The sequence below is a fragment of the Pteropus medius genome, unplaced genomic scaffold (genome assembly GCF_902729225.1).
Source record: "Pteropus medius unplaced genomic scaffold, Ma_sr-lr_union100, whole genome shotgun sequence".
In the NCBI taxonomy this organism is placed as follows: Eukaryota; Metazoa; Chordata; class Mammalia; order Chiroptera; family Pteropodidae; genus Pteropus; species Pteropus medius.
The window spans coordinates 21,522,555-21,594,643 of NW_024344240.1; positions in this window are offsets into that span (position 1 = coordinate 21,522,555).

Sequence of the window (72,089 nt, forward strand, 5' to 3'; positions counted from 1 at the left end):
GCCTAGTTCCATCACACAACTCGTAAATAGAAGAGTTTTGAACCCAAATCTCCTGACTTCTGGCTGAGTGCTTTGTCCACTATTAACATCTCTTCATTCTAGAAGGGACCCTGGAACCCATCTTGCCCAGCTTTGGCCAAGTAAGTCTTGCAGATTATTAACCTCACAAGATGCCTCCTGAAAGAGGGTTCTGTACAAGCCATCCCCCTAGTGGAGATTCATGATTCATGTTAAAGGCTCTGAGAAGATGTCAAGCAGTAGAGACCCACTTAACCTAGTATTTCTGAAACATGTTTAACCACAGAGTGCCTTTGTTCTTATAATAATCATTAACCTCCTGAGGAACTGTCCTTCAGAACATGCTTTGGGAATATATTAATCTAGTCTGATGCATTCACTTATTGATGGGGAAATTGAAGCACAAAGTGAGGAAGTGACTTGTCTGAGGACAGCCAGCAAGTTAGTGGCAGAGCTAGGATTAGAACCCAGTATTCCTGACTCAGCCAGAGCTTTATCTTCTATAGCTGACAGATAACGTTCATTAACTAGGTATAGAACAAATGGAGACCCTAATTGAAAAAAAGACACAGATTTTACCTGTGAAGAGGCCATGAAACAGTCTTAAGAACATTTACGACCAACATTATCAGCAAAAGCACATCTTCAAGGGCAACAGGATATAAAGCCGCTGAAGAGGGATAAGATCAAAGGAAGGGTTACAAGTATGGTTGGATCTCTAGGAAGGATTTCTGAAAAAGGTAAGTGTGTAGAAAGATTTTGAGAGGTCCAGTCATTTTTAAAGAAAAATAATTAAATGTCGAATATGAAAATCTTACTTCATTCATTTAGGAAAATGGTTTTGATCCACCCTCTGAATTGTCATAAGGATTATTGGAAGGATATGGCTTCTATTCCCTTGGTAAAGATTAGCTGACCCTCCAAAATGCCTTTATCTCTTACCTTCAGATCTACTCTGAATAACTTATATGGATCTCCATGAACCACAATGACCCACCATGATGTCCTCTGCTCCAATGTGAGGCACAGGGAGTCAGAAATAGCAATACACTTGGAATGAGAAAAATTCATATTTGAGACCTGACTCTGTGGTTTGGGGTCCTTCAATTTATCTTTCCAGGTCTTAGTTTTTTTCAGTTGAAAATAGAGGATTAGATACAAACGTGGGACCGCAGATAATCAGCATCAGAATCACCTGTGTTAATTAAAAGGACAGATTCCTGGCTCTGCCCAAGAACAGCTAAAGCAGAATTTCCGGGGATATGTGATTTTATCAAGGGCACTAAGAATTTCTGATGTGGAATCAAGCTTAGAAATCACTGGACTAGATTATTTTTGAGTCCCTTCCAGTTCTCAAAGGAGTTATTAAACTTAATGTATGTCAGTATTCTTATCATAATACTGGAGATATTAATATTCACCTCCAACCAGTATATTATAGCAACATATTGAGGACTTCATAAACTCTAAAACTGCCTACAAATGCATAATATTAATATTCTGATTAAGAAACAATTTTGATGTGTAAAAACTCACTTTATAGGGAAAATATAGGAAGCTTGCACCCAAGTCTGGAGCTTTTCTAAGTAGCATTACTTAAAACTTAAATTGAGCTGGTCCCAAGCACAATTATGAAATAGATAAAGCTTTTACTTGGCGATATTTTTTAACCTTTTGGAACTTTTTCAGCTCTATGAATCTTCCCTTACTTTTCCAGATTACCCAAAGGAAATCCTGCTAAAAATGGTTTATAGAAAGTCAGCATTTTCCAAAATCTGTTCTGTGGAAGACTAACAGGTGTTAGAGGAAAAAAATGGGGAGTTAACCAGGTTTCATAAGGAATTCCGAGAGCTTTTACTATGCTAATATGAACTGTGTATCAGCGAGCAGGTAAAAAATGTGATTAGCATTGCTAAGTGCATATGATCAGGGAACCCTTTTACTGAGGGCCATCTCTCAGTAATTTTGCCTTAATGTTCCAGCCATTCTGTGGCTTCTTCCTCCTAGGTGTCCCTCCTTTTCAAATTAGAACAGCTGGGATGGCAAGGCTCAGTTTAAAGCAGTGGTTCTAACATCTGGCTGTACATTACCTAGGGAGCTTTTCACAACTGAGTCCCTGGGTCCCACCCAGGCATACTGACTCGGAATACAACCAGCCCAAGATCATCTTTGGGCCTGTGATTGGGAATCCTCCAAGGAATGAATCACTGCAAGCATCGAAGTGGGAGGAATTCTTTTGGCTGAAGGGGATAGAGAGGGAGGAAGGGTGGTCCTCCAGCATTCCTTAAATTGCATCATGCTGTCATGGCAGAAGCTATCTATCTCTTGTGTGACTGGACCCTCTTCAAAGGATGAGAGGAGGCTGAAATGACCTCAAACATACCTGAGATCTAGAGACTTGAATTGTGGTTCAGATTTGACCATAGCCTCTCTGTGTGACTATGGGTCAGTGAGCTTTGCTCTTCTTCGTGCAAATTGGTAATACTCATGTATGACTTGTGCTCTTATGGAGTTCTGAGGCAAATAAGGCAATGCAGGAGGCAACAGATGGGGCGATGTTTCTGGCTTTTCCAAGACGACTGCTAGTGAGGCTATCATGAATATTTTTCCAGTTTTACTTCTATTAAAACCTATCATTTGAGGTGATAACTAAGGGACAACTATTCCTTCAAAGAATCTTTGTGCTACCTTTACACAGTCTGAAATATATAGTGAATCGACCCTTCATTTAAAAAAAAAATATTAACCAAAGAATCTGTGAAGCAACTAGGTCTGTAGTGGGCAAGATGAGGCAGAGACCTGAGACAACTGTCCCGATCAATCAGAGCAGGCATTACCCGATTTGGGGTGGGGATTATCTGGAAAATTGCCTCAGCTGTCCATTTCATTTTCAGTGCTTGCTCAATGAACCATTGTTATAAACATTTTTTAAAAACCTTCCAGCTTGCCACTAAGATTGGGGGTTGTGACGGTCCACAGACTTGGAAGTGTGAAAAGAATTCCATTTTTAAAAAATGTATGAGGTCTTCTGGATTAATCAATTGGGGTAAGACAATGCCTCCCTCAAAGAAAGGGAAACAGGTTATGAAACCACCATTTACCAAATATGCATCATGTGCCAGATATCAAACTAGCTCCTTTTGTAAGTGTTATCTCTTTTAATCCTCAGACCCACTTTGTAAGCTTAATTTAATTATTTTAAAGTTGAAAGGTAAGGAATTGACATCTGCAGATGCTAAAAAATCCTGCCCAGGGACCACAGTTAGTAACTAAAAGAGCCAGGGTTTGAAGACCATGCTCTTTCCATTGCATGTTACTACTTTAATTCCTAGCCCTTTCCTTCCAAAATTAAATCTTTTAAACTTAGAAATCTCAAGAAGGAATAAAATATATTGCCCATTCATCTTTCATTTGGAGACAACACAAGATGTGAAAAGTTCTTTTTTTATTGAAGTATAATTGACGTACAATATTTTATTAGTTTCAGATGTACAACATAGTGTTTCAACATTTGTGTACATTGAGAAATAATCACCACAATAAATCTAATTACTATCTATCACCATACAAAGTTGATACACTATTATTGGCTATATTCCCCATGACGTACACTACATCCCCACGACTTATTTATTTTCTACCTGGAAGTTTGTACCTCTTGATCTTGTATACCTCTTTCGCCACCACCACAACCCTCCTTCCCTCTGGCAACCACCACTCTTCTCTGCATCTATGAGTCTGGTTTTGTTTTATTTTGTTTCGTTTCTATTTTTTGTTTTTAAAATTCCACATACAAGTGAAATCATATGGTATTTGTCTTCCTCTGTCTGACTTATTTCACTGAGCATTGTACCCTCAAGATTCATCCATGTTGTCTCAAATGACAAGATTTCACTCTTTTTTTATGGCTGAGTAATATTCCATTAAATATATATACCACATCTTCTTTATCCATTCATCACTGATGGATGATTAGGTTATTTTCATATATTGGCTATTGTAAATAATGCTGCCATCAACACAGGGATGCATATATCTTTATGAATCAGTGTTCTGGTTTTCTTCAGATAGATACCCAGAAGTGGAACTGCCGGATCATATGGTAGTTCTATCTTAGTTGTTTGAGGAATCTCCATACTGTGGTTCCTCAGTCCGTAGTGACTGCACCAATTTACATTCCCACCAATAGTGCATAAGGGTTGCCTTTTCTCCACATCCTCGCCATTTCTTGTCTTTTTGATAACAGCCATTCTGACAGGTGGGAGGTGATATTTCATTGGGGTTTTGATTTGCATTTCCTTGATGATTAATAATGTTGAGCATCTTTTCACATGCCTATTGGCTATCTGTGTGTCTTATTTGGAAAAATGTCTAGTTAGATCCTCTGCCCATTTTTAAATGGGATTACTTATTTTTTTTGTTGTTTAGTTGCATGAGTTCTTTATATTTTGGATATTAACTCCTTATTAGATATATAATTTGCACATATCTTCTCCCATTCAGTAGACTCCTTTTCATTTGGTTGATGATTTCCTCTGCTGTGCAGAAACTTTTTATTGCGATGAAGTCTCATTTGCTTATCTTTGCTTTTGTTGCCTGGAAAGTTCTTAATTGTGGTCTACCTGTGCAAGAAGAGCAAACGCAAGGCCCCTAATAGCAACCATTAATGGTGTTTTTATTGTGCTTTGTCTTCCTAAAATCAAAAGAGAGGCTCAGTCATACGATCGTCTTTAGAAGGCCATTTCTCTGTGGAGCCCTGGCAAGGTCCTGATCGGTACAGGAGTCAGGATGTTGTTGGACAGATCTACTTCTCTATGTCTGACTTTGCCTGTCTGAAAAGAAGGATCCTACAGCCATATTCCGGCCGAGGATATTGTCTCCAAAGCAGGCTGGGAATATTCCTGTGCTGCCTACTCCCCGGATATTATTTTGCAGGAGCTCAGGCCTCTGTGGTCCTTGACTACATGCTGGCAAAGGCCTCCTCCTCAGCCACTTACTCTCCCCAGTGGGGCAGCCTCTCCCTGGCCCCCTTGGTTTGGGGTATGAAGAAGATCATGTAGAGAACTCAGTTAAAGCACAGTGGGTAAGAGTTGCTGGGAACCTATTCTTGGAGGATTCTTTAAGGAGAAAAAGGAGGAGGAAAAAAACTATCTGGTGCAAACAGGGTGCCCTCCAACCTGTCTCTTTCTCCAGGCCTGTCATGCTCTAGGAAAATGAGGATGCTATGTGTGCACTGTGAGCTAAGAGGGCACACCTCAGGCTGGCAGTGGTGTTTCCTTTGGGGAGAAGAGTGAGGAGCAGGACTCAGGCAGGGGATTAGAGGGGACTTCAGGCTTAATGGTAAAGAATGAATCTTTTTAAAGAAGGACATTTTTATGAAGAGGATGAAAGAGGAGGAGGAGGGAGAAGAAGAGAATGAGGAGGAGGAGGAAAAGGAGGAGGAGAAGGAGAATGAGAAGGAAGAGAAGGAGGAGGAAGAGGAGAGGAAGAAGAGAACCCTGTTTAATAATAGAGAAGCTTAGCTTAACTGTCCTTAAGGGTTAATCCTCAAACCATGGGTTTTCCAAAAAAAGAAGGAGAATCTAATATTGTAGATCCAGCACTAGGACTGGACTGCACAGTGGCCCCAGCCAGCACTTTAGAGAGGTTATATGACCTATGCAAGAATATATAGATTAAATGGCAAATTATACCCCATTCTAATGGTTAGGCCTAAATGATCTCACCTGTGAAAGGGAAATAAGAATAACTTACTATCTAAAGACAGGAGGTAGTCATCCCACCCATTAAAGGGAAAATACATTTCTGAAGGATGGATACCTGAAGAGCTTTCATTTGTCCCATTTGAACAGGTACCACCCTGTTTCTCCAGAAAGGTACCTCAGGCAGGACAGTTTCTTCCCTTGTAGGTCCACTTAACTCTGAATAGAATCTGGGATCCCTGCCTTCCAGTCCAAGATAGTCCCTTTCCTGTCACATTCCAGCCTCCCCAGGATGCTACGACTCTGTATGTGCAAGATGTTTCATAGCCAGAACCATCACTCCCATAGTCTGTGGGATGTTCAGAGGACCCGGCACCCAGGGAGAGGAGTCAGGCAAACTGCCAGCCCAAATACCTTTCCTGAGGCCCTGTGGAGGAGACGGCATCAGTGGGAGGGCAGGTCCCACTCAGGTAGGCAGCATCAGAGATGGAGGGCCTGGGCCAGATTCAGGATGATAACAAGAAAGTCTGCATGTAGCCACCAGTCCAGGCAGGGATTCATCTGCCTGGAAACTCAGGCCCCCCAAGAATGGGTGCAGCCATGTGGTTTGCCTCTCGTGGTCCTAAGCTACCTGCCAAGTGGTAGGAGACTGCCTCCTGGTGGGGTGGGGGTGGGGTGGCTGTTCCCGGTGCTGCAGTTCTTACCCTGAAAGGAGGGTGGTGCACTCAGGGGCAAGATGGCACCAGGGAGTCCTGCTGCAGTCCATGTGACGTGCCTGGAATGAGCACACTGGAACCCAGTGCCACCGGGCACAGATTTCTTATCTACAGCCTCTCAATGTTTCTCTTGGCAAGGGCTCCCACACCTCTCCCAATCCTGGCATTCATTAGCACTGAATGCTTTGTGCAAGGATAGACTCTGCTCCTGACTCAGACCTAGCTAAGCCTCCTAAAGTGATTATTCTTGTGGGACGGGCGGGTCAGGACCACTGTGTGTCCCCATTGCCTTGGCTTTAATTAGCCATGTTTTGAGAAAGTCACCTGAATCACCTTGAATTACCCTAGTCCCATTTAAACTCCTGGTTTCTGAAGAACAAAGGTGGACCTAGATATTTTGCCAATCCTGACCGTTGAGGGATGAGAAGATGGGAAATTCATTTTTTAGGACAGAAAATAAACTGAGTCCACTAGTTATCCCCAGTAGCTATTATCCCTTTTCTTTAGAAACAGAATCCTAAATTTTAGGATTTATAACTTAAGCAAAAGAAAGATGACATTTATTAACCTCCTTTGTGGCCAATGGGATTGAAGGTAAGAGTCCTGGAGTAAGTTCCATGGAGTATCTTTAAAAGGAAGAAGTATATTCTTTCTTACTACTTTGTTTCTGCTGATGGATTGCTGGCATAGTCATCTTGGACTATGAGGTAGGAGCTAGGTTCTGAGACTGGAAGACAAGATGGAAGGCTCCTGGGTACTTAATGACTATAAGAAGCTCCTCTCGCTCCCTTGCATTAGCTCTTCTGGATTTCTTCTATGAGCTGAAGAAATAAATTTCCATATTTTTTAAGCCAATAATATTTTGGGTTTCTGTCACTTGCAGCCAAAGCTAAAATTAATTGTTATAAGAAGACATTATATGATGCATTTAGAAGGATAAACCAGTTCTTAAGATATGCTAGATTTGGATAGACTTTAATTTATAGAGACGAAAAGATCAAATAATCTTGGGAGAAGAGGTCTCTTGCTTGAAGTTCAAGGATAGAGCCTAGAGCCCTAAGCAGAGATCTCAAAAAGAGATCTCTGATTTTATCAATTGACAAAATAAAAGAAATACCTTTTGGGGAAAGTTACTATCCCAAGGAGCTGCTTGGTTAGCATTAACCTTCATGTCCCACTTAGAAGGCAGCAGGAAAAGAATAAGACCAAATATAGATAGATTAACTCCATAAAAGAAGTTATAGGAATGAGTCTCCAGGAGCTGAGCAAGGCTGTTGAAGATAGAACATTGTGGATATCACTCATTCATTCATAGAGTCACCAAGAATCAGAGTCGACTCGACTGCACATAACAGACACACGTACTTATGATGGGGAAGGTGGGGAAGGAAGCCTTATAGCTCATCAAACAGTAGTTGGTGTGAAATAGCACCTTTCTATGGCAGGCAGGGATAAGATCCTTTTAAGAAGTGGAAGGAGAAAGCGGATGGAAATAGTCCAAATAATGAAGTCGCATACAGCTCATTACATTATAGTCATTTATTCATTTACTCTAGTTTATTAAGCAGCTATTATATTCAAGGCAAAAGTGGATACAATGATCAGACATAGACTCCGTCCTCATGTAGCTTATAAAGTCTAGTAGGGAGGGTAAGCCATAGCTTACCTGTGAACATGATATAAGTGATACATATCTGGAGAGAGGTTCAGATCAGCTGTTGTGAGTCTAAAAGGGAGAAGATGTCCTTGTCAGGTGTGTTTCATGAAAGTTTTGTGGAAGAGGTCTTGTAAGTGGTCTTGCAGGATGAGTAAGATTTAGACATGTAAGACTGTGGGGACAGAGAATGCCTTTTACAGGGTCCCTCCTTCTCCAAACCACTGTTAAGGTGTCCACTTCCATGCCGTGTGATGACTAACCACCCCGTCCCTAGAATATGGATGCCATGGTTGTTTGCTGTAGGCAAGAATGTATTCTGTATGAAATGCAGGAGTTTGGGGAAATATTGTTATGGTTCAAAACTGAATGACAATGTAAGCCCTTGGTTTCTGAGTTAGACACACTAAGTTTTGCATCTTAGCTCAATTCCTTGAGCTAAGGAATCCTGACTTCCTCAGGATTGACAGCTTAGAAGGCAGCCAGCTGTGGCCATGCCCTAGAAGCAGGACTAAGAAGTCACAGCCAGGTGGTTGCAAGGGGGATTAGGAGAGGGCTTGGACTGGCACATACCTCCTGGTTACCTCTACTTCCTCTGAGCTCCATTATTCCATTTCCAGTGTTCTAGAACAAAGTCATGGTATAAGGAGGTGACTCTAAGCTTAGTGATATGATAAACACCAAAAGCAGATAAAAATGCCTGGAGGACAGGTTGTTAAGAAACCCTGGTCAACTGGCAGCCTGGTGGTTGTAGGAAACTAATGGAGTCACCGTGAGAGGGCCCCTGGCACGCTGGGTTCTTGGTAAACAAACATATTGACTGATGGAGGAATGACTTTCCACAGTTTTGGTTTTTCTCCTTTTCTTTTCCTTTGAGGATGATTCAGTGTAGATCTGCTATAGACCCATGATGGTTCATCACCACCATGACCAAAATGTGCATTTAAATACCTAGGATTCACGCTGTCATGACCATGCCAAGGAGAGCTGGAGTTCCTTCTTTGTCTAAGTTTACAAGTAAGTTAGAGGCAGAAAGATGGGTGTGTGTGCAGTGATTAGTAAGGAAAGCAGAAATACTTTTGCCTCTCTTTGCAAGAACACCGAAAGAAGAAAAACTAGATCTCAATTTATAAGATATTTGTTGATCCAGAGAAGAGCATGTTGGGGGGCAGGGGGAGGGCAGCACAGGGGACTGAGGGAACATTTTACTGTTCTTCTTTTAGACCTTTGCCTGGAAACAGGAAGTTTGTTTGGCCCACTTTACCTGCTGGGGCCACTTGCTATCTACCTCGAGGCACAATCTGCTGTTTGTAATATCACAGTCAGTTGCCGTGGAGACTGTGACGTGAACACATCAGCCTTCTGGCTGTAGGAAGGGAACAGTATGCTGAGATGGGCCCCATGCACAAATAAATACATTCCAAAGCAACAGGTGAGCCTCAGAGAAGCCAGGTCTCTGGTTTCTACTGAAATGTTTCTACCATTAAACAAACATTGGAGAAAACACAAACATCTGTCCAGAAGCAAAGCCTGGAGCTAATGAATTCCAGGGCTGCGCCAGGGTCCCTGCATCTGATTTCCTGTGTGGGCTGAGACAATTGGCTTAACCTCTCCATGTCTTAAGTGAACTGGCTTTCTCTCCTCCTTGGCTTCCACCCTCACCCCCATCTCATGGTGGGTTTAGGAGGGCAGACGCAATTGGAAAGTAGAAGGAATTGTCTCACTCCTTAGTGACACTTCACAGAAGTGAGCAGGAGAGATGCTTACCCTGCCAAGGCTTATAAAACCATCTCTACCAGCAAACTACCACCATTTATTAACCTCTTCTCATCTCTAATCATTTTGCTACACTAGGGAGGAGAAAGTTCAGATGACATGGTATCTTTTAGTATGATCTGTGTCTTAAGGGCAAATTCAACTCTTGTTGGAGAATTTGGCATGTGAGATAGTTCCTTGAGCCTATGCATTTGGTTTCACTGTTTTATGTGCCTCTAGGTCTATGGTTTAGCTATTGTACAAGATTGTTGGCTTACTAATAGCAATTTCCTACAAGTCCAAATCACTGATAACCTATCCTAAATTTCCAACCCTCTTCTTGGTGCACACAGATTGATATAGGAACATACATGGTTTGGTTTACATTGAAAGTCAAATATGCTTCTGGCTTATCTTCACCTTTAAACCATTATTGAGCACTACCATTGTTTTGCATACAATAGGCTTTCCATAACTACTTAACGATTTAATTAGCGTTAATATTCGTAATCTGGATGCAGTCTGTTTGTGTGTGCATGAATGTGAATATAGATAAATATTTAATCCTAACATTTTAGAGCTAGAAGGGACCTAAGAATCATCTGCTCTAATACCATATTCTACACAGGGTGAAACTGAGACTAAGAGAGATGAAATGACTTGCCCCAAGTGGCCTCAGTTTCCTCATCTGTAAAAGAACATCAAAGAGAGGAGAAGCATTCTTCATTATTGGGGCAGGGGGTGGGGTGGAGTAGGAGAGCAGGGTAGATGGTACTACCCTGTCCACTTTTATGTAGTGTCTTTCAGGATCAGTACAGAAGGTTGTAGTTATTTGCAATATTTGACTAAAATGAACCCTAATACCAAATGAATTTTAGTCCGTACCCCTGAAAAGCAAGACTGATGGCTTCTTCCTCTTCTGCTCTCCCTTTAAGCTCTCTGTAGCAGCACAGCCTCATAGCTAGTGAGTACCCTGCCACCTACAGTGTTTGAGAGTGGTAGGGTGCCTCTAGGGACCTCGCATCCCTGAAGACCTTGCCCAAAACCTCCAAACTGAGCTTTCTGTCATCTCTTGTGAAACATGGGAACCTTGTTTGTTTCCACAAGTGCCTTCTACTCATTCATTACAGAAGAACTGGCTCTGACATAAGCAAACCGTATAACCATGGGGAGGTCACTTACTCTGTGTTAGCATCAATTTCATCTTTAAAATGGGACTGTCCCATCTCTAGTCTACGCCACAATCCAGTCTGAGCTTATACTGAGATGCTGGACATGGAAGTGCTTTTTAAGTAATTACACAAATGTGAAGGATGATTATTATCTAGATATTGCAATAATTTTCCCTTTCCTTTCTGACACCTCTCTCAAGCTCTCGCTATATTTCATACTACACTCAGCCCATTGAACCTAACCTGACTTACACATACCTGACTTTGCAATTAGTTGTCTTAGTGGGTCATCATTTGAGTTCTGCTAAGTACCACATGACACAGCAGGTTTTTGATCTGTGCCCTTCAGGCACATGGAGGCACTCCATATGGGCACTCTTGTGTGCCCATGGGGACTTGTACACATATTTTCAGGTTTGGAAGTGGCAAACTGGTGAATCCAAGTTTCTCATTCATCAGATAAAATAACTGAAGTACAGAAAAGCTCGAGGTCGAAGGACTTTCCCAAGGTCTGTGGAGCATGCGTTTATTACGCTAGAGCAGAAAGTCTCATTTCCCAGAGGTTTGAGGAAAGGAATGCAGGGGAAACAACCTTATCTAGTGCTGATTTGAATGCAGTAGTTTGGGAATGAGAGGCCCCATGGGGATGAGAAGTCCTCATGGCAAGAACCGTGCAGGCTAATTATCAGTCTGACTTGCTTCTCTCTCCCCGAGTGCACAAGTGCTCGACAGCTGCTTCTTTGTACCCTGAAATATTTGAGCAGCCTACAATCATGGCCCAGTGCTTGTCGCTGCCTGCTCCCTCCACCCAGAAAGAGCCCAGGTCTTGCTGAGGCTACCCCTCATTCCATGATTAGATATGGTGCCTGTCAGGAGATAAAGAGGGGTCAGAGGCCCTGAGGGGAAGAGGGAAGGAGGCGGTGTCTTCTTTTCCCAGAAAACAACCCCCACAGTTTCTGAATGTTATTAAGAAGGTATTAATGTAGAATTCAAGTTCATTCCAGCACACAGTGGGTTTGCCGAGTCAAGCCAAGGGGGCTTTGGGGGTCAAGGACTATGACCTCAACTGTCCATCACTGAAGTATATGTATTGACCGAAGGCAGGTCGTTCTGTCTGGACAGAAACAGCAGGAAGAAGCTCTGTGGAGAGGACTACAGAAGTATGTATGCTCCAGCGCATGCACGTGCACACACACTTACTAATTGACAGAGGCACCACTGCCCTCTACTGGCAACTGCATCCTCTTTCTCTAGTGTTAGAAACTGCCTGGAGCCTTTGTTGCTTCAGAAAATAATTTGAGTACTTAGTGCAAATAATTTTTCAGACAACTTTCAAATAAAATCTATTTCATAGGTTTAAAATAATTCATTTGTTCATGCAACAAGTAATAACTGAAACGGGTAGGATGTGTATGTCTCTGCTCTCAAGGAAGGTATATCATATTCATGAAAGGTAGAAAGAAATGCTGATTAAATGAACACAATTTATTTCATCTTGTCCAGGTTTAGCACCCAAGTTACAAACCCCTGAACCACAGAGCACCGTTGCGGACCTACCACTTTGTACCCTCGATTAGGACACTCAGAAACCCAGAGAAAGGCACTCTTTCTCACTGTCGAGGAACATCTGGACTGCAATAATTATCATGGAATTATGAGTCTGAAAGGCCACTCAAAATTCACATAAATTGGGGTGAGATTCCCAAGTCCATATGGAAACTCATCTAACCATTCTTACAGTCTAACATCCTGCAGGTTATGGAAGCCTGTTTCCTCCACCTCTCACCTCAGGCACCATCCTGGCTTCTTTGGATCCTTGGAAACCATGATAAAGCATCCCCTTTGCCTAGCCTCCTTCCCATGATTTTCAAGCTCTTTGCTTATACTGGGGTTCTTCCAGCCAACTTAAATAGGCATGGTTCCATCTAAAACCTTTGATCCTGGTTTTTCTTCTTGACTTATTCTTTAATCAATTGATGCAAACTATGTATCCTTCCCCCCCACCACAACTTTTTTTTTTTGTACTAGGTAATATAATTCACATGGTTCAAAAATCAAAATAAAAAAGCTTATGGTAAATTTCAACTCACCATGTCACCAATTTACCCTCCTGCCCCTCTTTCTTCTCTCCTCCGCCCTGGGGTAACCGTTGTTATTCATTTCATGTGTATTCTCGGTAATTCTTTATGCAAATGCAAATACATGTAAATATACATTACTGTGGTCCTTGCCTTTTAGACAAAAAGGAAGCACACATTGTACACATTTTTAATCTGTTTTTTCACATAAGAGCATACATTGGATAACTTCCCATATCAGCATATATTTAAAATGTCTTCATTTTTTGTTATAGCTGTTATGATTCCATTGTATGATAATATTGTGGTATATATAACCAGTATCCTATGGAAGAAAAAGAGGTTTGTTTAGAATAGGTACTCTTGAACTCTACTAGTAAAATATTTTTGCTTCCATCTTTTTCCAAGCCTTAGTCACTATTGAATATTGTTTGAACAGTGTTACTAAGATAATGTTAAAGGTCAATTATACTTCAATTTTTAAAAAAAGAAAGAAAATGGTGTTACTGAACCATTGGAGGTTTACCTGCCTGATACAAACCCCAGTTGTTCCTGGGGACGCCCTCCTGAGAGGCAAGTACATACCAAATGTTCAATGAATGTCACCGGGATTGCAGAATGCAGGACCGAGCTCTCTGGGCCATGGGCAAAACACTGTGTCTTAGGATGAGATCTTCTCAGACTCTGGAAGATGGCATTCTTCAGAACTCCTCTGAGAAGAATGATGGGACTTTCTGGGAGGATGGATGAAGACGATGACTCTGGGATGAGCTAGAAATCATCTGCAGGTAATTGAAACTGTATGGTGCTTGGGTAGGTACACAAGCCCAACCAGTAAAGGAACAAAAGAAATGGAAACTGAATGAAGCATCAGGCAGTGGGCTTACAAGAAATGTGATAGACCCACTTATCCTTTCCACCAAAGCTGTGCCATAGCATCCCAACACTATCCTGATCCTCTTGATATCATGTCAAGACAGCTGGATGATTCCCTCAGCACCAAGGATAGGAGCTGTTATATTGGTTTGTAGCTTATGCAGCAGTCAGGTGACAGACTGACTTTTTAAACAAGTTGAGATATCTCATAGACTCAGCTTACACCTGTGAGGTTTTTTTTTTTCTTTGTAAGTAATCCCCTGCTTGTCACCCAGACGAGAGCTAAACAAGGTAACAAAAGTGATGGCTTCCACTGGTATTGGGCCATGTCCATGATCACAAAAGGCAACGTTTTAATCTATCTATTGTTGTGTAACAAACCATCCTAAAACTTTCTGGCTTAAAACAGCAATAACTTATTATTTTTCATGATCTTGTTGGTCAGAAATGGGTGGGACTCAGCCAGACAGTTCTATTGACTAAGAGGTGTCTTTTGGGGTCATTCACTTGGTTGCATTTTGCTGACAAGTGAGCTGTGCTGAAAAGTCCAAGAAGATCTGAGTTATGTGCCTGGTGCCTTGGTGCCCCTCCATGTGGCCTCTCCATGTGGCTACCTTGGGCTTTCTCATAGCATGTGAGCTTAGGTTAGCTGCAGTTCTTACACCCCTTGCTGGTTTCTAAAGAGAGAGAAAGCAGCTATCAGCTACTCTGAAGACCTGGGCCTGAAACACCCAGAAGACTTCTTCTGCCAAATTCTATGAGTCGAGGCAAGTTAAAGGACAGTCGAAATCAAGGAGAAAGAAGAGACTCTTCCCACCTTGATGTGAGAAACATATGCAAGTACAAAGAGGAGAAGAATTGTTGGGGGCCAACTTTGGAGACTCACTACCATAAACAGTGGACTGAGAACTGTGGGTAGAAAATGCCCACAGAATTTGGGGACATTTTGAATAAGACCCATGTGCTGTCAGTGTCTCTATAATTGCTTTGTTATTTATTTATTTATTTATTTATTTATTTATTTATTTATTTATTTATCTATCTATCTATCTATCTATTTATCTATTTATTTATTTATTTTTATTTTTGTAGATTGGAGATTGAAAGGTTCAAAAAACTTTTTCTCTCCACTAGAAATACAGTGATCTCAGTGACCATGCAAAGGATGAGGAAGCCCTGAGTATACTTGCTGCAGCTATAATAAGAGAGAGAGGAAGGCTTCTCATAAAGAGGAGGGACTGGCTTGGGAAATACGGGTGGAGCTCAAGCAGGTTTAGGAAATATATTCTCCAGGAGCGCACCAGTTTGCCTCTTTCTCTGTCAAGTTTAGTAGTTGCAGTTTGAATGTGACCATTCTCCCTCATCCACAGAAGATATTTTACCCAGTGCCAACACTCTTCCCTTGTAAAACCCAGATGTGAACTTGGAATTCTCGTTAACACAAAACCTGGGTAGACAACGCAGATAGATACAAACTGGCACACACAATGAAATCTCTTGACAAGTACAGGCTATCCATTTTAGAAGGCATCAGGGAGGCCTCATGGTCCACTACTAAGAGCTAAAGTCCAGTTTCACTTAGGACTGGGAAAAGTCAGGCCGTGAGCATGCCCTTAGGGCAATAGAGGATAGAGGAAAGGGTGCTTTCCTGGGTGTCAATGGGAGAACACACCTTTTACGGTTTGTTGGGAACTGTACTTTCCTGGGTGTCAAAGGGAGAACACACCTTTTATGGTTTGTTGGGAACTGTGCTCAGATGTACTTGGAGACCGAGTCCTGGATGCAGCGGGCAGAAGAAGAAGGAACATTGAACAGGGAGCATGGAACCTGGTTCTATTTCCAGCTTTCCACCAACCAGTAAGAGGATTGATCATTTAATAGGGGAAGCTGCGAGATGATTGGGTTCAGTATCACTTCAGTCTGAAGTGATACTGAACCCAAGGGTTCTCAGTTTCATTATCTGTAGAGTAATGTTATGAAGCTTGTTTCTATAATCTTTTCCAGCTCTAAAATGCTATGGTTATAGAACTAGATAAACTTTGGAGGTCTTTCCTATCTCAAGAGATTGGTGATTTTTCAAGGCAGGTGAAGGGAATGTGATCACTAACCTCCCTGCTTCATACAGGGTGAAACGGGAACTGAGAAGAAAGAACCCTTGACAAAAGTTGTACCAGGGCAGTAGTTGAGGAGGCAGAGTTAGAATCAAAGACTTCTCCAGGAAGGCATAGACATTTTTTTTTTTTTAATTTGCCTTTTATGACCAGAGGGAGGTTAAGAGAATATTGGTTTTAGCCTTCTTGCCTGGGATCCAGGTGTCCATACTGTGGCCATCAGCTTGTATCACCTACACTAACCAGAGGCTGGGTCTTCTGACAAAAGAGCCCCTTTTATTGAGTGGGGTTTGGGAATACCCAAACCATTTCCATCCCCTCAACTTTTCTTCTCATCATTTCCCCTCCTTTTTAATCTTGCACCTGGTGTTACTGCCTTTGCCAGAGAGGCTTAAACCTTGTCAACTTTTCAGAAATGATAAATCCCACCCATTCACTCATTCCCCCCAGACCGGTGCCTGATTAGGCTTCAGGAAGAAGTTTCAAAATCCTCAAAGATGTTAATCAGAACTTCCAAACCCCTGAAAAAGAGGAAAACAAGTTGAATCGGGCTCTTGAACAAATCCAGATGGAGTGGAGTCCTGCTGAATGAACCAGACTGTGCAAGAAGGAGAGAGAAAAAGAGAAAGATGAGAAAGGCGAAGGATGATATCGAGAGAACTGTACAGGACCCGGAGGCTCGAAAGATGAAGCGTCTCACTCCTAGGCAGTGAGGGCCACTGCTGAGAGGCCGGAGGTTCAGGAGCCCTGTGAATAGAGGCCAAAGCAGCCTCTGCTTTCCCTGAGAATGCGGGAGAGCCTCTGGGGCCTAGCGGCAGGGGAGCCTCTGAGGGCTGTGACATTAAGGCTGTCTCCAAGGCCTGCTGAGGCAGGGACAGGCATCCCCACACGGTCTCCTCAGCAGGGCCTCGGCAGCCTGGCCCCACAGCAGCCTGGGCCCCAGCCCCAGCCGCGCAGCCCTGCTCCGAATTTCACACCATGTCTAATCCAATCACTGGCAGATTGCAAGCTCTCTGCCTACCTCCCAGATCGAGAATTCTTGGCCGGCTCAAGAGATAGGCCCCTTCCCAGCCCAGCCGGCTGTCCTCCTGCTCATCCATGTAAACCATTCTGCAGCTCTCCCCCTGCCCCCCACCTCCCCTTCTGGGCCCACAGAGTTAATCCTGTTTGCCTGGTCTGTCAATTTAAACAGCTTTAAATATGCCTCACCAGGTCTGGGTGGCAGAACCCTGATGCTTAAAAACAGAGGCCTTGCCTCAAAGGGGGCTTGGGTAACGGGGGCCACAAGAGTGTCATTCAGAGACACAAAAACAACTCCTTGTTAAAAAACAAAAAAAGCAATCCAGATGAATCACATACATAAAGAAAGAAACATCTCCACTCAACAAAATGAAGTTTTCTGTACTAAGTGCAAAAAAACCTCCAAAGTGGGGTGATGTTGGGCAAGCAGCAGGCAGGGCCATAGCTACACGGATGGGGAGGGCTTCTCTAGCATGAGCAAAAACAGATGGATCAATCCACCTGCAGGAACACTCCCTGCCTCCTTCAAAGTCAAAGTGTTGGGGCTGGATCGCTGGGATAATTCTGGAACTGAGCCCTGGAGTGTGTATGGTGTAGGGACAAATTCAGACACTTTGACACACAGTCTCGCTCTGGGTCGAGGTTCTTGCCCCAAAGCTCATGGTAAGCAATGGAGAACAAGCCCTAGACTAGTGTTTCTCAAACTTTAATGTATAGCAGTCCCCCTTATCCTAGGGGGATATATTCCAAGACCCGCAGTGGATGCCTAAAACTACAAGTAGTATCAAATCCTGTGTATACTGTTTTTTCGTTATGTATATACCCACAATAAAGCTTAATTTATAAATTAGGCACAGTAAGAGATGAACAACAATAACTAACAACAAAGTAATCATAACATACTGTAATAAAAGTTATGTAAATGTGGTCTCTCTCTCAAAATATCTTATTGTACTGTATTCATCCTTCTTCTTATGATGATGTGAGATGACCGAATGCCTATGTGATGAGATGAAGTGAAGTGAGTGACATAGGCATTGTGACGTAATGTTGGGTTTCTATGATGGTTACTTGAACGCAAGCACTGCGATATATCCTGATATCTGAGTTGGCTGCTAAGTGACTAACAGGAGGGGAGATTATAGTGTGGAGACTCTGGACAAAGGGAGGATTCATGTCCTGGGCTGGATGGAACAGGATGGCATGAAATTTCACCACACTACTCAGAAACAGCATGCAATTTAAAACTTATGAATTAGCTTTTTCTATAATTTTCCATATAATATCTTTGGATTGAGGCTGACCATGGGTAACTGAACCACAGAAAACGAAATCATGGAGAAGGGGAGACTACTGCACACGAGTCGTTTGGAGATCTCGATGAAAATACTGAACCTGATTCAGAAGGTCTGTGATGGAACCAGGGATTCTGCATTTCCATTGAGCTCCCAAGTAAAGCTGATACAGCTGTTCCATGAACAACACTTTTGTAGCAAGGGTTTAGACAGAGCCAAGTGCCCTCAGCCTTGGACTCGGTTATCTTGGTTATGACTTCTATTCCTCACTCTGGTCCTCCTCCAACCCACTGCTTTTTCTATTCCTTTATCCACAAGAGATAAGACAAGAGAAATTGGTCTTACATTAGAGCATATGACATCTAATTTAGATCTCAAAAAGTTGTTTCCTAATTGTCCTATGTTTATAGAGTTGTCATGGAGTTGCCCACCACCAGAATGATTGTGAAAGAGCAGGAGCTGCTTCAGGGCAGGGCAGACAGTCGAGGCCCTTTCTGCAGAGGAGCATCTAGCTAGATGCAGGGGAATGCATGAAATGAACCTTAAGGGGGCCTTCCCAACCCAATATTCTGTTATCATAAACCATGTCCTTGGCTTTGATAAGGGAAGAGCGTCTGTTCTCCCTCCATCTGGGCAGAGTAATGACCCAGGGTGTCAGCTAGAAAGCAGTATCTGTTGTGTACTTGAGCTACAAGCAAAGCAGTGGGGGTCCTTGGGAAATAGAGGACAGAAAGGCTATTTGCTCTTGATTTTCTAAGTTTTGTTTTGACTTCTAGAGAGAGGGGCAGTCTCATTGTCCTACGATTGCTGAAAAAACAGCGGCTTCTAACCATAGTGGCATTTGGCTTGCCTTTAGCATACTCCCTCCTCTTACACCTTTCCCAAACTCTGCCTTGTCACCCCACATCATCATCCCCCAAAAAAGAGACAAGGTCAGTCCAGTCCAATCTGCTCAGAATTTCTCTGTACTTGGTATACTTGCCGCAGAAGATAAAAGGCAGGGTTTTGACATGAATGAGAGAGACCATGAATACAACATGAAATGCTGGGGAAAAAAGCAGGACAGATTCTAGGAAGGGCCAGGTTGCCAGTGCTCCAGGAAGACAGGAAAGTGAGCTTCAGTAGGACAGTGCGTGGGGGAGGTGCCTCAACCACAGCTTGGCTCAATGCAGTAGCCACACTGGGGCATCCGAATGATGGCAGTTTTGTGGAGGCGGATGGGGGCGGTGGGGCAGAGGGCCTTAAGAAGAGGCAGGGAGGCTGGTGTGAATGTACATTTTTATCAAAGGTAGAGTCCAAACCAAAACCACATAAAAAAAGAAACAAATGAGAAGTGGAGCTCCCACTACTCAGTTAAGATCTTTACCTCTTTACCTGGAGCTTCACCTCAAGCACACAGAATTCTCGCCTTGAGACAAGAAAAGTGTCAAGGGTGCAAGATTTAAGGAGGCACTTGACCTCAGAGTCACACAAGTATCCCCCACTCACCTTGCCATAGTCCCATTCCTGCTCTCAAGTTCTAAGTTGGTTGTCAAAAAGAAGAGGAGCAAATGTTGATCCAGAGGGATTTTATCTGTTTCAAGTTGGGTGGGAAAATATGTTTTCTGCTATTCCATTTTGGCTAGAAGTGGAAGCCACGCATTATTTTTTCTAGTCTTTGATGACTTCATCTGTAAAATAACATTGTTCAATTAGAAGTGGTTTATATTTCTATTATTCCACACCTTCCCTCCAAACAGTTAGCCTTTCAATAATTAGTTCTTTGAATAAGTCACCAGTCAGAAGACTCTCAGAATATGCCCTGCCTTATATTTGACTAAAACCCATACTCTTCTGCTAATTAGAAGGAGATTCCTCAATAATTCCTGCCTCCCTTCTCCCAAGTTTCTGTCTAGATCTCTTCACATGGTCGCTAGTCAGAAAATGTCATGTCTAAATAAGATATGTGATCCACCTGTAATCTAAACGCTGGTGAATCGAGAGTGAACTTCTTTGCCTTTCTCCTTTCTTCCCTTCTTTACTTCCTTCCAACACACACTGAGTGCCTACTCTGTGCCTGACACTGTGCTAGACTTAGTGATGGCATCTCCCCATTTCCTGGGTAAACAGCTAGACAAAATATAATTTACAACATCTAAGAAGTGATCTGGAGACCACCCCTATGTGAACCTTGGCCCACCTATCAACCATGAGCAATGAATAGCAACTTTATCTTTTATTATCACTTTACTTAGTCTTAAGCTCCATGGGATAATTTAACTAACAAGGCAAAAGGAAAAGAAGAGAAAAAAAAAATCATAGGGAAAGTCTAATTTTCATTTGCTAACTCTCCTGAAAAATATTTTTGCTCTTTCATTCTCCAAAAAACTATGCTGTGAAACTTCCCAGTTAGAAGACATTGCCTTTTCTTTTTCTTCTTTAGGAAAGGTTTTAGGTTTTAGATTTCTTGAACTTCATCCTGCTTATTTCAAAATGCCATTTCCTTTGATGACTTGGAAGCGTGATGTGACTCTGGCCAAGGTGTTTCCTACACCCTCTCTCTGCCCAGAGTGGTGTGCAAGTCCATTGTTCATATCTTTTCGATTAGGTGGAGAAAAGGGATGCATCGTCTTGGCTAATTGTCATCTACTCTTTTGTGTGTATGTGTGTGGGCACACATACACACACACACACACGCATGTGTATACATTTCTCATTTCACATGGACCCTACCACCTTGTGGCAATTTTGGTGGGACTGTTTCTTGCTAAGTCATAGGTACGTGAACTAAAATAAGCCAATCAGATTCTTCTTTCCAATTCTTCAGATCTTGAGCAGAGTGATGGAAGGATGAAAAACAACAACAACAAAAAAATTGATGTACAGTAATTCCCAGGGCAGTGGCCATAATTGGTGTTCAAAAGCTGTTCTGATGCCAGTTCTGGTCCTTCTTGCATATCTATGCCTAGTTAAGCAGCTTCCTATCCATTTATGACCTCCCTCTTGTTCCTTCAATAGATTAAGGGAGCCAGAATTGGTTTCTGTGGCCTGCTACCAAGGAACCCAAGATGAAACAGCTACCTCCAGCGTGTGGTACCAAAATGATGAAAATCTTTTCTTCTCTAAACCCACAAGGAAAGTCCACTGTGTGGATGCTGTGGTAATTGCCCAGAACCTATCTTCAGATGGTTCTCCCAGTTACTGGAAGTATAGGTGGCTGGTCCATCTAGGAAATGCCCTCTGCTGAAGAAAAACTTACCCAAGTTCACATACTCCACAGTGGGTAGCCTACATTGGATGATGGGTGGGTGGGGGTATATATAGGCCTGATCCCCTTTCTTAGGGCAAGACAACTCCTAGGAGCCATCTCAGTCCCAGAACTCCCTATAGGACGATCTGAGGCCTTTGGGACTGTCCTGCTTCCTTTACTTCCCTATAAGTACTTTTTCCACATTCACTCCACAATAAACTTTCTGTAAACCTCCATCTCAGAGTGTCTCTACAGAGCTGACCTGAGACGCGACCCAGGGAACACTCTTCCACAAGGAAGAGTGTCTGTTGGTGCCTGACTCTCTTTCACGTGACTTGGGGTTTTGGCAAGCCGCAGATAAATTCGGAGAGATGGTTTCCTGGGTATTAGCATTATTCATTTAGTCAACAGATTTACTAAGCACCTACTATGTACCAGGCTTTATTCTGAGTACTTGGGTAAATACAATGAACACAAAGCCAGAAAAGAAAAAAAAAATTCTGCCCTTACAGAGTGAATAGAATAAGGATGGGGTTTAAAGGTGTTTTCAAGGGTAGGTAGTACAATACTACTTCACAGGGGATGGTCCTACCCTAAGATGCCCATCTTCACTTTTTCACTTTTCTAGAGGTAACCTTTCTCTTTAGGAATGCAGGTACCACTTTCCGGTTTAGTTTCTTTTATGAAATAATAACTTACCTTTTAAAGTCTGATTTGCTTTTGGATTACTCTCACCCTGTCCAGTTTTGTGTTTTTACCCCTAAAACACAATTTGGGAGGTAGTAATTATCATCCCAAGAAGATCTCTCTCTGAGGATATTTATTATTTTTCTTCTTTTGTTTCAAAATAGAGGTGTGATAAGCTTCCCAAGTCTGAGAAGTGCAACTTTACAGGACCATAGCAAGCACCTTCTCACAGGCACTTTTTTATTATTGTCTTTTTAAAGTAATATAATTGTAACTGGTGATTCCAGTCACTCCACTCCCCCTCAAGACCAGTGTCATGTCCTAACATATGAAAAATAGTCTGATCTTTGTAAAGGCAAAGGAGAGTAAGAGATTTGCTCCATTGAAGTTAAGAGGCGGGGGTGGGCAAATAGTAATAGATGAGCATGGGAAAAGAAATGGGACATGTCAAATGGGTGATTCCAAAAAAAATCATAAATGCTGTAGATTATATAACTAAAAGGATCCTTTCATGAGTTCCCCCAAGTTCTCTCTGGTTTTTTCCTGGCCATTGTGAAATAAGTAAATATAGAAAGACATCATAGACACAATTATAAGCAATCCTTCTATCAGGGACCATGTCATGTTCAGCTCGGCCCATCATGGATGTTTAATAGAAAGTATAAAAGTCAAACTGAAACCAATCCTCCTGGTTTCTTATGAGTTTCTTTCACAGAAGGCGAAAATAAAGTTTAAAATATCTGTAAATTGCTTTTGTCGTCTTACCCATTCCTTTCCCTGCACCCGCCCATGCTATAGACCCTCAAGAGTTGACCAAATATAGAAGCAGAGATGACAAAAGTTGTGCTGCCAGTTTGCAACTTAAAGGTCATGGTATCTAATAATTCAGAAGAAACCTAAAGTTCAACCAGTCAGCTCCCTTCTTTTGTCAGATGAGAAACCTGAGGTCAGAGAGGTAAGTGGCTTATTGAAGGTCACACGGCTAGCTGGTGAAAGAGCTGGTGTTCGTGACTCCTCAACCAGGAATCATCACCCTCTTTGTCACACTATGATATTGACCATCACTCAAAAACTTGAGGGATTACAAAGCGAGCCTTGTAGAAACTGATGAATTCTTCCCAGCTGTCTCTGTGTGTTTAGGAGAGTTACCACCTCAAAGAATGTTGATGCCTGCCTAGAGGTCTAGAGGCCTCAGATTTTTCCTACTGGTGAAAATAACTTTAAAGAGTAACAAAATGGCAATAACTACATACCTATTATTAATTACTTTAAATGCAAATGGATTAAATGCTCCATTCAAAAGACACAGGGTGGCTGAATGGATAAGAAAACGAGACCCTTACATATGCTGCCTACAAGGGACCCACTTCAGATCAAAAGGCACAGACAGACTGAAAATAAAGGGATGGAAAAAAATATTTCATGCAAATGGAAACAAAAAAAGTCTGGTGTAGCAATACTCATATCAAACAAAATAGACTTTAAAACAAAGGCTATAACAAGACTAAGAAGAACTCAGCAATTCTACTTCTGGGTATTTATCCGAAGAAACCCAAAACACTAATTTGAGAAGACATAAGTATCTCTATGTTCATTGCAGTATTATTTACAATAGCCAAGGTATGGAATCAACCTAAGTGCCCATCAATAGATGAATGGATAAAGAAGATGTGGTAAAATATACAATGGAATATTCTTCAGCCATAAAAAAAGAATTAAATCTTGCCATTTGTGACAACATTATAGATCTAGAGGGTGTTATGCTAAGGGAAATAAGTCAGACAGAAAGACAAGTATCATATAATTTCACTTACATGTGGAATCTAAAGAACAAAATAAATAAGCAAAAAAGAAACAGACTCACAGATACAGTGAACAAACTGATGGTTGCCAGATGGGAGGGGAGTTGGGAAGATAGGTGAAAAAGGGGAAAAGATTAAGAAATACAAATTACTAGTTATAAAAATAGTCATGAGGAGGTACAGCACAGCATAGGGAAAATAGTAATATTGTAATAACTATGTGTGGTATCAGATGGGTACTAGACTTATCAGGGTGATCATTTCATAAGCATATAAATGTCTAATCACTATGCTGTGCACCTGAAACTAAGCTAACATTGTATGTCAACTGTAATTGAAAAATTAAAAAAATATTTTTAAAAAGTGGGATTGGCTCTTCAGTGAATTGTACAAAATGTAATTTTTTATTAAATTCTTAACAGCCATTTAAATTGCTCTCTAATTTCCACTTGTGCATATTAGATCAAAGTTCAAAATAATATAATGCATGAGAAAGCATTAAATATTTTGATATTTAAGTTCATATTCATACAATAGTTCTGAATAAAATTTTTATTGACTGGTGGTGTCCAGATTTATTTTTAACCGTCACTAACTAGCTTTTCTATTCTATCGTGGTTGTTTGTCAAGGTTAATATGTCTAATTCTTTTGACCTTCTGCTCTATATTTTGCTGCCACAAGAGTCTTCTTTTAATGTTCAACACAACAAAACATCCTGCTTATCTCGCCGGCTTTAACTCTCAGCTGGCCCTTATCTGTGTCTACATTCTAGAAAATGAAGTTACGTCATGTCTTTGTGATGGTTTTTCTTTAGAGAGATTTCAGCTTTATTTTACAACCAGTTAAGTTCCCTTTAACTTATTGCCAAGGATTGTTTTAAAACAAACAAGCAAACCGACTTCATTAGAAGAGCATCATAAACATTAGCCAACATCACTCATCACTAATCACTAAATGACAGTGTGCAAGTACATAAGCTTTAAAGAATGTACAAGTTGTGACACTAATAATAATGGCTGACACTAATAGGAATAGGCATTCTTTCAGATGCTTTATGTCTTTTAATTGATCTTTTGGAAAAATCTATTAGGTAAATATTTTTAGGACGCCCAATTTATAGATCATGAAACTGAGGCACGGGGAAGTTCAACAGCTTGCCCACGGTCATACTCTCTTAGTGGTGGCACTCCCATTTGAACCCAGCATGGGTGTCACCCATGATGCTCTATTATCTCCAGTACCTGACACTTCACTTATGCTTGCTCTAACATCACTTCACAACTTTCTTAGGGGCACCAAAGACCTCCCCTGATCCTAGAATATTAAAAACCCTGCATAAATATAGAAGAGCGGTATTTAAACCAAGTTATTAAGTCATTTGTAATAAATGATAGGATATACAAGAATGCTTAGATAGCATGCAATTTTTGTTAACTTGGAAATGACCTTATATTATTACCCTCTGTACAAAAGCTGTTGGGAATATAACTTTAGCCCAGGACTCGGCAAACTTTTTTCTGTCAAGAACCAGAGAGTGAATATTCTAGGCTTCGAGGGCCATGTGGTCTCTGTTGCAACTACTCAACTCCCATTCATTTAGCCATGGACTAAATGAACGGGAGGGCTGTGTTCCCAAAACACTTTATCTGTGGACACTGAAATCTAAATTTCAGAAAATTTTCACATTCCACAACATATAATTACTCTTTTGATTTTTAAAAAGCCAAGTAAAAAGATGAAAACCATTCTTAGCCTGTTGGCTGTACAAAACCAGGTAGTGGGCCACATTTGGCCTGGTTGGTCCTGCCAAGCCCTGCTCTAGCTGGCTAATTCTTCCACCTCATCGTGAGGGCAGAGACCATGTCAGAGTGAGCTTGGCACGTTAAAGACACTTAACAGGAGTTTGCTGGATTGAAATGAACTGAACTTAGAAAGGAGGAGGAAAAGTGGGTATTTTCAGAAACGCCATCCTGCCTCAAGCTCAGACAGGAACTAAACTCAAACAAACAGGGGCCATTCTTGCTTTCCTGGATATCTTCCTTGCTTTTTGTAATAGTTTTGTTCACTTTTGATTGCACTGATACCTGGCTTATCCAGGTCTCCCCAGGAGGTATATCTCTCTCACTATCTCTGTATGGCAGGTTTCAGACTGCAATGTGTAGATAGAGATCTTGAAAGAGAGAAGAAGCTAACAGTCCCCCAACCCCTGAAAGTGAGGGGAACTTCCAAAGGATTCAGTGGTTCCTCATTTGTCTGCATAGCAAAGCAGAATGCTTTTTTTTTTTTATTTCTTCTCCTGATAGCATGGCACCCAGATCAAAAGAATAAGTGATCCAAATAATACTGAAACCTTCTGCTTCCAGTGGCACAATAACTATTTATAAAGTATGTGAATCTAAAAGGTTTGTAACTTAGAAAAGAGGAGAGGGCACCTCACTGATGTTCTCTGAAGATGTGTGAATTAGAGATCCCTGTGAGCCTGGAACTTTTTAATATTAGGGGAAATGACAATCGTCTTGTAATAGAGACAGAATATGACCTCTGAAGCTATCTCCCAGTTGGAGAACTAGGTTGCTAGAAATAAAAGTTCGTCCTCATCTCCAGGAAGTGACAGGTGAGTCTGAAGTCCCCGCAGCCAATCAGGTTATCGAGTTTCAAAGCTGATTTCTGGCTGCTTTAATGGTTTGGGGCTTCCCAGTGGGTGATTCTCTCCCATGTGTCTGCAGTGCCTGGAGTTTGATTTTTGGCAGGGCAGAGTGAGAAAAATGGAATTTTTCATTTGGGTGGAATATTTTCCAGCGAAGCATGAGAATCTTCCCCCTCCCCATATTTCCCAACAACATCTGCTCTAAATAGTGAACTCCACAGGCCATCTTAGACAATGCGTTTTTCCCCTTTTCTCTGTTCACATCTGCTTTTCAAAGTGCTCAGTTGGTTAAGGAGGGGATTTCCTCATCGGTGTTGCATTGCGTTTCTTTCTTTGGGGGATGCACTTCCAGTTTCTTTACTTTTTTTACTGAAATAATTGGCGCTCCTTTTTTGTTTTTCTCTCCCACTCCTACTATATTTTTTCTTTTTTCAGAGCTTGTCCCTGACTCTAGAATAATGCATACACAGAGTGTGGGATTGCCTACTTTAGAGACCTGAAGAGATCTCCCAGAAATGCCTGATGTTCTACTATCAGTGACTCACTTCTTTGGCTTAAGCATTGACCTTTAATGTAATTCTTGAAAATCAAAACAAAAAAGAACAAAAAAACCCCAGCAAGCAACCATGGATATTCCTGAAAGGGTGGAACTTAAACTTCGAGCTTTTAATGATTTATAATCTCACTTTTCTACCTGACAAGAGTGATGACCCATCATAAGAACAGTGAACAGGGAAAGGCCCAGGGTTCTTCCTGGTATGTTACCAAAAAAAGGTTCAAAGTAGCTAGAACTTAGTCTAAGGTGAAGAACTCCAAAATTCCAGGAGCTTCCAGTCAAGAAAGCAACCAATGGCTTTCTACTGCACTTTGTCCAAAACTCCAAACTCCTCACAATAACCCACAAAGACCCCATGTGATTTGGCCCCTGTCAGCCTATTTTCTACCTGTATCACGCTCTCTTCTTTCATTGTGCTTCAGCTATAACATCTTATTTTCTCTTTCTCAAACCCATCGAACTCATTTCCACCTCAGGGCCTTTGTAAATATGCCCTCTGTCCAGAATGTTCTTCCTCCAGATGTTTGCATGACTACTTTCTTCTTGTCATTCAGATTTCCTTTTAAATACCACATCCTGATACTCAATTTAAAGTTGCCCACAGATATTCTCCATCACATTGGGTTATATTATTTTTAAAATTTATTAATCTCTCAAATTATCTAAAATTATTTATTAATGTGCTTCTTACTTGTGGTTGACTCTCATTAGACTGTAAATCCCATGGGAGAAGGAACCCTCTCTAACTTACTTAATATATAAATAAATAAACAAATAAACAAATAAATAAACAAATAAATAAGTGTGGGATCTTTCAGTAAGGACTAAAAGTGAAGAGACGAGAAGTTTAAGTGGAAGCTTAAAGGTAAGCAAGGGCTGTGAGCTAGTGGTCGTAGACAGGCCACCGAGTCAATGCTGACAGCTGCAGACAGCAGTGGTACTTAGGAGGGACAGTGGGGTCATCAGTGTAGAGGTCTCTGAAAGAGCTCAATAAATAACACTCTTTCCCATCCCAAATCAGAACCATCAGAGAAATAGGACATAGGAGGAAGTGATAGGGGCTAAATTATCATTTTTATTAGTGCTAAATTGGAGAATATGGTTTATATCCATGGGCAAAAGGGCTAACTAATATGAAGCGCCAATACTGGACAGACTACTCACTTAATCACAGCAATGCTGGGACATGCTGCCTTCTCTGAGGGACAGGCTTCATGTAAAACTGAGGACATGGAGAAGCAGGGCAGAAAGTCCTAGAGAGCTGCTTCTTGAAAAAAGAACCAGTGGTCTAGTTTAAGATGTTACTTACTCTGCTCTCTTCTTGGGTATTAACTCCTGCAGTTTTTCTTTTTTCCTAAGTTTTAATTTTGTCTAAGACAGTTCTTTCCAAATTAATTTATTGTAATTTATCACCACTACCTAACAGCTATTAACAGCATGGAGAACCATGTCTGCAGAATATATTTGAGGACACATTATAAATACACTTTCTCAATGACTGGCTATTTCCAGAAAAGAAAAGTTTTAAATTTGTTCTTTTTCTTCTTTTAACCTCCCTTTCCCTATCCCTCACCTTTTTATTATATAATAAGAAGAAACAGAAAGTAAAAATAAAATAAAGGAGAAAAAAAACTGCTTATGATTTCACTATATCGAAATAATTCCGTTACTATTTTTGGTGCACCCATTTCTGGACTTGTAAAAAAATGCATAATTGCTATACATATTTTGCAAAAGATATTTTTTCAATGATCATTGACATTAATTTCCAGTGACAATGACAAAATAGTCTTAAAAGGAGAATGCATTCCCTGACAACTTAAGTATGGGGTTCTTCCTCAAGAATTCCAAAGTGCCTTTTAACCTTTTGTTCCTTTGTTTTATTGTAAGTGCATTCCAGGTGCCTTCCTCTGTTTACCTACATTCCCCAGGCTAAAGTTAGTCCAATTTAACAGACAGATGGTTCGTTCAAAATAGGTGAGACACCAAACTTCTACTCACACAGCACATTCAGGGAAAGAATGCAAACTGCCTCATTGATTGATATCAAATGACTTGAAAAGTTCCTTAAGGATCTTTTATAGGTGGAGGGAGAGTCTCTTCTCTAACTATGGTTAGACCTACTCAAGATGAGACCAAAAGATTTGAAGTGATCTTGAGTTTATCTCTCAGAGATTATTCTGAAAAGTGGTTTTTCTACTTGGATGGTCTGCTTTTCCTTGGAAGCTGCATAATCCAGTAGTTTTGATTTTTCAGTGCTTGCCATGTCCTTTCTACTCTCCTCTGAATATTACATAGCATATATCAAGTTGCATTTGAAATTAAAGTGATTTGGAGAAATTTGAAAAGAATATGATGACACCCTTTGAATTGACTAGAAGCCTATTTTGAGAGTTGGAAGATGAGTTGAGGCGTCTTTCTCTTAGACTTTACACTGTGGTAGTGATATGGGCCATCTCGGTTCTTCAGTCCCCACAATGATGCCATGTACCTCTGTCTTCATGGTGGGCAGGATATACTTCCCTGCCCTGGACTTTGAGGTTGGCCATAGGACTTTCTTTGTTAGAAGACATGAAGACGTGAGCAAAGTCTTGAATATGTTTAGGTAGTTGGTCTGGTCCTCTTGGGCACCTGTCTGCCTTGAGATAAATTCACTCTGGGTAACCACTGACCCAAGGAGGATAAGAGACACAAGGAGCAGATTAGAAATCAAGGCAAGCCCAACTGAGCACAACCTAAGAGCTGAGCTCCAGCTAATCCATAGATGCCTGAGCAAGAAGCAAAAGCTTCTGGATGAATGCCATTGGATTTTAGGGTGATTTTTCTACAGCATTATTGTGGTATAGCAAACTGATACACATAGGATAAGTCAGTGCATGTGGAAAGTAGAAATGGATGTCTGATAAAACAGCCAATTAATGAACATTAAATAGTAAACGCTTAGAAGGTCTAGTATGGAAGTGACATTGTCTTGAATTTTTCTGGGACCCGGTTGCAAATCTTTGACTCCATTTCCCTGTAAGGGACATTCTCATCCAGGTATAAGTGGTTTGGGGAATATGGATACCATAATACCATAATATCTGATACTGTGCTTTATGGGGGATATTACAGAGGACACAGAAAAGAATAAGGGCAGTTTAGTATAGATAAAAGAGCATAGATTTTGGAATCAGAAATGTCATTTTTAAATTATATCTTTTTTGCTACTTACTAGCTATGGGACCAGTGGCAAATCACGTAACAACTCTGAGACGTAGCACATAATATGGAATTAATAGTATTTAGTATTTCCCTACCTTGCAGGATGTATCTAGCACAATGCTGACACATAGGAGGCACTCAATAAAATAGTCTCTCTAATAAATGTTAATCTACTTTCTCAAGGAGCTTACAGTCATCTTACATAGAGACTTATCTCACAGAAACATAAGTTAGAATGTTGAACAGAATGTGGAAGGTGCTCATGGAATAGGAATATTGGCTGGAATGGAGAGATTTAGGTAAGATTTAAGAAAAAGAGGACAGAAAAGTTAAATGTGGGCAAAAGTGGATCTTTTCATGATCCTAATGAAGCTAAAGCTTCACCCTCTCACTGCCAAGACCCTGGGAAAGGCCCTAGCTATTTTGTATTCTTTTCTTAAAGAGGATCCCACAATTTATATAAGCTTCAGAGACCCACCAACATATAGCTTTGGATATGTCATACCGCGGAGAGCCTCATGGACCAGGCCAAAGAGTTCAGATTTCTCCTATAAGCCCTGGATAGCTGTCCAGAGGGGCAGAAGTGGCAATGTTGGTGCTCCAGGACACCACCCAGTTGCCTGGCAACCAGGGACTTTGCTCAGTCCCTCTATTTTGGTAAAGAAGCTTCATAGGGCATGCCCAGATCAGCAGAGGGAGAGAAAACTCTGAACTCAACCCCCCTCCCTCAGGCAAGCCAGCTCAGGCCTTTCTGTTTGGGTGGGATCTGCTGTGGCTCACCCACTGCCTCTAACAATTTGGGGAATCTAAAGCATGATGCTGCTTTCCTGCAGCTCCAAGCCGGCTGACACCGCCATCCGGCTAAAGAGATTAGCCAGGCTTTATTTACAGATTCCTTCCAGTGACAGCAGCACCCATCACACCCAGGTAGAGCCTGGGAAGAATGAGAGTGCATTCTTTTCTTGTTGCCGCTGAATGCCAGGGTAAAGGCTATATCCACCACAGAGATTGTCTACACAGGTATTGGGGAGTCCTAGCCGGAGGCTGCCCTGACAGATTGACAGTCATCATCATGGAAAGATGGACTCCAGTGCAGGGTCTCGAGCATGGTGACAGCGAGCGTAGAGACTGGGTCTTATGTCCAGGGAGGCCAGCAGCACCTGCACTATACTGAGCACAAAAAAAAAGACTCAAGGAACACTTAGTGAATGAATGCATGAATGTATGAATGAATGGGAATGACAATGGGAATGACAACTCCCATTGCCTCTGTGTCTTATCCCTTCTCCAGTCCTCATTTTTAAAAGAAAGAATTTTTCAAAATAATAAGTATTTTATCAATGCAAGTATTAATAAAATTATTATATTAATAAACAGTAGCAATCTACCCCTTAGGTGTGGAACTTTCACTCAGAGTTTGAGTGGACAGAAAGAATTACCCCCCTGTCCTCCCATCACATGCCTGTCACTTGTGCATATGTGTACACATACAGGCACACATGCCTGGAGAGATGGTACTGCATAGTAATAAGCGTATAACCTCTGGAGGCATATGCTTTGGACTAGGGTACTTGTTCTACTCTTTATTAATGAAATGATCTTGGGCAAGTTATTTAACCTTTCTGAGCCTTGATTTTCTTATCTGTAATATGTGATAATGATACCAACCATTTCACAGGGTTTGTTATGAGAATAAATGATGATAATATAGAGTGCCATAAAAAATGCGAAGGGCTATTGCTTCCTGCAGAGCATCCTAGAATGAGATGAAAATGAATATTTTGCTTTTGTTCTCCCTGGCATTCAGTTAAAGACAGGAAAAGAATACTCATTCATTCCTACTCTGCACAGAGAAGGCTTGGTAGATGATGCTGTTGCTGGAAATATTTCTGAGATTAAGTTGTTAAACCTTCAAGGAGAAACAGATAGAGGCCAGGGAAGACTTTCTGAAGGAAGTAATTTTGAAAAGCACCTGAAATTCCTGCTCTCCTAGCACTTAACCCCACTTTTTAAAACCCAAATACCTCAGCTATCTCTGATCCCTATAAAGATGCCAGTACTAAATCATGACTTGCGTTTCTAATTTCTATTCCAAGATCCATGTGTTTTCGTGGACTTCTGCTCATTCGTGTTATTTGTGGATTTGTCTACTGTAAGCTGAATAGCCAATGGTTCTCTTTGTGATGATCTCAGCAAAACTCTTTTAATTATTGTGTTAGTCGGCTCAGGCTACTATAACAAATGCCGTTAACAGGGTAGCTTAAACAACAAACATTTATTTCTCACAGTTCTGGAGACTGGAAGGCCAAGATCAAGGTGCTGGAAGAGTCATTTCCTCATGAGAACCCTCTTCTTGGCTTATCAACAGTGGTCTTCTTGAGAATGCTCTGGTCTCTTCTTATTAGAACGCTAATCCCCTCATAGGGGCTTCACTCTCATGACCTCATCTAAACTTACTTTCCGAAGGCCCAATCTCCATATGCTGTCATTTTGGAGGGTTAAGATTTCAACATATGAATTTAGGGGGACACAATTCAATCTATAGTATTCTTCCCTTTGCTCTCCCAAATCATGTTTGTCTTGTATGCAAAATACATACGTTCTATCCTAAAAGCCCCCAAAGTCTTAACTCTTTCCAGCATCAACTCTAATGTCCACAGTCCAATCTCATCTAAATCAGATATAAAAAGATGATGTGAGGTACTATTTATCCTGAGGCAAAATTCTTCTCCAGCTATGAACCTGTGAAACCAAACAAAATACGTGTTTTTAAAATACAATGGTGCGATAAGGATAGACATTCTCATTCCCAAAGAGGAAAATAGGAAAGAAGAAAGGGGTAACAGGTTCCAAGCAAGTCCAAGATCTAGCAAGGCAAATTCCATTAGATCCTAGGGCTTGAGAATAATCCTTTTTGGCTCAGTGCTTTGCTCTCCAAGCCCATTGGGGTGGCAATGTCATGTCATCCCCAAGGCTGTGCCAAGGTCAGTGGCTCGATGTGGGGCCCCATCCATGTGGCAGCACTCTGGGGAGTGGAGGGAGAGCTCATGTTATGGCTCTTTTTGTGGGGGGAAGTGGGCCTGTCCTTTGACAAGGAAGTAGAGACAGCCTTGCCCCTCCCCTTCCCCCTGGAATCCTAGCCTGTACATTCTGGGCCTGTTGCAGGAGTGGCAGCCCTGGTGATCTCTGAATTGTTTTTGGTGTCCTTCTTCCCTTTTCTGAAAGGATAGCACACATTTGCAGCCAAATAGCTCTATCATCTCATTTTGTCGAATCCAAGAAATCCAACAGCCTTCTTCGTTCATTTGCTCTCACTTTCTCTCTCCCATTTAGTTCAAACTGGCAGTGTCTTTGCTGGTACGATCCCATCTCTATTTCCTGACCTCTGCTAAAATGGCTGATTAAGTTTATGAGTTGCACCCATAATCTCTCTTATCATGTGGTTGTTCAGTCACACCCTTAGTATTCTCTTTAAAACAAACTTATTTCTTGCAATACAAGTATGCTGAGAATTTTCCAAACCTCCAAGTTCTGGTCCATTTTGCTTAACGATTTCATCTTCAATTTATCTCTTGCCTGTCACATTTTACTATAAACAGTCAGGAGGAACCAAGCCACTCCTTCAACAATTTGCTTAAAAGTCTCTTCAGCTAAATATCCAATTTCATCATTCGTGAGTTCTATAAAACAAAAGAACATTAGAACATGAACACAGTTCAGCCAAGTTTTTTGCCATTTTATAACAAAGGATGGTTTTCCCTTCAGTTTCCAATAGCATGTTCTTCATTTCCATCTGAGGCCTCACCAGGATGTCTTTACCATTCATATTTGTACCAACATTCTGCTCACAATTATGTATGTATTCTCTAAGAATATGGAAGCTTCCTCTATAGTTCTCAGACTAATACAGTCATTATGATGATGAGACCCAGGGATTGTGTCAAAAGTAAGCCAAAGGACATTTTTAGGACTCTTTCCTTCAGCTAAATTGCCTTCTGTTTCTCCCAAATTTCCTTTGTATTCTAGCCATAATTCCTGCTGAACTTGGCTTAATATTTGATCTTGGATCTCTACCTTTCGATCTTAGTGTCCTAGGGCTGCAAACTATTTTTTTTTTTTTTATCCCAGTAGAGAGTTTAACATCTTTATTTGGCATTTTCTCAGTAGTTGTGCAGTCACCTGGATTCTTTTATGCTGCAAGGCAGAAATAAACAATAGACAAAGGGAAGCAGTATTGCGAGGTCTGGCCTTTCAGAAATTGGTCTGGCTCACCTGGGACATCCTTCAGAGGCTGGCATACAGGAGGGAAAGAAAGCCTACATTCCAATCTTGTTTTTGCTACCAAGTAGCTGTGTGATCTTGGGTGAGTTGACTCATCTCTCTGATTCTTAATTTGTTAATCTGTTAAATAAAATTTGGGGGATGGGTACATTCATTCTTGCTCTAAAGTTCTATGACTCATATATTTTAGAATAGTGAGGGGAAAAAAAGAATCCCTTACCTTTGAATTTCTCCAAGGCATCATCCCTACTATAGCCCAGAGAGCTGTGGCTCTAAGAGTTAATTTCTTGCTCATAATCAGCAGATAGGCTCTGCTTATGGTCACATAGGGATGCAGGCACCTTTCCACTCATGACTCTACATTCTCTAGGTCCTCTAGGGGAAAGAGATTGGGGATGGTACATAGTAGATTACTATGGGCCACGCCAGGAAGAAGTACACATGAATTTGTTCCCATTCTATCGGCCATTTAGTCACATGAAGACATCTAATTTCAAGAGAGGCTAGGACATGTAATCTAATTATGTGTCCAGGGAAAGGCAAAGAACGTCGCTATAGGTGAGCATGCCCAGCATGGAGTAATGAAGCACCAGCTTGCCTTGAGACAGAGGCTGGAGTCGATAGCCTCTGAGAAGTATCTAGATTTTTTTTCTTTCTGCACAGAGATGTTCACATATTGGTTTGGGCCAGTAGGCTCAATTAGCTGCAATGAAAAATACGTGATATATTTGAACAATGGCCATATGTTCATTCAAGAAATGGTTATTAACATCACATTTGGACTAGGACCTGTGGATCTACCAAAAAAAATTACAGACCAAAACCTCAAGGAGCTCACAGTCTAGAAAATGAACTAAGACAGCTACAGAAATGACTGCCATACACAGTAGTATGTGGTCAATGGTATAGGAGAGGAGCTATGTGTTATAGAATATCACATATGGAGAAAACTCTTCTGGTTATGGAGTTTGGGAAGAGAGGCCAGAGAGTGAACAGAGGGTAGAGAGGATCAAAGGATGTGATGTTGGAAATGGGAAGACAAAAGTCAGGCAAGGCAACCTCAGAAGGCTCTTGAAGAGTTTGGACTGTATTTGGTAGAAAGTGGGGGACACTGACTATCTTGAACACTTGGGCCACTTAACTTTAAAGGAAAAATGGGTCCCTAGCCACATGTCATACATTCCATTCTTGGCCCAGAGCCTTGCCTTGCCAGTGCTGCATGGTCACAGAAGGACCAAAGAAAGAACGTAGGTGACTTAGACTCCTGGAAAACAAAAGTCTACCAAGAGGGCCGGGGGTGGGGTGAGGTGGCACTAGGGTGATCTTGCTGTGGACGTGCCTCTCCTATAGGGATACCACGGTAAGGATGGTAAACATTCCACTGACCTCTAGTGGTCAAAATGGCACCCAAACGGTCCCTCAGACCCTGTTCCACAAGTCCATCCACAGTGATATCTGTTGAGGAAGAAATTATTTAGAATAGAGCCTCTCTTCTTCCAGCCTCTCCTTTTTTGCCCTCCATGGGCTTTCCTCCTTCAGTCAACTAAGTTATCCACCACTCACTGTCTCGCAAGGGTGTCTGGCCCAGGCAGAAGAGCTTCAGGGCTGGAGGACACATGCCACTTCACTCATCTCTGTCTCCATGTTGGTCACAGCCCACTGAAGCTATTTTCACCTCATGAGACATCCTGGGTGTGGCGGAGGATATGCACATACTAAAAGTCAATATCCTACTCATAGTTAAATCTTATTAGACTGTGAAGTAGGGTCAAGTGTTTTAATACTAATCACTAATGCTTCACAAGCACTCTATATCAGATGCCATTCTAAGCACTTTAGATATGAAAATTTATCTTTTCATATAAATCTTCACAAAGTCCTTAGAAGTAGGCACTGTTGCTACCTCCCATTTTAAAAAAGGAAGAAATAGAAGCACAAAGAGGTTCAAGATTATGATGAAGCTAGGCAGTGATAGAACAGATACCTGACCCAGGCAACATAAGTACTCTTAGACACTACAGAATATTGCCTCCCAACATTATCTTGGACTAATCATGTGATGTTACTAAAGTCCCTGGACCTCTGCTTCTTCATCTGCCACATGAGAGTATTGGACTAGTGTGGAGGTATTCAGACTTTTCTCAGAAGTGGACAGAGACGACAAATAACAGAGCATTTGTTTTAGCAGAGGACAAATAACCCAAATCTCCTTTCCTCCCCTCCTTGCTTCCCTCCCTACCAAGGAACTCTTAAACTCCTGGGAGAGATCTCAGGACTCCAGGGAACTAGATGGCACCAAAGAATTACTTAGGTAGTATTTATTTACACTTACTGTAGTTCAGGTATTGTAGTAGGTTTTAGAAATATTGCATATTTAATTCTCACAACAATCTCACGAAGTAGTTCCTATTATGGCCATTTTACATAGGGTAAACTAATTTAAATTAAATAGCTAGCCCAACTTACACAGCTAGTAAGTGGTAAAACTGGGATGCAAATCTAGGTCGATCTGATGCCAAAGCCTATGTCTTTCACAGCAAACTCCACAGTCCTTCTGACAGAAAGACAGTGTCCTGGGAATCAGTGCACTGGGGTAAATTCTAAGCCTACTCTTGAGTCACCATGCCAGCTAAGGAGAAGAGGAAGACAATCCTTCCTGCAAGATGGTGGGGAAGCTACAGTAGAGAGGAGCTTAAAGGAGGAACCCAAATGAACTCCAGTTCAGGTTGCTTCAGGCAGACAGCTAGCTACCAGGGCCACAGCCTGTCGATAAGAATATGGGCCATCTCTGCCCCAATAGAAGATTTAAGTTAAAAGAATCTTCTGATTTAAGCTCCAACTTTCAGGGTCCCTTTCTAGACTCTGGCTTCCACACTAGGAGGTGGCAGAAGCAGACACCTTTGCCAGCAGCTCAGACATGAGCTGCCTCCAGGAGGAAACTGCAGACCCTGGCTAAGCAGGGTTGTGAGATCAGCTCACATCACTCAGCCCACTTGGTGGTTGCTTATCTCTACTTGGCAGGTAAGGAGAAATTGTTGGTTAGAGGCCCCTGAAGGCCTCCTTTCCTGAAGGCACGTGTTGTTTCTCGAGCTTGCAGTTGCTCTAAATCCGGGGTCTGGAGGAAAAAGTGATATCAACAGGTCTTTTAAAAAAGACCTGATTTCTATAAAGTGCATTTCAGTAGAAGAGAACCAGAAGACCTGCATTCTAGCCCTAGATCTGCTCTGATTAGCTGTATGACTTTGGGTAAATCTCATTCCCTCCTTGGTCTTAGAGACAGGAAGCAAGTCATAAATTCACCCAGCAAGCTAGTGACAGTCAGGACTTAAAGCTAAGTTCCTATTCTCTCTTAAAATTAAGTACCCTGTGATTGATGGATTCATTATATCATTGAATTCATTCACTAATACAACATTGTTTATTAAGCTTTCACTCTGTGCCAGGGACTGTGCTAGGAACCAGGAAAACTGTGATGAACAGAAACACTGTAAACTAGAGGGAAACTCTGAAATCATCTAGTTACTCATTCTCCATTTAAAGATGAAGAAAGTGAAGCCAAAAGAGAGAAGCCTAGTGACTTACTCAAGATCACAGAGAAAGCGAAGAGGTAAAAAAGTAAGCTTGATGCATGCCAAACACGAAGATAAACTGTGAAGTTAAACTTAGTATATTTAGCTGAATTTTGTAAATGAAGGAGACAACAAGGCTGATAAGGATGAGGAGAGAGAAGAGAAAGCTTTATTCAGGTGCTGAGAAGTCATAGGCTGAGAGGTCGATGCCCGATAAACCCAAGCAGGTCTTTTGTTCCCCACTGTGGCTCTTCTCTCTCTAGGAATACTAAGAATGAATAAAGTGTGGTTTCTCTAATGTCAACTAAAGCTGGGAATGAAAACAAGGAAAATGATACTGGGACAAAGTTTAGGGAAGTTGTTCCCCTATAAAGTCCTTGCTCAAATATTGGCCATGTAAGAAAGACCAAAATGTTCTTTCATGGTTTTCTGATTGTCTAAGCTCAGTGGACCTAAGGATATATCTGAAAATGGTGGACCGTAACTTCTAGGAGACACAGAATTCAATGGTGTGTTTCAGCTGAGACTTTGTGCTTTGTGATCATAAGAAACACTGCCACCTGATTACTGGTGACACTCACTTCTCCTGAGCATTCTAGTTCAAGACTGGGAGCAAGATGACTTTATCTGAAAATAATTATGCATGGTTTTGAAGCTAACCATTTTAAATTAATCTATTGTAAACCAAAACATCACACCCTAATTTATCTTTTCAGTAAATATTGATTTTAATTGTTTTATGTTAGGTTATTTTTAGTGTCTGAACTGTTAGATGGAAGTTCTAAGATAAATCCAAAGAGACATTATATCAAAGCTGAATTCACTCTGAATGGGCTGTCTACATAGCTATTGTCTTCGCCATTTACTTACTCAGTCACCAATGAGAGAACAAAAAAGAATAAGAAAAGGCCCTCACCTTGGAGGCGTTCATAGTCTAGTGGAAGAAATAGATGTATGAAGAGATATTTCAGTACAATGCAATATATGCTTTCAGAAAAATATACTCATAGTGTGATGGTTAAAGTCATGATTTTTAGAAAAGACGAAGCACTTCCACTTCCTCATATCATAATCTTCTACAAAAAAGAACGTATTTTATGCCAGTTTGTAGGGCAGCAAAATGAAGCACACAGCAATTATGCCCATTAAAGCAAAAATTTAGTGCTTCTGATACCCAACTCACTTTCCAACAATTCCAGCCTGATTCCCCTGAGAAGACTGTCTAGCTTGTGGTCCAGAAGGCCAGTGCTCCTCTATGGCTTGGGTTTCTGAGGGTGATAGGCCTTGGCCCAAATAACTGTGGGGATGGATACTTGTTGAGCTTTCCTTACTGAGACTGTGGAATGTTGCCCAATAACTTTTTCTCATCTATTTACCTAAGTTCCTGGTTACAGTTCAACTCCCCTGAACACTAACCTCAGAGATGTGGTGATGGTGTCTTGAAGGGCAAGTGCTTGGAAAGTGAACAGGACTGAGAAATGAGAAAATTGGGTTCCAGAAGGAAATGGAGTGGAGAAAAGGATGGAGTCAAGCCAAAGAAGGTGATTTTACAGTTTCTGGATTTAGTCAGATCCTACCTGGTTGAGGCCCAGACCTCATTTGGCTCAAGTCCACCAGAGAGAAGTGTGTGTTGACTCTAAGCATTCATGGTGGAGCTGCACCACAGCTGCAGTCTCAGGCTGAATCCATCTGTGGAGGTCAGCCCCAGGATGACCTTGGCTTCTTCCAAAACCTGTTCAGTCAGACCAGGCTAGAGGATGGGGTGAATGGCAAGAGGCCAGATGGCAGGAGCTAAAACTGAGGTGGATGCTACAGCTGATGGGTTCAGGGCCCCTGGCTGGGCTTCTGTCCCCTTTCTCATCAAACCTTCCTGCTTGTGGCTGACAGGAGGAAGCAAGTGGCTGTGGGGAATTAGTAATGAGATAAGGAGTCATTCACCTCCAGGTCACTAGTTCAAAACCAGGTCAACGGTGAGTCAAAGTTCCTGACCAAGGGAGACATGGTGGGGATTTCATCTGAGTGGCTTGAAGGCAGACATTTGCCCTCTCAGAAGACAACTCAGGAAGGTCAGCCTGGGTCACAGGGCAAGGAACTCTATCCCTGACACTCTGTGCAGGCCAAAGAAGCCTCCGCATGAGGCTTGTCCTTCTGGCTTCATTCTCTCCAAGACCCTGTTACTGTGCCCCTAGGCCAGGTCACACACTCATATGTACTCACATAAGGCTTTGCATGTCAAAAGTATTCAGGTGGGTGCATTCAAATCATCTGGTAATAGCTCTGTTTTCTGAGAAATCTTGGCTCTCTGAGGGCAGAGACCACATTGATTATATACCATTTGATTTTATTATTTTTTTTTGCCTTATCATTATCTAAACGATTTTATTATTTGTATGCTTATCTATTGTCTGAACCTTACCACTATGTTCATTAAGCTCTTTGAAAGCAGAGACCCCATCTATGCCTGGCACTTACAAGTTGCTTAAGAATTATTTATCAAACGAATGAATAAATGAATGAATGAATACATAAGATAAAGAATGCATCCCTGGTGCCTCATACAGTGTCTGGCAGAGAGGATGTGCTTAAAGATATTTCATGAATTGATGAATAAATGAATGGATCACAGAATAAAAGTTTTGAGGAATATTGGCTCCCAGAATACCAGTGGTACCATATTACTGCTAGATAATCAGCAAGTTTTTCTGAATACCAAACTAAAATCTCTAAACCCAAAGCACAGTGCCTGGCTCACAGTAGATGCTTGTAAAATGTTTCTTGAGAGAATGAATAATAAGAGGACAGATTGATGGATGGAAAGATAGATGGATGGATGGATGGATGGATGGATGGGTGGGTGGATGGATAGACAGCAGGCTCAAACAAGTAAGGCTAGCATGCATGAATGAGGCAAAACCTAAAATATTTATGAAAATTAATTTTTCCTTTCTATTTAAAATGTTGGCCTTTTTGTTTCTCTTTCTCTATAACTCTAAATCTTAAAATTTCTCATTCATTCAGTCTCTATCTAATCAAGTTTTTTCAATAATTCATCCATTCATTTGTTTAGTCAACACTCACTGAGTGTATTCTATATGCCAGGAACATACAAAGATGAGTACGGCACAATCTAAGCCTTAAGTCCAATTGTGGAATCAGATAAGACTTATAACTTTCTTTGTTTACCACTTTGTTAAAGTTTCCATTCTTTCTAAAAAAGAATTGAAAAATGAAGATAGTTTAAGAGACCTTTGGGACGACAGGAAGCATAACAATATCTGCATCATAGGAGTACCAGAAGGAGAAGAAAGAGAGAGCAAGGGATTGAGAATCTATTTGAAGTAATAATGACAAAAAACTTTCCTAACCTTTCAAAGGAATTAGACATACAAGTTCAGGAAGCACAAAGAGTCCCAAACAAGAGGAATTCAAACAGACCCACACCAAGACACATCATAATTAAAATGCCAAAAGTCAAAGACACAGAGAGAATCTTAAAAACAGCAAGAGAAAGGCAGCTAGTTACTTACAAGGGTACTCCCATAAGAATGTCTGCTGATTTTTCAACAGAAACTTTGCAAGCCAGAAAAGACTGGCAAGAAATATTCAAAGTTGTGAAAACAAGAATCTACAACCATGAATACTCTATCTAGCAAGGTTTTCAATTAAAATGGACTGTGAAATAAAGAGCTTTCCAGACAGGGAAAAACTTAAGGAATTCATCGCCAATAAGTCAGTATTACAAGAAATGTTAAAGAGACTTCCATAAGAAAAAGAAGGGGGAAAAAAACAAATACGAATAATAAAATGGCAGTACCTATGTACCTATCAACAATCACTTTAAATGTAAATGTATTAAATGCTCCAATCAAAAGACATAGAGTAGCTGAATAGATAAGAAAATAAAACCCATGCATATGCTGTCTACGAGAGGCCCATTTTAAATCACTGACACTCACAGATTGAAATAAAGGGATGGAAAGAGATATTTCACACAAATAAAAAGGAAAAAAAAAAGGAAAAAAAAAAGCCGGGGTAGCAATATTTATATCACACAAAACAGACTTTAAAATAAAGAATATAATAAGAGACAAAGAAGGGCGTTACGTAATGATAAATCAATACATCAAGAGGACATAACCCTAGTAAACATATACTCACCCAACATAGGAGCACCTACATACATGAAGTAATTATTGACTGGTATAAAAGGAGAGGTCAACAATAATACACTCATAGTAGGGGATTTTACCAACCCACTGACACCAATGAATAGATCTTGCAGACAGAAAATCAACAAGAAAACAATAGGTTTAAAAGACACACTAGACAAGATGGATTTAATAGATATTTCAGAGCATTTCAACCCAAAGCAGCAAAACATATATTCTTCTCAAGTGCACATGAAACATTTTCTAGACCATATGTTAGAACACAAAACAAGTATCAATAAATTTAAGAAAACTGGAATCATATCAACCATCTTCTCTGATCAAAATAGTATGAAACTAGAAATCAACTACAAGAAAATAACTGGAAAATACACTAACACATGGGGGCTGAATAACATGCTACCAACAATGAATGGGTTAACAATGAGATCAAGGAAGAAATCAAAAGATACTGACAGACAAATGAAAATGAAAACACAACGACTCATAATCTATGGGACAGAGAGAAAGCAATCCTAAGAGGGAAATTCATAGCAACACAGGCCTCAAGAAACAAGAAAAAGTTCAAATAAACAATCTAACCTTACACTTAAAAGAACTGGAAAAAGAACAGCAAACAAAGCCCAAAATGAGTAGAAGGAAGGAAATAATAAAGATCAGAACAGAAATAAACAAAATAGAGTCTAGAAAAACAACACAAAAGATTAATGAAACCAAGAGTTTGTTCTCTGAAAGGATAAATAAAATTAATAAACCCTTAACCATACTTATCAAGGACAAAAGAAAGAAGACTCAAGTCAATAAAATCAGAAATGAAAGAGGAGAAATAACTATGGACTCCACAGAAATACAAAGGATCATAAGAAAATACTACAAGCAATTATATGACAACAAATTGGACAATCCAGAAGAAATGGATACATTCCTAGAAACATACAATCTCCCAAGACTGAGTCAAGAAAAAAGAGAAAATCTGAATCAACTGATTACCACCAATGAAATTGAATCAGTAATCAAAAACTCCCCCAAAACAAAAGTCCTGGACCAGATGGCTTCATAGGCGAATTTTACAACATATTCAAAGAATTAATATCTATTCTCAAACTATTCAAAAAATTTTAAGAAGAGGGAATGCTCCCTAATTTCTTTTATGTGGCCACCGTTACCTTTATTCCAAAACCAGACAAAGACATTACAAAAAAGAAAACTATAGGCCAATATCTCTTATGAATATTGATGCAAAAATCCTCAACAAAATAATAGCAAACCAAATTCAGTAATATATTAAAAATATCATACACCATGATATAGGTGGATTTATTCCTGGGATGCAAGGTTAGTACAATATCTGCAAGTAAATTAATGTGATGCACCACATTAATAGATTGAAAGATGAAAATCATATGATCATATCAATAGATGCATAAAAAGCATTTGACAAAATTCAGTATCCATTTATAATAAAAACTCTCAGCAAAGTGGGAATAGAGGGAACATACCTCAACATAATAAAGGCCATATATATGACAAACCTAGCTAACATCATACTCAAAAGGGAAAGGCTAAAAGTGTTTTCCTTAAGATCAGGAACAAGACACGGTTGCCCACTTTCACCACTCCTCTTCAACATTGTATTGGAAGTCCTAGCCACAGCAATCAGACAAGAAAGAGAAACAAAAATATCTGAATTGGAAAGGAAGAAGTAAAACTCTCATTATTTGCAGATGACATGATATTATATAGAGAGAATTCTAAAGATTATACCAAAAAACTGTTAGAACTCATCAATAAATTCAGTAAAGTAGCAGAATACAAAATTAATATTGAGAAGTCAGTGACATTTTTATATACCAATGATGAACTTTTAAAAAGAGAAATTAAGAAAGCAGTCCCATTTACAATTGCATCAAAAACAATAAAATACCTAGGAATCAAATTAACCAAGGAGCTAAAAGACCTGTTCTCAAAAATTATGTCATTGAAAACAAAAAATTGAAGAAGATACAAATAAATAGAAACATATACCTTGCTCATGGGTAGAAAGAATCAACATCATTAGAATGGCCATACTACCCAAAGCAATCTATAGATTAGATGCAATCCTTATCAAAATATCAATGACATTTTTTCAGAGAGCTAGAACAAGTAAACCTAAAATTTATATGGAACCATAAAATATCCTGAATAGCCATGACAATCTTGAGAAAGAACAAAGTTGCACTACCTGATATCAAACTATACTATAAGTCTACAGTAATCAAAACAGCATAGTACGAGCATAAAAACAGATACATTGATCAATAGAACAGAATACAGAGCCCAGGAATAAATCTACATCTATATGCTCATTTCATATAAGACAAAGGTGGCAAGAATATACAATGAGGTTAGACATTACTTCAATTAGTAGTGTTGGGAAAATTGGACAGATACATACAAACACTATATGATTTTACTTATATGTGGAATCTAAAGAACAAAAAGAACAAACTAATCAAAAACAGACTCACAAATATAGTGGACAATATGGTGACAGACAAAGAGGAGGGGGTTTGGGGAGCTGGGAGAATGGGGTGAAGGATTAAAGAAGTACAAATTAGTAGTTGATAGTTGGGCATGAGGATGGGGAACATGGCACAGGGAATGCAGTTAGCATTAATATTATGGCTAAGTGGAGGGCCAGGGGAGGGAGGGAGCAATTGAGGGAATCATTTCATGAACAATATAGATGTCTAACCAATATACTATATACTTGAAATTAATTTAAGTAAATAAATTTATTTAAAAAAAGGAGTATGGTTCATATTACAATGGAATATTACCGAGCCATAAAAAAATGAAATCCTACCGTTTGCAACAACATGGATAGACCTAGAGGTTATTATGATGAGCAAAACAAGTCACATAGAGAAAGATAAATACCATATTATTTCACTTATATGCAGAATCTAAGGAACAAAAGGAACTAATGAATCAAAAACAGACTCAAAAATATAGAGGATAATCTGGTGATGGCCAGAGGGGAGGTGGGTGGGAGGGCTGGAAGGAAGCAGTGAAGGGTTAAAGAAGTACAAATTAGTAGTTGATAGATGGTCACGGGGATAGGGAGCATGGCATAGGGAATACAGTCAGCAGTATGTAATGATTATGTGTAGAGCCAGAGGGAAGATAAAGCAATCAGGGGGATCTTTTCATAAACTATATAAATGTCTAAGCAATGTACTGTATACTTGAAACTAATAACAAAATTAAATTTTAAACAAAGTTTCCTTCCTTTCTTTCACTTTTTTTCCCTTTCTTTCTGCCATCATTTAACCTTTTTCTTACTTATTCATGTTTATTTTTGTGTTCATCGAGCACTTGTTCAATGCCAGTCACTAAGCTATGGAGTTACAACAATGAGTAAGATAGTCTGGTTGTGTTTTTGTATTATTGTGTTTATGTCTTGCAGTTATGCTGTCTGTCCTAGATTTTAAATGACTACTCATTCAGATATGGAAGTAGAATTTAGTCATGAATCAGGACTAATATCTAATAAAAACTACAGGCAGGGCCTAGACTGAGCCTGTTTGCTCTGTTTCGTGATTAACCTAGCACCATTGACAATTGGTAGCTATGTGGAGATTTTCAAGAATAAGACTGCTTATATACAGGTATTATAATTTTGAGCTATATTTCTCTGGGCAAGAAATGAGTAACCTCATAATTCAAGAAAATTGCTATAACATCTATGAGTGTCTACTATGTGCCAGATATTGTGCCACATATTGGGAATAATGGGTGAAATCTTATTCTGGACCTCTAAAAGATCTAAATCTAGTTAAAAACATAGAAGTGTTTTGTTCAGTGTGTTAAGGATTATAAACAAAGAGTGTGCAAATGCAGTGGGAACATAGGAGAGGGCATGTTTAGTTACATTTCGAGAAGTTAGGGTGGGTTTATACAAAGAAACCAATATTTGAGATTTGCTTTGGCCAGAGACTAGAAGTTTGTGAAATGAGAGAAGGATCCTTCGGGAATGGTGTACGGCATAGCCTAAGTCCAATGGTCGTAGATGTGTGGAAGTTTGTAGAACCATGAGTTGTCTGTGTGGCTAGAATGTAAAGCATTCAGAAGACAGAGATGGAAAATGGAACTGGAAAAGCATGTATGAGCCAAATTGTTTCTAAAGGTCATACTAACAAGCTTTGTTTTTAAAGTCTATGTAATAGGGAGTAATAAAATTTGTGCTTTTGACTATTATGTCTGGGGTTCCCATTTCCTGCAATACAGGAGATTAGATGACCTGAAAACTCTCCTATCTCAAAATTCCTAGAATTCAAAACAAAATATAAAAATCATTTTCTACATGCACAGCTGAGCTCACAAGAAAATAAAGAAGATTCCCCAGGGCAAAACAAGCAGAAATTGAAAATGAGTACAGCGGAAAGTGAACTGATATGAGGCAACTTTGGGTGTTGGGACAGGTATAGGGAGAGTTGGGTTTTGGAGCTTTTAGGATTTCACGTTTTAAAATTTAGATTGGTGTTTTAGGTCCACAGGAGTCCTCGCATCTATGCCAAGTGGAGAATTGAGATTAGAACCATCACATAAAACTAGGAAAAGATTTACAAGAGAGTATTCTGCTCACCTACGAAGGGAAATACCACATAAGCTCTCTGTTGAGTCTGAGCTATGAGCAGAAGAAAAATGTACCCTGCAATCTCATAACCACATGCTCACCTTCATGTGGATCAGGAGTTTGCATTTACATTACTTGAGTGGTCCCAGATTCCCCAAGTCAATGAAACGATGAGAAGTCATCCTGGTGAATGATACTACTGGGGTGATGCCAGTGGGATGACACTGCCTGGAGAAGTGCTCACAAAATTACTTTTGCAGGACATCAGCTCAATGTAAATCTCTCAGAATTCTCATGACCAATGTAGTGAATTCTCAGCTCTGATGTTCTAATTTCACAACCCACCTTTGACTAGCCTCAGCAGATACAACAGACAGTAGGCGTAGGCCACTAAGAATTTTCATTTAGAAAGTAGGGCTATTGGAGAGTGACTATAAATTAGTATTTTTAAAAAATCATTAAAGATACATTTTTAAAAAGTGTACAAAAATAAGACACTATAAAAAAAAAAAAACCACAGACAGGTTTGAAAAAAACAAATAGAATCTAGAAAAACAAAAGCGACGTGGATTATACATAGCTGAAGTGAAAGTTTTGGAACTGGTAAATGATGAAAAACTGCCCCAAATGCAACACAGAGACATAAAGAGATAGAAAACATAAAAACAAGATTAAGAGACATGGAGGATAGAATGAAGGTAAATATATGACTAATAGGAATTTCAGAAAAAGAATATTAAGAGAATGAGTAAAAAAAAAATAACCAAAGAGAAAAATGCTGAGAACTTTCCAGAATCTATGAAAGAAATTAATCTTCAGAGGCAGGAAATGAGTCCTAAGAAAGATAAAATAAAACTGTACCAAGCAACATCATAGAAAAATGATTAAAAACTGAAAATAAATAGAAGATCTTAAAAGCAACAATAGAGGAGTATAGGTTGCTCACAAAGAAATAATAATTAGACTGATAAGTGACTTCTCAAAAGCAACAACGGGAGCCAGAAGTAGATGAAATAATATTTTTAAGGTGCTGAGAGAAAGTGACTGCCAGCTTTCGTTTTTACCTCCTCCAGCTATCATTTAAAAACAAAAGGAAATAAAGATATTTTTAGCAATGACCAAGAAAATTTACTATTCAAGGACCCTTGTGGAATAGATTTCTAGAATATTTTAGGAAAGAAGAAATTGAACTCAGAGGGAAAGTTTCAAAGGCAAGAAGGAATGATAATTAAAGAAGTCGATAAGCACCTAGGCAAAGCCAAAAAAAGCATTAATTGCTCAAAAAGAACAATAAGAACAATAAGAATAAAATTTAGGGGTATAAAAGTAAGGTGGAACTATCTAAAATGCTGGATGGCAATGTAAGAGATAAATTAAAATGTTCTAAATTCCCTAAATTGTTTGGGAAGAAGGTATCAACATTAACTTTAGACTTTAGGTCCAACATGTTTGACAAAAGTTTCAGGTTAACCACTGAAAAAGTAGAACTAGAATGTGCAATTTTTAAATTAATAGGGGGAAAGGAAAAAATACAGAAATCTTAATTGATCCAAAAGAAGAGAGGAAAAGAGGCAGAAAAGTAATAAAAAGCAGAGTAAATGGGAAGTACAAAAAGAAATGGTGGAAATAAATTAAATATATTAGGAAACAATAAACCTAAGTGAATTTGACTCACTAGTTGAAAGACAATTGTCAGGTAAAAGGAAAAAAATAGAAAGAAAACTTGCTGATGCTGTTTTCAAGATACACATCTAAGACAGGATTCAAAAATGTTAAAACAAAAGGATAAAAAGATATCTACTAGCAAATATGATTTGAAACAAAACTGTAGCTATAAACGACTGCAGCAGAGTAAATGTCTTTAAGGCAAAAAGATGGTCATTCTATAATGATAAAAGCAACAATTCATCAGTAAGGTAAAACAAATCCAAATTTCTATTTTTCCACAATAATGTATAATGCGTAAATGTATAAAATTATAAAGAACTGACTAATCTTTATGGGAGATTTTAAAATACACTTTTCTGGTAATCGATAGATCAAGTGGCATTAAAATTGGCATAAATCTGTAATATTTGAATGACACAATGAACAAGATTGATCCAACAGACATATATAGAATCTTGTGCCCAACAATTGAAGAATGTACATTGTTTTCAAACACACAAGAAATATTTACAAAAATTAACAAAGTACTAAGCCACCAAGTAAGTCTCAACAAGAGCCAAAGGGTAAATATATAGTCAACCTTCTCTGATCAAAATCTTATTAAGTTATAAATGAACAACAAGAGGTAACTAAAAACAATATATGTTTAAAGTTTAAAACATTTCTAATAAATTAATAGGTCAAAAATCACAATAGAAATGAACAAATACTTAGAACAAAACTTAAAATTCCACTTAATAACACTTGAGGGATATAGTTAAGAACTACTGAGAGCAGTGGCTCTCAACTGGGAACATTTGACAATGTCTGGAGACCTTTTTGTTCATCACAACTAAAGGCAGATACTAGCACCTAGTAGGTAGAGACCACAGATGCTGCTGTCTTACATTGTAAAGGACAGTAACCCACCATGAAGAATCATCTGACCCCAAATGTCAATAGTGTTGATGTTGAGAAACCCTGACTTAGAGAGGAACTTATGGCCCTAAATGTTATATAGGATGAGAAGAATGCTAACTATATCAGTGAGGTTGAGGATAGATTAGAAAACAGAGCAGATGGCACAGAAAGGTAGTAGGCTATTGTAATAATTAAGGTAGACAATAATGGAGACTTAGCCTAAGGTAGTGGCAAAGGAATGAAGAGAGTAAAAAGTTTGAGGGTAAAATTAACAGGATTTGGAGATATGCGAAGGAAAGAGAGGAGTAGAAAAATGTGATGGCTCAGTAGGGACACTCTAGGGTAGAACCAAACTGCAAAACTTCACAAATTTATTAGTCAACCACGGTAGACTACTGGGGCTGATTTTGAATGGCCATCCACAAGCATTTGGCCTCAGGGAACCCTGTCAAAGAACCATGACTGGATTGCCAGGGGTCTCCAAAGAGGAAGTGAGGCCAATGCCATGTCTTGGAAAGTGGGAGCTCGAGAGGATCCAGGCTCCTGGAGAGAGAACGAGGCGGTGGGTAAAAGACATTCTTGAATTATCAGGTAAGAGATCACCTGAAGCAGAGGTGAGAGTGGGTTGAAATTCACTAGTCCACAGGTCCTTGTCTTGTTCACCTGGGCATGATGCAAGCCACTGAAAAACAGTTTCCAATTCTACCATTGTAGAGAAAAAGAAAGAAAGACAACCACATGTACCACAGCTCAGAGTTTCAAAGACCACATTTAAGGTGTGCTTCAAACAGCCATGTGCAGCTCCGGCACACCCCAGACTCAGGTCAGGGTAAACAGAGTTATATTTACTGGCACAGGCCTAAAATAGAAATCCCACAGCAAGTTCTTCTCTTATTAACGGTGTCTCTTTGATACCTAAGTAGGTGCCTGTGGAAGGGCTGTTGTCAATTGTCAATGTCAGAAACAGTGGCTGGCGGAGAATACTTTCTCTTTTACATTTTATGGGGAAATCAAACAGTACCAGATTTATGGTGTGGGAACATCTTTGGTGGAAACACTCAGATATTTTTCTCTTTGGCTATAGCTGGGCTCCTTGTTTAAAATAGTCACAAAATTAACTGCTCTGAGCCCTTTTTAGGGTCCTAAGACATTTCTGTCCTGAGGGTTGTTTTTCTCTTTTGCCATCTAGATAAAAGACAACCTACCAGTCAAGGTAGCTGGTACTTTTTATTTATTTGTTTCCTGTTAAACTCTGTCTCCGAAGTAAACAGAGATCTTTATTTGGTTTGTCACAGTGTGAGAAAGAGACAGACAGACACATAGGGTAACAACTACAAAGAAAAGCAAAAACAAAAGTGAGTAGTTTGTTTACATCGCCTCCTCTTTCAGTTGTCTGTTGTATTGAACCATCTGTCTCTGTGAAACTTAGAATCAATAGAACTTCCTCTAAGTAAATGGTGGTGATGGTGGTGAGGAGAAGGGAGCATAGAGGGAAAAGACCAAGGGACGTGGAGCAAAAGAGGATGGGGGGAAGAGAGAGGGAGAGTGAAAGGAAGGCAAAGAACCTAGGTGGCTATTTTTCTCTGCTCTTAGCAGTTCGTTGGCTCCTGGTCTGTGTGTGGACAAGACATGTCTGCATCACTGAGGATGAACATATCTGGGTTCCTGGAGCCACTTGTTTGGGGCCTTGAGGTTCTGAGGGAGGAGCTGAAGGGAAAGATGATGGCAACTTCAAGTTTCATTGGAGTGGAGTAGGGATGGGGGAGGAGGGAGACACAGGACATTTTGTCTTATGTCACTGCCTCCCTGGCTCTGGGCAGTCACCTTTTCCCAGTAAGGGTCAGGTAGGGAGATTGAAAGAACTTGTACAGACTGGTTGAAATTTTTCTGGGCTGAAGTGGTTGTTGGATTTCAACTTCAAAAGGTTAGGCTGTTTGGAAGTTTCTTTGCCTACAAAGATGAATTTACTTAGCACCCTTTCAGGAAAAACAAAGACATTACAATGAAAGTTTTCTCTTTTATCCTGTGAGAGAATTCTAATACTATTACTTCCCTGTAAATTATAGTACCTATGTTTATTTAAGTTCTTTTCATAGCTGCAACCTCATTTGGTTCTGTAAGGAAGTCAGAAATAGACTGCTTTTTCTTTTTATCCCTAAGACATTGGTATGCTTCCTCCTTTTTGATAATAAGAATTATGTGATTATCTCTTATATTTTGCTGTAGTTGCCAGGAAGCTCAGAACTAAATTTGGAACTAAAACATCCCTGATTCTATTTTTTCCTGGTTTCAATTTTTGCTTGTATTTCTATTCTCCCTAGGTCTTTTTTTTTTTTTTTTTTCCTGATTATATTTTGACTTCTTGTTGTCCTTTGAGTTTTGGTTAGAAGTTCATTGCATTCATTCAACAAATATTTATTATCCCTCACACTCCTTTTCTCTTCCCTGTTTTATTTAGCTCCATAGCACTAATGCCATCTAATGTGCTACATATTTTATGTATTTATCGTTTATTATATGTGTCCCCTGATTCCCTAACACTGTCAATAGAAATCAAGCTCCATGAGGACAAGGGTTTTGTCTCTATTGTTCCGTACTGTATTTCCAGAGTCTAGAGCAATGCCTGGTACATTGAGTGCCTTCAGCAAACACCTATTGAGTGAAAGAATCACTGACTCCATGCCAAGTTTTGTGTAGAGGATGGGAATCAGAGCTGGCTCTATGGGTATGCGATCTATGCAAGCTCATAGGACCCTAATCTTAGTTTGATGCTTGGTTTAATGCTCTTCTGTCACCATCTTGAAATAACTAATACATTTTGAACAATTTCTATTTTACACTGGGCTCTACAAATTCTGTGATCAGTCCTGTTGGGAATATACCAGTGTCATTACCAACATAAAGGTTCTGGTATACTGGGGGAGCAATCATGAAAAAAAGATACATGACATAACAAATAATTTATTTTAACATAAAAGATATATGTGTATGCACACATACACTCATACACACACGCTCACACACACATACACATACACACACATCTGCATGAACCTTTTGATGCAGAGCCAATGCCTTTTCTCTGTCGTTTTTCTTGTATAAACCACACCCTTAATGCATCATCTATGATTTCCTGTTTTCATTTCTTTAAAGTAGAGGGAGAGTTTTAAAGATGCACTTGAAGAGAAATCTGACTGCAAAATTCTTCTGTAGTTTTATAATCCCCTCCACTATCTTTTATAATTGTTTTACTCAATCCTAAATAAGCGGCAAGTTTCGGTACCTCACCTTTATTAAGTCGTTCCAAATTATTCAATTTAATTTTTACATAAATGAATACCTTTCACATTCATATTTCATTGGTTTCTATAATATTTAATTCAATTATTTAAATTACAATAGCATGTACAACTAGCATGAATCAATTTGGGAACAATACAAATGACTCTTGATGAGCAAAAACTAAACAAGAGAGAAGTAGAAATAGACAGCCATATTAAAGAGTGGTCTACCAGCTGGAGCATTTGGGGTACCCCTGGCATCAATCAGTGTACTTTGCAGAGAGGTAGAAAATGTTGATGAATCTGGGAAGGCAATTAAGTGGAGATTGGTTAAGAGAATTTCTACTGTCATTGATACTCTGAAAGCTTATAACAGGAAGATTCAAACTAGGTCAAGGAGATCACAAAGGCTTCCCTGAAGAAGTAATAACTGAGATGAATTCTAAAAAATTTAGATATTAAAGGGTAAGGGTGGTCTAGGTGAAGGAAGAGGAGTATTCCAGGCTAAAGGAAGAGCCTGTTTAAAGGCCCCATGGAAGGGTGGGGACATAGCATTTTCAGAGACCTGAAAGAAGGTGGGTATAGCTGGAACCTACTGAATGAGGACAATCATGGAGCATGATGAGCTGTTGAGGTTAGGAGGGGAAAACCTGATGGACTTTGTTGACCATATTGAACATTTTGGGTTTTACAGTAGGAACAAGGAAAGCTATTAAAGATTTTAAACAGCGGATAAGACATTATCAGATTCAAGTTTCATAAAGATCACTCTGGCTGCATTGTGAAGAACAGATTGGAGGGGAACAAGAGTGGATTTGGAAGATCAGCAGTAATCCAGGTTAAGAGATGCTGTTAATTATGACTCTAGGGCTGTGATCATGGAAATGAAAAAGGTATTTAGAACTTGGTAATAAATTAGATATAGAGGGAGAGAGATAATTAACCAGGGATGACATCTAATTTCTGGCTTCTGAAACTGGGTAGATGACGTTTTTATTCATTGAAATAATTGGGAAATAATTGTTTTAGGAGGAAAAATACTGAGTTGGGTTTTGGAAATTTCAAGTTCAAGGTACTTTTAAATATGTAAATGGAAAAGTTGGATTTAATTATGTAAGTCTGAATATAGGAGAAAATATACAGACTGAAGATAAAAATTTACAACCATCTTTATATGGAGAAACAAAAGTAAGGATTAGATCACCTAAGGTGAGAATCCAGAATGAGGAGTGGATTTCTTGATGTAGTCCAATATTTAATTGCTGGATAGAGAATAAGAGCCTATAAAGGAGAAGCAGCAGCCAAAGAGGTGGAAAGAGAAGTAGGAGATGTTGGGTGGTGAGAGTCATGGTGATATAAGGCAAAGGCAAGAGCAATAAATGTTAAACCAAGCTGTATTCAGAGCCTGCAAAGTGCTGCCAGAACAAAGGAAGATTCCTGCTGAGATTGCTAACAAACCATTCACCCACATCATAACAGGAAAACAATCTTTTAGTTGTACCCTACACAACATAAACCCAACCATTCATTCCCTATGTCCAAATTGTGGGGAACCTATAGAACAGAGGCTGAGATTGCTAGTGTGTCTTTCACGCTGCATACCCATATCTCTCACGCTACATACTCATACTATCAAAAGAAAACAGGTAAACAGTGTTTAAACTGTAATTCATAGAAACTAAGAAGGACATATAAACTGAATTCCCCGAACACTTGGGGTCACGCTCTGTCTCTCTCATTCTCTGTCTTTGAGAGGAATCACTCTCTGTCTATGGAGCATTATTCTTTCTGTAATAAACTTACCTTTTGCTTCTAACTCTGGCGCATGCTTGAATTCTTTCCTGAGCACTGTCAAGAACCCTCACCCTTTCTCTCTGTTCTGGACTTGAGTCCCCACGAGGGGTTATTCACCCTGTCCTGCATCAGTGGGAAGAGAGTATTCCAAAAAGGAGAAGAGTCAAATGTTTCTGAGAGTTTAAGTAAAATAAGGACTATAACTATCCATTGGAATTAGCAACATGGAAGTCACTGATGACTTCAATAAAAGCTGTTTCCTGGAGTGATGAGGCAAATTGGAGTGGGACGATTAGGGAATGGGAGATAAGAAGATGAAGGCTCTGCAAATCTTTTCTGGAAGGGATATATATGGAGAAAACAAGTTCAAAGAGAGTATAGACAGTCTCAAGTAAAGACGATTTAATTTATGATTTTCGACTACAGTGATGCACTAGTGATACTCATTCAGTAGAAACTGTACTTTTAATTTTGAATCTTATTCTGAGCTAGCAATATGTGGTAGGATACTCTATTGTGATGCTGGGCAGCAACAGTGATCATGAGGGTAAACAATTGTTACTTTACATTATATTCACCGTGTTAGACAGTTTTGCCCAATTAGAGGCCAATGTAAGTGTTCTAAGGTAGGCCAGGCTAAGCTATAAAGTTTGGGAGCTTAGGTATATTAAATGCATTTTTGACTTAAAATATTTTCAACTTTTGATGACTTTATTAGGAAGTAATCCCACTGTAAGTTGAGGAGCATCTGTATATGATTTACCAAAAGTGGTACAGAAACCCTTTAGTCAAGCTATGACTATGGACTAGTCCTGACTAATCAGATCTAGCTCAGAACAGGGAAAGATGGTTAGATTTAAGAGTTCTGGCAAATCACTTATTTTCTCGGAGTCTTAGTTTCTTTAGCTTTACCTCATTTGTTGTGAGGATTATATGTGAAATCGGAATAAAGAATCTGACACCAGTAGTACTCAGTGTCAGTTTCCATGTCCTCCTTACCTTCTCACCCCTACTTCCTTCTCTCCTTTTCTCCTTAATCCGAAAGAGAGGGATAACATGAAAGGAGAGAGAGCATATGGATATTTACTTTGAGAACAGTGATGAGCTGGAAGTTAGGTTAACAGCTGGAGAGATGTAGGTTAGGTGAAACAAGAAACAGATTCGCTGCCAGAGAACAGAGAGCAGACAGAGGCATCCGGAAGAACTAGAAATTCTTTCCCTGAAAATCTTTCAACTAAGGCAATAATTCCTTTCTGAGTACTTCAAGCTATTTGTTTAGTACTGTTTTCTCTGGCCTTTGGAAGGAGTGATACATTAACAACTCTGAGAACTTTTTGTTGCAATTCTGAAATCAGGTCTTCATTACCATTTCAGAGGAACATCTAAACGCCACCACTAAAGTGCAGGCTTCCTTGGTCCCCTCAGAGCACATGTATAGATTCCTGCCGTGCCAGGCTACTAAGCTGGGTTTCCAAGGATGACCAGGGTGGATAGGCTGCTTTCTTTCATGAGCTTCACCTCTTCATTCTGTCCCAAGAGTCCAGAAAGTGAAGGTTATGCAGGCGTCTATGACCAGTTGTCCCCTGTCTCAATCCAAAGATATAAAACCAATTCGGATGGCTGGTTTTTTGTGGAGGCATTAATTTTTTTCCAAGTGATTTTTCAGCCATGTGGAGAGCTAGTTTAAGAAGAGCACAATTTCTTATCAAGCTAAGCCAATATATGTGTAGATTTACCTAGAGATTGGGGTTGGGATGAAGGTGAACCCTCTCAAATTCTGCTCAACATAGGAAGATATGGTTTGCAACTCCATAAGTGATGTTCGGGTTTTCCCACCCAGTGAGGTTTTGGATTTTGTTTTGCACGTGAACCAACCCCAGAAGTTGCAAATGCCATTCCACAAGCTTGAAGAAACTATTTCCTGGTAATTTATTCAACATCCCAGTGATAGCAGCCAGAGGCTCAATTTCCTGCTAATTGCGGGGGAGGTGTGGCGGAATAAAAGGGAGGGGGATCCAACTGGATATAGTCAGAACAAATATTAGAGTGGAAGATTTGCATGGCTGATCAGATTTAGCTTGTGGAAAAAGTTAAGTAAATAACCTTTGGCTAAGACCCGAGGACACAGGAAACCAAACCTCCAATCATATGAGAGGATTTTATAGTTCATAGACTAAGCTGTCCTTAAGGGCCCCCCCTCTTCCCATAGCTGTTTCTCACTCCCCCCTACACACATTCAATCCCTTTTTTTTTAGAGCTTGGGCATTCAACTATGGCATCTCTTTTCTTGGTGAATTTTAGGCAGTGGTTTAACATTTGGTTTACAATTTAAATACCATCCTTAAAAAATAATCTTTAGTGTTAATAAGCAGATAATGCCCAGTCTTCTCATCTCATAGAATACCACAGTTAAAGAAAGTCTTAGAAAATCTAGGACAATTTGAACATCAAAATAAATAGTAATATTAAAGGATATGACCCATTAACAAGTATAAACTCATAAGTCCCCATTGATATAAACAAATGGGAAGAGAAAGTTCTTCCTTATTTTGGAGAGCCAACTAATAAATGTAGAAGAAATGATGGAATTAGAAAACTACCATTTGGCAGCCATCATCATAACATCTGATTTAATCAAGAAACATCAATGGATGCTAACACTAATAATGTGTGAATGTTTGAGGAGTATTAAAATTTTATATAATCTCAGTGTCTTTTCATAAGACACTTACTAATTACAAGGGGAGAAATAGTCTTTTACAATGAAGAAACCTAGCACATATCATCTTAAATGAGTGATCAAAGTTAACATCACCAGTAATGGGACAAATTGACATTATGTGCCTCCTGAAATGATGAACTATAAAGAACACATTTCTGTAGTGTTTCTACCAAATATGTATAATCTAATCACCAGGAATCATTAGACAAACCTAACTTGGAAGACATTCTACAGAAGAATTGAGCTGTACTCTTCAAAAATGTCTATAACATGAAACACAAAGACAGAGTGAGGGACTATGCCAGATCAAGGGAGACTAAATTAGAGACATGATAAGACAATCCGAAGTATAAAGGGATGAAAGGGCATTGTGTCTGCGATTTACTCTCACATAGCTTATACCTGCTGCATATGCGTGAGAGAGAGAGAGAGAGAGAGAGAGAGAGAAACAAGGTGAAATGTTAATCTTTGAGGAATTTGGAAAGAGAGTTCATAGGAATTCTTTGTATTGTTTTCACAACTTTTCTATATATCTGAAGTTATATTTAAAAAACTTTTAAAAGAGGTCTTGTCAAGTTTTCTTATTTGATGACAGAGGTCATTCCTGAGGATGTGCAAGGCACCAGCGGTGGAGTTCGACTGAGAGCCTAACTCTGACTCATGCCATATATCCAGAGAGATACAAGCAAACTCTTTTGCTTTTCATGGCCAATTGCTCCATGGGATCTTCTTTGAGCTCATTCTGGATTCCTTTTGGCCTTAATTTTGGATAAAGTAACCTATGATAAAAGAGGACACCTTGAACTGTTGCCGGGGATTGGCTTTGAGAGTGGGGTTTCTCTAATGATTCCTCCCCAGAACGGTCCTTGATTCAATGATTTATACACACTAGAAAAGCGAATAAATCTGTTGTTGAAAGAAAGGATTTAAAAAAAAAATTATTTATTTTAATTAGTTTCAAGTACACAGTCCGTTGATTAGACCTATATAGTTCGGAAAACAATCCCCCCAATTGCTCCCTCCCTTCCTTGACCTTCCACCTAGCCAATATATTAATGCTAACTGCATTCCCTATGCTGTGCTCCTATCCCCATGACCATCCATCAGCTACTAATTTGTACTTCTTTAACCCTTCACCCCATTCTCCCAACTCCTCAAACCCCCTCCACTCTGTCTATCACCAAATTATTCACTATATTTGTGAGTCTGTTTTTGATTAGGTTTTTTTTTATTATTATTCCTTAGATTCTGCATATAAGTGAAATCATATAGTGTTTACCTTTCTCTGTCTGACTTAAATACCTCCTAGGGCCATCAGACCAATATCTTTTTCCATCCCCTTCCTTTTAGTTTGTGTGTGTCTTTTAATCTGAAGTGAGTCTTGTATTTTTTCTTCTTAAAGAAGTCCCTCCATCATTTACTGTAATACTGGCTTGGTGGTGATAAATTCCTTTAGCTTATTTTTGTCTGGGAAGCTCTTTATCTGTCTTTTATCACTAAATGATAGCTTTGCTGGATAAAGAATCCTTGGTTGTAGATCCTGGGTCTTCATCCTGTTGAATATTTTTTGCCTTGCCCTTCTGTCCTGCATAGTTTCTTTTGAGAAATCAGCTGCCAGTTGTATGGGTGCTCCCTTATAAGTAATTATTTGTTTTCCTCTTGCTGCTTTTAATATTCTTTCTTTTTATTTACCTTTGGCATTTTAATTATGATGTGCCTTGGTGTGGGCCTCTTTGGATCCCCGATTTTTGGAATTCTCTGAGCTTCCTAGAATTTTATGTCCATTTCCTTCACCAGGTTAGGGCAGTTTTCCATCATTATTTCTTCAAACAGCTGTTCAACAACTTGATTTTCTTCAGTTACGCCGATCAGATGGATATGTGGAGACTTAATGGTGTCCCATATGCTCCTTAAATTATTTTTATAGTCTTGGCATCTTATCTTTTGCCATTCTGCTTGTGTGTCCTCGGCTTTCTCATCCTCTAGATAGGGCATTTAGTCCTTTTCTTTATTCACTCTGTTTATTCACTTTGTTTATTCCATTTAATGTACTTCTCATCTCAGATAATGTGTTCTTCATTTCAGACTGGTTTCCTTTTATAATTTCCATTTCTGTTTTTATGTTTTTTTAATTTTTTTGTTGAAGTTCCCTACGCTTCCCAAAAGTTCATTGAGTATCTTTATAACCAGTGTTTTGAACTCTGCATCTGTTAGATTACTTGACTCCATTATATCTGGATCTCTGTTCTGTTCTCTCATATGGTTTCTGTTTCTTTGTCTTCCCATTTTGGCTGTCTTTCCATGTCTGTTTCTATGTACTAAGCAAAGCTCCTAAGTCTCCCAGTCTTATTACTGTGGATTTGTGTGGTAGGTGTCCAATGGCACAGTCCTGAGAGGGGTTCAGCTGCAAGTCAAACTTAGCTCAAGTCTCTACCCATCCGGGGCCACCTGTTAAGATTCAGCAAGAAATCCACAGATGCTGTGCTTACAGTTGCCTCAAAAGGCCACGCCAGAAACCGAGGCCAGCTGCTTCCAGTGTGAGTCTAAGCACTGCTCAGCAAGGAGCACCTAACTCGCTGAGGACACACCTGGGTGGGGAGGCGAGTCGGGGAAGGCAGGGTTTCAGGGAATCCTCTGGGTGGAGCAACCTTTGTTATCCAGTTTGATGACATCTCTGCTATGGTGGTGCTGTGTCCGTGTCCTGGGATGGGGAAGGGCTCAACAGGGAACAATGTATACTGCCAGCCCTTCTCTATAGTGTGAGTCTTGCCTTGGCCCTCATTCCGACAATATCTCTTTGTCAGTCCCTGGTGCCCCCTGTGCACAGCCAAATCAGCACTGGTGCTCAGAGCAAGCAGATCTGTCACTGCGAAAATCCACTCACATACACGGCCCCTTTAAGAGACTTCTGCCACTGCTGCAGCCTCCAGCTAACTCAGCCAGTCGAGACTAGGCAGCCCCGCGTCCTCACCCCATCCTACCTTCTGCCGTTGCAGGGTGCTTTCTTGTATTTCTCCCTATTTGTATGGCTTGTTCATCTAGATCCCAGGCGATTTTTCCTTGCTGCTGCTCCTTGTCTCCATCACAACTTTTGATTTGGTTGCCAGAAGAATGAAAAGAGCCTCTATCATCTATGCCATTTTTTTTAAGTGTCCTCAAAGGAAGGATTTTTAAGTCCTCACCTTGTTATTGCTCTGGGTAGAACTGTGACCATGGGCAGGATATTGAATCTTAGTTTTCAATTTCGATTCCACAAAATAAGCACTTTTTTTTGCTTTCTCTCAGTTACCCAGGAATGTCTTGATGTGACATTGCTAAACTTAAAAATTTTCAGATTCTTAGACAAGGACACTTTCTAAAATAAGTTTTAAATGAATATGGCCTTTGTACTCAACATCCTTAAGGAACTACCCACATATGGTTTTTCTCCATCCACAAAGCATCCTGGTAATGTCTATATTTTATCTTCATTTGATTTTGTGTGGAAGAACTAGAGAGCGAGGGGAAGCGATGGAAATCCAATTTCCAGCTGGACTATGAAATCTATAACACATGGCCATTCCTTACCAGCCCCTCCTGACTTTCATTAGCAAACCCAAACTCCTTACCAAGAGTCCATAACCTGTTGCCAACTCTATTCTTTCCTCAGTGGTTCTGATGAGGAAAAATGAAAATGAAAATATCCCCTCCTCCCACCTCTGTAGCAGACTTATCCATGCTATCCACCATTCCCTTCCCAATTTGCCACCTATAATTTTTTGGTTAAAGTTTACTTTTTCCATGAAGACTTCCCAAATTGCTGTCACTCCATAATAGCAGCTCCCTTTTACTGAGTTGCAATTTGTAACAGGCTTTACTGTGCACCAAATGAGAAAATGTATGCAAAGCATAAAGCATCATGACTAGCACATAATAGGCATTTAATACATTTTAACATTTACAGATCCTCAGTACTTATCCAAAACACACAGGACCAGATGAGTTTTGGAATTTATTTATTTATTTAGCAGATATTGCAAAGGTAATGAGGTGGCTGTACTCTATATTAATAAAACACACTCTGCTGGGTCTCGGCAGCAGACTCTAATCAAATGCATTAATATTTCTATGGTGAAGTGTATGAATATTCACATTAAGTGGAACACATAAAGCCTATATATTGCTTTACTTTAGGGCGGGCCAGGTTTTGCAACCAGATGAGTTTGCATCATACTTACAATAGAACTTACTTTCAGAGCTTTTGGGATTTGGGGCTTGTGGATAAGAGATAGCAGTATACTGGTATTTCTTTTTTACATATGGGAAACTGGTGTTCAGAGAGATGAAAAGATTCCTACAGCTGGAAACAGGCTTGTGAAACAAACTCAGATTTTTCTGAATCTGGAGCCCTCAATCTTACCAAGGAGTTACTTTGCTTCCCTCCATCTTTCTTGGCCTTCTCCCCAACTTCACGTGCCTCCATCCCCACTGTTCTAACTCCAACCAATATATTTGTTCACCTTTCCTTTATAGGTAGGTTTTGAAGTCCTTAAACTGTGAGCCAGTTCTGTCTTTAATGTGCACTCTCTTTCTCGGTATCCAGGATTTTCAAAACTGGTATGTATACTTCTGCAGGAAAATGAAGGGCTCAAAGTGACTCAGCTCTACAATTTCATTTACTTTTTTTTTTTTTTTTTGGTATTAGCATTTATTTGATGCTGAATTTACTCCCGGGCCATAAGTTTTATTTCTTCAGTTTCTCCTGGGACATCTTTTTCTTCTGTACAAAGTCCTCTTCTGGCTCAGGAACACTCTGCTCCGTTTCAGTGAGGACCGTCTCAGTGTGGCAGGGGGCGCTCATGCAGGGTTCATCTGCCCAGGAGCTCTGTACGTTCTGCACTGCATCCTGGGAGCCTTGTTCCGCTGTGTGTGCTTGCTGACCAGAGTCTGCATTTAAACCTTGAAGTTCAGCATCACTCTCTGCATTTTTAAGCATGTACAGCAAAAATTCATCACTCTATTTGGGCCACTGAGCCTGCATCCAGCCGCACTGTTGGGCCTGGGCACACCTTACAACTCCACCATTATAACAACAGAATGGCACACACTGCTTCCGAAGCCTAGTGGCTTTTTGGATATGCCTACCCTCGATGGCCTGGGCAGTTTCACGCGTGTTCTTAAAGTGAACAAGAAGATTTGAACGTCTTAATTTGCGTAATTTTATGGATTTGTCTGGGTTAAGTAAATGGGGAACCATTTGCAGAGATCACCTCAGACCAAGGAAGAGCTCTTTTCATTTCTTAATATTTCAATGAGAACTTAAAATTTTTTAATTAGAAATTTACCTAACATAAAATTAACCATTTTAAAGTAAACAGTTCAGTGACATTTAGTATATTCACAATGTTTTGCAAACAGTACTTCTATCTAGTTCCAAAACATTTTTATCATCCCAGAAGGAAAGCCCTTACCCATTAAGCAGCTACTCCCATGCCCCCTCCCTCCTGTCCCTGGCAGCCACCAATCAGCTCCCTGCCTTTACAGTTTTACCTACTCTGGATATTTCACATCAATTGAATCATTCATTTAGTGATCTGTAGTGCTTGACTTTTTCACTTAGCATGTTTTCAAGATTCATCCATGTTATAGCATGTGTCAGTACTTTACTCCTTTTTTATGGCTGAGTAGTTTTCTACTATACAGGTATAGTATCCATTTATCTGTTGATGGACATTTAGGTTGTTTCCACCTTTTGGTTATTGTGAATAGTGCTGTGATGAGCCTGCATGTAAGTACATTGGTTGCACAATTTCCTTTTAAAATAAGCTCTCTGCTTCAGCCAGGTATCAGCTTCTTTGTACTGCCTCACTCAAGGCTGTTCTGCTGAGTTTGGTACAGTCTAGAGCTATACCAATGCCTACAATGAGGCAGAGTGTGAGAAGGACTAAGAAGAGGTGAGGGGGCAGAGGAGGCAGAAGATAAAAGGGTGCTGCTTTGTGTTTGTTTGGGTTTTAAATTGTATTTTTTATGCAGAAAAGTAATACATGTTTATTGTGGAAACATTTCATTATGCAGAAAACACAAAGAAGAGATATTTTAAAATTATCTTTAAGTCCGTCACCCAGGGAGAACTTTCTGGTCTTTTGCAATTGTATTGTTCATACTGTTTGCTTGCTTATTTTTTTAAAATAGACTTTACTTTTTAAATTTAGATTTACAGTTTTAGATTTACAGAAAAATTGAGAAGATACTACAGAGTTCCCATATACTATCTCACTCAATTTTCCTTTTTATTAACATCTTGCATTAGCATGGTACGTTTGTTATAATTAATGAATCCATATTGATTACTGTTAACTAAAGTCCATAGTTTATTTAGATTTCCTAGTTTTTACCTAATGTCCTTTTTTTCCATTCCAGGATCTTATCCAGGAGACCACAATTACATTTAGTCATCACATCACCATAGGCTTTTTGTGGCATGACAAAAGGATACATCTAAAAATTCTGTTTGAATTTTCATTAGGATTTTTTAAAATTTATGCATTAATTTGGGGGAACTGACTTTATTATATAGACCATTTTCATCATGACACAGATATTGCTCTCCTTTTATTCAAATTTTTTAATGTTCTTCCGTTAAGTATCATAGCTTCACCACATAGACCTTATACTGTTGAACCATTTTTTCGTTTCTGAAATAAATCTTATTTGGCCTTGAGATAGTATTCTTGTGTTATGTGGCTGGATTTGATTTGCTAATATTTTATTTGGGATTTTTGCATCTAGATCATATGTCAGGTTGGCTGGTAATTTCTTTGTCAGGTTTTGTCATTGGACTACATTAGACTTTTAAAATGAGTTTTGTGTCTTTCATTCTTTTTTCTTTGCTCTGGAACAATTTATATATCATAAGAATTATCTGCAACTTTTAAGTTAGGCACAGTCCACCCATGGATACATCTAGGTCTAATGATTTGAAAAATTTTTTAAATATTTTAATTTAGGTATATCACACATAGAGATAAGTGCTCAGTTCATAAATGTATGGCTTGATGAATTATCCCAAAGTTAACATACTCATATGAACACCACCCAAGCCAAGAAATAGAGCATCATTTATAACAAGAAGCCCCCTCTTGCCTTTCCCAGTTGCTACCTTCCACAGTTGCTACCTTCCACCTGCCTCCCCCAAGATAATCATTGCCCTGACTTCTATCACCTTAATGCTTCTTGGTCTTCCTACACCCACGAACTTACCTCAACCAACCCTGGGTCCCTCCTACACAAGCATTCACACTTGTAACATTCTTTCTGCCAGTTTCCAAAGGAAAACAACAGACAAAGGAATCTCACTTAACCAAAGGAAGGTGACCTTGTTGAGGAAGGGACACTTCCTCTGTTCAGCCTCTCTTCCTGGGTAACAATAAGTATCAGCCACCGTCAACTCCTCCACGAAGGGAACTGAGCATAAAGGGAACTGAGGAGTGCCTGCTTTGTCACTTTTGTGTCTGCTCACTTAGCTTGAATTACCTGCCTCTAACCCCTCTCCTGGGCATTGGAATGTACAGAATTGTTTTACTTTTGGAGCAAGCTGACTGAAATGGGAAATCAATCAGAAGTATTTTACATATATTTCAGTAGAAATATGTGTAAAACCCTCTGTTGACTCTAAAACACTGTATGATAATAGCTGTTTACTTTTTTCTCTCTCTCTCTGCATGAAAAAGAAATCCAAGTTGCATTATTTGGTCGTGGTGTTATTGTCACTATTATTATGAAGTGTCATGTTGCCAGTGATGATCTGTGTGCATGCCTGTTCTGCCTAGAGTCATAGAAAAATTATTTCACATCACTAATTACAAATTAATTGATAGGTGTGAGAAAAGCAAGACTTGTAGTCTCAGAGAAGAGGTCAGTCAGAGCTATTGAAGTAAAAAAATAGATTCATAGGGTGAATAATCTGCCTCTGTTGAGGATTTCAATAGGAGCTGAGAGAGATAGTGAGCAAAGTGGTGGACTAACGGTGTGGAGTGCTTGTTGTAAAGCAAAGGAAGGGATTGCAACCATATGCAAGGATGAGGGCTTACAGGAGATCAAGAAGAATGCTCCAGAAATGGTCAAATGAGTAGAACATAGGATTTTGGAAGCAAGGCACCAAAATTACTCAGTTCAGTGAAGAGAAGATTAAGAAATCTTCAAGGATATGAATGAGCCTATAATCTGATGTACTGATGTACTACTTTTACTCTGGAATCTAATATTGTTTTGAGATCTCATCAATAGATATGTAAGACATTAATGACCAAAAATGGTGCTTAGACCCTGGCCGAGACTGACCAGGCAACTAATAGCAAGACAATTAACATCTGAATGGTTAGTCACATATACAATTTCTATGTATTTTTTTTTAAATCAATGTTTCTGTGAATAGATCTATTGAAGGTTCTGAATAGATAGTATATTAGACAAGTGAGTTTTGATGGGTAGGGGACAAGGAAATTTCCAAGTCAGGGCAATATTGCAGATGGCAGGCCTAGAGGGAAGAGATTTCTGAACAGGCAGGGGACATACGAGCATTGGATGTCCACAATGGCCCATAAAGCTGAAAGACATATTCCAAGAGGGACGTCACTGGAGCCAAAACCACTGATTTCACGGCTTTTCTATAGATCCTCTGAGTCAGTGGGAGCAGTGTCCTTGCTGAGATGCCATTGGGTCATAATTCCAGGGCTGATGCATTTAGCTGAGACCATTCAGTTGAGGCCATCAAAGCCGCCTCCTTTATCATTCTTAAGTACTTCTTGTCCTCTTGTGGATGTTCCTTTAAAATAAAATCTGAAGTTGATCCTTTCCCAGTTAACGACCAGGTCATTTGTTTTCTATACTTTGATCACTGCATTTCTACAATAAACATTTTTACATGACCGCTAGATGTCAGAACTCATGGTTATGTGAATGCATAGTTCACTGCTGGGCTGGATAGACACTTAGTACTGCATGATGAGGCGATGACGAAGGTATGTATCAGGTGCTATGGAAACACAAAGGATGGAAATTGAGTTTGACCTTGAAAACTAAGAGAAGATGGCAAAGGAGATGTTTGGGGTAATTTTTAAAGGATGAGAAAGAGTTTGCCTGGCAGTAATAAAAAGAAAAGGGAGCAGGGGTTTTAGATAGAGGAAATAGCATATACGAAATACAGATGCTCTAAAGAACATTATTTGTTTGGAGACTAATAAGAAATTCTGTAGGGCTGTGCCAAAGACTAATATAAAAAATTCATAGAGACTAATATTAATTGTGAACTTACTAACTACCAGGCGCTAAGTGCTTTCAGTGTATTAACTAAACTAATTTTCACAACAGTCATTTTATTACCCCATTTTACTGACGAGGAAACTGAGGTACAGAAATGTTCACATGTGTGGAAAGAGGGTATAAAGATGGGAGATGTAGCACAACATGAGGCTGGAAATCTTGGGCCAGACTGTAACGGACTTTGTGTGTCATGCTAAGAGATTTGCCCCTGTCCTTCAGGCTAATGTTTCTCAAGTTCTGTTCTGTGGATCCCATAGATCCTTTGGAGGAGCCTCATGAGCACTTGGTATTATCAAGAGGTTGGTGAATGAGGCTGTTTCCAGCTGTTACTTGTTATATTTAATGGGTTGTTGCATATTTCATGTGAGAAAATTGTGCTGCCGTTCAAAGAAATGTCAAAAAAAAAAAAAAAGCACTCCTTTTGGTCATGAGGAGCCATCTTCTCTTTTAGACAAGAGAATAAAATGATTGTAACTTTTTTGTATTTCTATGTGGAGCAGAATTAGATGGGGAACACTGAGGGCAATGAATTGGCTTCATTTTCAAGAAAGAAAAGACCAAGGTGTTTAGAACGCAGGAAGCACTTCTCAGATATTTGCCAATGGTTCTCATTGTCTTAAACTTTCAGGATTTAGGCTTCTTACAGCTCATGATCCAGACTTCATAACTCTGATAAATCTGAAATATGCACATTTAAAAGCAGCAACTATTCATCTCTGCTTGAATTGGAAATGGGATAATTTGTGTGCCAAGTAGGATCTTTACAAAGTAAGGACTTTCTTTCTCTAAATACAGTGATGTCTCTCTTATTCATAATTTCTTATTCTACAATTTCAAAAGCCTGGAACAAGGAAAGCTTCAAAGCAGTCAAAATAGACTTCATATTGTCCTTGCACTGAAACTCATGAGTCTTCCTCACATTGATCCATGACATGCTTACTTAGAATCCATTTATTCTTACCAACATACAATTCTAATAAGCTATAATGCTTTATAAACTGCTTTCACATATATTATCTTTTTAACTTTCACTCACTAATTAAAAAAAAAATTTATGAGAGTTTATTTAAGCCAAATTATGACATATCCTGGGAGCAAGACTTCAAATGCTCCCTCCCTCACGCTAATTTTTGAGCACCTCCTTACTTTCTGAAAATACAAGAAACACATTTTGTGTATTTCCCAGCCAAGTCCTAGAATCAGCTATTTCTTTAAGAAGCATACTTCCTTTTATTGGAGAATGGTATCACAAGTCAAGATTTGGGTGCTAGGTTTGCTAATCACTACTGGAGTACCATTGCTTTTAGGTCCTTTCAGCTGGCAGACCAAGGAGATATATATGTGTACTATCCCATGTATGTACACGTATCTATGAATATTTCTACATGTAACCGTCTATGAACATGAGTTCATATTAACGTCTCCAACTCTAATCCATTACCAGATGAGTTCATTTTAGCCTCCTTTCCTTGCTTATCTGTAATCTCCCACTCCAATAGTAAAAATTTGGCCCTCAAACATTTACTTAATTGTTCATTTCCAGTGCACATGTATAGCAGAATCAGATTGTTTACTCGTACTCCCATAGGAAACTGTCAGCTAGAGTACAGTAGTTATGTACAGTTTCTTTTGCCTTTAGTCTTACAGACTCTATTAACTTCCAAAGTTATTTAAGTTAGCATATTACCTCCCCCCTTTGGTAAGGTTGTTAAATTCATTCGTTAGTTATTTATGGTTATCACATTTGGCATTTCATCTTGGCATTCTCTGATGTCTTAAATGCTTTTTAAAAATTTGCATTCATTATGGTTCACTTTTTGTACTATAACTTCTATGAGTTTTGACCAATACATAGTGTGTGTATCCACAATTACAGTATCATACGGAATAGTTTCACTGCCCTGAAACAAGCAAAAAACCCTGTGCTTCACTTATTCAATCTTCTGTCTTTCCCTTAAACCCCTGGCAGCCACCGATTCCTTTCTTTCTTTCTTCCTTTCTTCCTTTCTTTCTTTCTTCCTTTTTTCCTTCCTTCTTATTTCCTTCTTTCCTTCCTTCCTTCCTTCCTTCCTTCCTTCCTTCCTTCCTTCCTTCCTTCCTTCCTTCCCTCCCTCCCTCCCCTCCCCTCCCTCCTTCCTTCCTTCCTTCCTTTTTTTACCATTACTATAGATTTGCCTTTTCAAACTGGCTTCTTTCTTTTATTCATATGCCTTTAAAGTTCATCCATGTATTTTTACCTTTTTGTCTTTTATCACTGATTAATATTCCATTACCTGGATATACCACAGGCTGTTTAACCCATTCACTCATTAAAAGATGCCTTGGTGCTTTCAGTATTTGATGATTATAAATAAAGCTGCTCTAAATATTTGTGTGCAAGTTTTGATGTGGACACAAATTTCAAATCAGTTGGATAAATAGTAGCATAAATGTTTAGCTTTGTAAGAAACTGTCACGCTCTCTCCCAAAGTGTATATACCATTTTGCATTCCCACCAGTGATGAATGAAAGCTCTTGTTGCTTCACCAGCAACTGGTATTGTCAGAGCTTGGGATTTAAAGCATTCAAATATGTGTATAGTAGTTTCTCATTATAATTTTAGTTTGCAATTCTCTAATGATAATGTTTAGCATCTTTTAATATGCTTATTTGCCATCTTCTTTGATAAGATATCTGTTCAAATCTTTTGCTTATTTTTAATAGAGTATTTTGTTTTCTTATCGTTAAGTGTTCTTTGTATATTTTGAATACGAGTCTCCTTTATCAATGACGAGTTTTGCAAATATACTCTCCCAGTCTGTGGTGGCTCGTCTTTTGATTCTCTCAACAGCGTTCTTATACAGAAGTTTTTAACTTTAGTAAAATCCAACTTATCAACTTTTTCATGGATAATGCTTCTGTTGTTGTGCTGTTTTATATATGTTAAAGGATTTTCTCTGGGAGAAAAAAATGGCATAGATGATAGAGGCTCTGTTCATCCCTCTTGCAACCAAATCAAAGTTGTGACAGAAATAGGGAGCAAATATCAAGGAAAATTGCCTGGGATCTAATGAACAAGCCCTACAACTAGGGAAAGAATTAAGAAATCACCTTGCAATGGGAGGAGGTAGGACAAGGCGAGGGTGCAAAGCTCCGGGGTCTCAAGGGGCTGAGTGGGACAGAGGCCATAGCAGTGGCAGCTGGCAGCTGCAGACGGTTCTTAAAGGGACTATGTCCCAGACTGGACTTTCAGGGTGACGACTCTGTTTGCTCTGAGCATCAGCACCCAGTGGGCTTCACAAGAGGCACCAGGAACTTACAGGGGGGCATTGAGTTGTCAGAGTGAAGGCCAGAGGCAAAACTCACTTTGTACAGAAGTGTTAGTGGTATCCATTGCTCCTCTATTGAGCCATACAGAAGGGCTTGGCACAAATTATTCGACGTGTCAGAAAACTCATGACATATAACCAAAAATACTTTATCTGGCAAAGCTATCATTTAGAGTCGAAGGACAGATAAAGAGCTTCCCAGACAAAAATAAGCTAAAGGAATTTATCATCGCCAAGCCAATATTACAGGAAATGTTGGAGGGACTTCTTTAAGAAGAAAAAACATGTATCAAAAACAGGAATAAAAAATGATAACAACTGCATTCCTATCAACAAGTACCTTTAATGGAAAAGAATTAAATGCTTCATCTAAAAGGTAGAGTGGCTGAATGGATAAGAAAACAAGACCCCTACATATGCTGCCTACAAGAGACTCACTTCAGATTAAAAGATATACACAATCTAAAAGGAAGGGGATGGAAAAATATATTGTCTTGTTGTACCCAGAGGGTATTGAGCTTAATGAAATGGGTCAAATAAAGACAAATACAGCATGATTTCATGTACATGTGGATTCTAAAGAACAAAATCAATGACAACAACAACAACAACAACAAAAGTGGAAATAAACTCATAGATACAGAGAATATTTTGGGGAATACTAGATGGAAGGGGGGTTGGAGGAATTGCAAAAAAAGGCAAAGGGATTAATAAATACAAATGGATAGTTGCAAATACACATGCAGATGTAGAGTGTAGCATGAGGAAGATGGTTAATAATGTTGTAATAAATACGTAAGGGGGAAGAGGGGTACTAGATTTGGTGGGGTGATCAGTTTGCGAGTTATGTGGATCTCTGATCACTATGCTATACAACTGAAACTGGTAAATCATTGTATGCCAACTATAATGGAAAAAAAACTCATGGAATTATACAATGTGAATACAAGCAACTAACTGTATATTTTATTTCAAAAAACCTGGAAAAAAAAAGAAGAAAAAGATTTTTACATAAAAAAACATGTTTTCTGCAAATAAAAATAACATTATTTCTTTTTGGCCAAACTTTATGCTAGCTAGCTGGCTATTTATTCATTCATTCATTCAGTCAGTCAGTCATTTATTTATTTGCTTTATTGTGCTGGATAGGACTTCTGACACAATGCTGAACAGAAGTGGTGAGAGCTGTTAATCCCATCCAGTGGATGTTTTATATAGTTTCTATTTCTCTGCTGAAATTTTCTACTTGTTTATTTATTATTGACATTTTTCCCTTTATATGGTTGAACATAGTTATAATAGTGGCTTTAAAATTCCTACTTGCCAAATGCAACATCTATATTATATTTAATTGATTTCCATTGATCGCTTTTTCTTTAGAATATAGATCATATTTTCATGTTTCTTTGTATGTCCAGTAATTTTGGATTATATCCTAGACAAACTCTGAATAGTGTTTTTATTTGTGTGTATGTGTGGGCAGTTAACTTAGGTGGACTCATACTCCATGCTCTGTGTCCTCTGTGGTGAGTTGTAGCCAAAATAACTGATAAATTATTTCAAATTTAGCTGTGTTCCTTGGAGTCTGCAACACATATTTGTAGTTCAGGGACCAGCCAGAGTTTATATACATATTTTCTGGTGTTTCTCTTTGCCACTCTCTCTACTCCTGGATTTTCCTTTTTAATTTCCAGATGCTTTGAATGTCCCCAATTCTATTCTCTGGTACTTCAAGCCAGTTAGACTACAGATTTTTTATTCTAGTTTTAACTGTCCTGTGTAGGTGCTGACTGAGACTTGCTCTGAGACAAATAGTTATAAAAATGAGAAAATCTACAGGTATCAAAAGCAAAAATAGACAAATGGGACTACACCGAATTTAAAAGCTTTTGTACATCAAAGAACATAACAGAATGAAAAGACAACCTATGGAATGGGAGAAAAATCTTTGCA